General features: G+C 32.2%; 3 protein-coding genes and 1 long non-coding RNA gene across 5 annotated transcripts in view; 1 reads left to right on the top strand and 3 right to left on the bottom strand.

Moving 5' to 3' along the window:
- Window positions 1-4,700, bottom strand: part of LOC139501544 (uncharacterized) — a 10,333-nt gene extending 5,633 nt beyond the window's left edge. Inside the window, exon 1 of the mRNA XM_071290658.1 lies at window positions 4,579-4,700. The gene's annotated coding sequence lies outside the window, so the exon portion shown is untranslated. The remainder of the gene's footprint in view (window positions 1-4,578) is intronic.
- Window positions 4,701-21,713: 17,013 nt separating this feature from the next.
- Window positions 21,714-28,027, bottom strand: LOC139501695 (EF-hand domain-containing protein D2-like). Its single transcript, XM_071290843.1, has 4 exons — window positions 27,760-28,027; window positions 24,882-25,029; window positions 23,770-23,907; window positions 21,714-21,902 (listed from the first exon to the last, which is right to left on the bottom strand). Exons 1-4 carry the CDS (start codon window positions 27,918-27,920, stop codon window positions 21,771-21,773), a joined length of 579 nt encoding a protein of 192 aa, XP_071146944.1. The 5' UTR covers window positions 27,921-28,027; the 3' UTR covers window positions 21,714-21,770.
- Window positions 28,028-29,499: 1,472 nt separating this feature from the next.
- LOC139502276 (translocation protein SEC62-like) lies at window positions 29,500-46,880 on the top strand. Of its 2 annotated transcripts, none has more exons than XM_071291707.1 (9): window positions 29,500-29,860; window positions 38,968-39,085; window positions 39,354-39,456; window positions 40,701-40,806; window positions 42,737-42,826; window positions 43,425-43,526; window positions 44,286-44,346; window positions 45,328-45,447; window positions 46,136-46,880. In XM_071291707.1, exons 1-9 carry the CDS (start codon window positions 29,507-29,509, stop codon window positions 46,567-46,569), a joined length of 1,488 nt encoding a protein of 495 aa, XP_071147808.1. In that variant the 5' UTR covers window positions 29,500-29,506; the 3' UTR covers window positions 46,570-46,880. The 2 variants fall into 2 exon arrangements, with proteins under 2 accessions (XP_071147808.1, XP_071147809.1); XM_071291708.1 differs by lacking the exon at window positions 29,500-29,860 and adding an exon at window positions 31,936-32,060.
- A 13,009-nt stretch (window positions 46,881-59,889) lies between these two features.
- Window positions 59,890-63,746, bottom strand: LOC139500740 (uncharacterized). Its single transcript, XR_011658348.1, has 3 exons — window positions 63,144-63,746; window positions 62,210-62,281; window positions 59,890-61,479 (listed from the first exon to the last, which is right to left on the bottom strand). It is a non-coding gene; the product is annotated as an uncharacterized lncRNA (long non-coding RNA).
- Window positions 63,747-72,089: the final 8,343 nt, after the last annotated feature.

The following is a 72,089-nucleotide window of genomic DNA, read 5'->3' as shown; positions in this document are numbered from 1 at the left end:
CAAACAGACAAACAATAGTACACATGACACAACATAGAAAACTAAAGAATAAACAACACGAACCCCACCGAAAACTAGGGGTGATCTCAGGTGCTCCGGAAGGGTAAGCAGATTCTGCTCCACATGTGGCACCCGTCGTGTTGCTTATGTGATAACAAATCCGGTAAATAGTCTAATTCGGTAGGTCACATTCATGGAAGGGAAGGGGATTGTAGTTACGACGTAAGGAACATGCCAGATATCATTTGTGAAACGGTTATTCCATAACGGTCAACCAACTCGTAATGGGGTCCGTAAAATTTACGAAGGGATGATTTCAACTTCACCATTTGGAACTGTTGGTTTAATAGCTTCCATGTGAACAGCAACCCTCTATCAGGAAAACCAATGCAAGCACGGTAATATCGTATTAAATCGGAGATATATACCCCGTATGCAGGTGCTGCTGGAATGTTGCTACTTAGAAATGGAAAGTTCACAAGTGGAAAGCTGAAACCGTCTCTTTTGTCGTAAAGTTTTGTAAAGTATCTGATGAAATCACTGACCACCGTTATTTTGACAGTGATTCAGTTGCACACGAACACGTGAACATGTACACTCTACAAGAAACACGTATACCAAATAATATAGAATTAAAAACCAATTGTGCCAGGAACAGTTGAAGTTCTTTCTCATTCTTACGATTTATTTTGATATACAAATATCAAAAATCGGGTTAAAATGTAATTCTAGTGTCAAATATTAGGTAATTCTTAGTTGATTCCAAAAAATATATGGTCTTATGGTCTTTATGGTATAAAAATATGAATTTGAAGCAAAGGTAAATATCTAGAACGTCCAATTAACCTATGACCTTGACCTCAATTTCAAAGTCATAAACCGAGGACCTCAAATCAAATTACCCTTGGTCTTTAATATGTATGGCTAATGAGTTATTTCACTTTACGCATTATTCTAAATATAAAAGGGAACATTTTTCTTTTTTCTGGCCAAGGACCTAAAATCAAAAGACCCTAGGCCTCTATCATTCGGGGTTTACCAGTTAGACATGCATATCACTTAAATCTAATGCAAAAGAGGGAATAACTCACATCTCTGCTGGTAGACTATCAGTCCCCAAGGGTATCATCAGCTCACTAGTCAGTACTTCAGTACTGACATGATCTAACAAACTTTACTAAAATTGTCCGTTTATAAATTTTGAAATTATTAAGAAACTAAGGTTTCAACTCTCTCAGGCAAAGTTGGCTTTAGATGTATTTGACTTTTTATTTTTGGTATTTTTGACAAACATGACATAAAGCTCTTCAACGGTTTCGGAATTTATACATCTTTGGATTTCAAATGTTTGACTTTGAGCGTTCATGATGAAGGTAAATCCAGAAAAGCGCTTCGGAAGTAAGAAATTATTATTGTTGTTTTCAATTTTTTCTCATATGGGCTCTCCGAATAAGAGAAGATTTTTGCAGCGCAGAGATGGATTTCTATGTCTGAAGCTATAATTATTCAATTTGTACCATTTCATTAGCATTGAACGCAGCCAAAATAAATGACTGCCCAGTTATGTGGCAACTAACATTTAGGTCATTTTTTTTTTGTCGATACCCCTTACTTTTTTGTGAGTAAAAGCAGCATGTAGTGAATGTAAAAATTGAAAACATGACCTTTACCATTGACATTGACCTCATTTTCTTAATTGGAACCCAAGGACCTCAAATAAAAGGACTATAAGGTTATACGGCTTACGATTTATGAGTTGCAAATACAAATCACATATATGAAATGCATAAGTGGAAATAACTCTCATATGGAGTCTCCGGGTAGTTTTGAGCCAAATGGTCAGCCTAAACTTGAAGATATAACGAGCAATTTGGTAAAATAAATTATAAAATTGTCGTAACCTTTTACGGTTGCGAAGGACTAGTGGGCACAATATAAGGGGAGATAACTCTTCCAATGTAAAGTGTTCAGTTTAGCGGTGTCAGTTTAAAAAGCGTATAAAACTGTTCAATATCATACACCAAATATCTAAGCGACACCTTGTGAAATAGCAATACTGAGCGTGAACAAAATTTATTCGCAAGACAAAATTAATAATAATAAATAGAACAAATACGCCAATCATATTCCTAGAAATGTATAGGAGGTAAGATAAATCACTATATAAAAGTCTATCCTGTTACCGATATTATTGCACCTGCAAATGCTTAATTGGGAAGATTAAGACGTTAAAACCTTAAGATGAGTTCAAACAACGAAATATTTCATTCGTTTTGCACCTTTATGTTACGATAAAAAGATTAACGCAGTTTTTGTCTACAATTGTCTATCCTGTTACTGTAGCCATATCTTTATTTACTGCGTTAATCTTTTTATCGTAACCATAATCACTTCACCAAAGGGAGTACTAGTTATTTCACAACAGCAATCAAAAACGAAGAAATTTGTCTATCCTGTTATGTCTATCCTGTTACTATGGTTGATATGGCTACAGTAACAGGATAGACAATTGTAGACAAAAACTGCGTTAATCTTTTTATCGTAACATAAAGGTGCAAAACGAATGAAATATTTCGTTGTTTGAACTCATCTTAAGGTTTTAACGTCTTAATCTTCCCAATTAAGCATTTGCAGGTGCAATAATATCGGTAACAGGATAGACTAAAAGGTAACAGGATAGACTTTTATATAGTGATTTATCTTACCTCCTATACATTTCTAGGAATATGATTGGTTAAAAGCCTACACGTGGACACCGTGTATATTCAATATTAGGTTATTAGGGAGGCGGGGCTTAATTCAATACACGGTTAATAGTAGATTTACGACTTTGGCACTGTTTGATTAATTAAAAGTATTGCATGTTCTGTTTAATATTGTTATATCATGGTTGTTGATAATAAATAGTTATTGTTTGCATTATTGTGTTAGTGCAGATCAATTGAAGAAGGTTCTTAAAATTGAACACTTGAACACTTTAATATAGAAATACGAGGAAGTGTTATGAAAGCAAATGAGACAACTCTAGTCTTATTTCAACAAATAAAGATAGTCGGTAAGATAAAATTGTTACATAGTGTGTTAGTGACCTAATATGATATATACGGGGTCAGTAAATTCCATATGGGGTTCGAGCTTCGATCTCACCCCATATGGAATTTACTGACCCCGTATATATTATATTAGGTCACTAACAAACTATGTAACTAATAATATCAGAAGCGTACGTTCCTGTTGCCAATGAAATAAAGCGAAAAGTAAACTTATGAGGGATTTACTTGATGTTGGATTTATTTGAAATGGTGAAAAAATGCCGAACAATATAAATTGCTATCTTTGACTTGCATTATTGGTGGTAATTTTTACAACCTTTGAAAACCAAATTTTTAGAGGCATTTTTCAGTACAACCTGGAAAATTGGCAAAAATCTATTATTTTACAGAATGAATGTATATAGAAGTTTATTCTCTTGAAAACCATCTAATTTGCTAGTTGGCTACGTTTTGAAATTGGTAACAGGATAGACAAAATATTGTACCACCGATCAAAAAATGTTTTAAGATATTCTTGTATGACATCGTTAAGATTGCATCTTTTAATATGTTGTTCTTAAAGTACTGTTTGTTTTGATTTGCTTATGTAGAGTGTTGTTTGAATAAGTAACTTTTAATATTTTTTTCAATTTCAAAATTCGACATTTTTTTTAAATGACCCATATAATATATTATATATGCTGTTTGGTGTAGACAGTTTAAGATTATTTCAATAAATATACGATCAGGGATAATCAATATTTAGCGAGAAATTTAGTCACAGGTTCAGTACAGTATAGGAACCATTCAATGATATGATCACAGGCACTTGTCTCAGAATTTGTTTTCCTATATACCTTAATATAACACATTTATATAAAGGAATATAGGGGGGTCTGATACGAGTGCCTGTGGATAAGATTAACAAATACTAGTACAAAACGAAAGTAAAAAGTAATATTAATTATGTTAACATGGTTAAACCAGTTGAAAAAGAGTTTTTATATATATGTTACATTTTAGTGTTATGTCGTTGTTCTCCTCTTATATTTAATGCGTTTCCCTCGGTTTTAGTTTGTTATCCCGATTTTGTTTTTTGTCCATGGATTTATGAGTTTTGAACAGCGGTATACTACTGTTGCCTTTATTTTACCTAAAAAAAAATGCATACCTTGTATTGAAATGAGTGCTTGTTAAATGTGTAAATGTATCACTTCAAATATTAAAGTAAGACCAGATATAATAAAAATGTCTATGTTCAGTCAATGATATGCTTAGCATATATAGAAATCGAAAGTAAAATATGAGAATCAGTTTAAAAAGAGTTTTATCAAAAAGATTTACTTAATACATACCGTGACGACGTTGACTGTTAATGTGTAAACATCATATCACTTCAAATATAGAATTAAAACCAGGAATGATCAAAATGTCAATCACCGGTTCATTCAATGATCATGATATGATAGGACTAACTTAGAAAACGAAAGTAAAATGAAGTATTCAGTAAATCAGTGTTTACCTAAAAACTGAACTTAATACATACCTTGTAAAACGATCGATGTCTGTAAAATGGGTTAACGCATCACTTTCAACATTATACAAACCACCATGATTTTTTTCTTTTTAGTTGCAATAGATTAATACATTTCAGAGACCATGATTCGGTTATTGACACGTCATTTTACAAGTGACGAGTTTGAGGCATGAACTAAAAGGTTGAGTGGAGTGGAGTATTGGTGTGGAGTGGTGAACTAGAGTCATGGAGTGGAGTGAAGTAAAGGACTTTGGTTAAATACTTAACAAACCCACAAATCAAATCACATTTCATATCAAATGAAATTCTTAAGGAATTATAATAAAATAATTTATTACTTTTTTTTTCTTCATTTTATTTTTAAATTGCAGCACACAATGATTTTATATTTAATTCATTTGTCATGTTCTATTATTCATCAAGTTGTTTTTTTGGGGGTAGCATTTAATGACAGCTCAGTTGTCTATTTAGTCATGTTAGTATTTGTTTTTACTGTTCGGAATTGTAGTATATTTCTAATAAGCATGGGAAAAGACAAGCAAAGGCACAGTAGACTATGCTACTAAAATAAATTTTGGACAAGCTCATAAAATTTCTATTAAAATTCACATAGTGCTTATGTTAAGTTTCACATTGTGGCAGGTTCAGGCTCTGGTTAAAAAAAATATGTCTTATTCCTGACAAATATTTCAGAATCATCTTGCCAGAAAGATATATTAATGTTATAAATATTTTTGTTCACAATTGACTATGAAATAGTTTGTTTCTTCCAATTGAAGATAGATATCAAAAATGTATCTAACCAACGTCACCTGTCAATAGAACCCAAGAAACTGTCATTAATATAACCTCAGAATAAAATAATATATTTTTTATTTACTTGTAGTTTTTTACTTTTACTTTGTTTTGAATTACAATTAATTACACCAGAATGTTTTTAAGGTTTATAACCCCTTCTATAGCCATGTTAATTACGAAATGTTCAAACTGCAATAGAATCAAAACAGCAAAGATGATGAAAAATAGTAAGAGATTGTCCATTGGGAAACTTCGTGCTAAGCATTATTATTCATTGTTTCTTTGCATTTATTATAAGGGAATCTTGTGGCAAATAAAACCAAGATATTTGTAGAAAGTCCACAGACTTTAATAAACTTCACAATAATGTTGACTGTCATGTGTGGAAGCAGCAATTAGCGTTGGAATTTCCAAACTGGTAACCGTTACCATGGAAACATAAAAAAAAACAAATTTCAAAAATTTCAAAATGCTTCAAATGTTCTGAAAATTTGTAGAAAGATGAATTGCCCTGCATATATGTGCAATCACTGTTTATTTATTTTTTTTTGAAATGGCTGCCACTTAGTGGCAATAGTGGGAAGGGTGACATCCGCTATTGCTTGCAATGACAAATCTAGTTTTTACTTTTTTTTGTTAAAATTTGATTACTATTTAAGTTATAATGTTATGCTGAATACAATATTAATGTTGTTATGCCTGAAACCCAGTTTCTTAATAATTGGCCTCATAAAACAGATGTTCTTGGTTTGTGTCATACATATGAATCGATATCTGTTCAGAAATTAATAATTAATACAATTAAGATGTTAATCCATATGTGCATGTTTTGAATGAGACGTATCTTTTTGAAAAAAGAATTAACAGAAAGATATATTCATCGGGCATCATTATCATTTGATTTGCCAGAAGTTCACCGCAAACGATATCACGGCCACCAATCCAACTAAGTCTTACCACCCAGCTCCTTTGTTCTAACAGGGGTACGTGATCTGAGCCGGATCACCCCTACCAGATCACCCAAGTTTGAGTTTATTTGTGTTCATGCTTTCCTTTGTTCTGTAACATATTGGCGGGAATATCAAATCCACTATAAAACTTATAATCAAATATACAAAACACCAGTTTCACATTTAACTGCGCATGAGGGTGAATCAATAAAGGCAACAATAATATACAGCTGTGAAATGTTAAATAATTACAGAGAGTAAACCATAACCTTGAACAAATGACCTTGCGGCCAAAACAATATTGTACACAGGTTAAAGACAATTATTTTGTTGTAAGGTATACAGTATAAAGATACCAGAGGGACAGTCAAACTTATAACTGAGAACGGAATTCCTTTTTGTGTTTCTCTGTTACATATGACGTTATTCTTTACTTATATATCCCGTAATTGTGTACTAGTACTATGATAAATTATAACAATGGCCATTTTCCTGACTTGGTACAGGACATTTTTTAAAGAAAAAATGGTGGGTTGAACCTGGTTTTGTGGCATGCCAAACCTCCCGCTTTAACGGCAATATTAAATATATCATTAAAATGACAATTAATGGTATCCCTACAAATACAATGAGTTTCATCTCACAGACTATGTCTGATCGATCGTTATTAGAAGTGCTGTGTACTGTCTCCGTATTTCGTGGATTCACATTCCCGACATGATACCGCATTCATAATTGGAATTGTTCATTTTTTCTGAGCACATATATTATTTCGTCCTATTTGTCATCTTATTTTTTAGGATCTGGGTTTGTATTTGTCTCTTTGTTTTTCTCATTTTGACTGACGTTACATTAGTCCCTTATTTATGCAACAAAATTAATTTAAATAAAACTCAGGGGTAGAAAGTGGTGCGACCAAAGAGGGCGGTAGTGTTATCCAACTCTGATATATTTATCTATGTAGTTAATAGTGGTAAAACCTCACTCCCCTGATACGCGAAAGGGGGAAACCGAAGATCTATTGAAAAGGAGATAGATCAAGACACACAAAAAAAACCAGCGAATTAGAACAGCACAGAACGACAGTGGGCAAACAAATGAGGAAATATAAAAACAAATAAAATACCCAGACACGTAAAACGAAAGAGGGACGATGTTAAGGACTGAGCAGTTGCAATAAGAATGTGTATCAACTCAAATATACTGAGACGAATATCCCACATGGAAAGAATAATTGGAATAAAAACGGACAACCACAAATAGTATAGAAAACGGAGTTTTTTTTTTAGTTTTTAGAGAAAATTTACTTATACACATAAGACAGATGCATTGTCGGAATAATGAGCTGTCGGAGTAATGGGCTGTCGGAGAAATGGACCGTCGGAATAATGGTTGTCGGACTAATAGGATGTCACCCTAATGGTTCCCCATAAACTAACCTAATCACAAGCTAATACATGTAAAACAAGCAAATACTCACACCAAATCTTCCTATATCTATTTCAAAGTCAATAGACCATGATTTAGTGGACAGGGCCAAATAATTTCCATGGAAAGAAGATGTGTCAATGCTAATACAACTGCATACCAAATACCATTGATCTTAACTTGTGGTTCACCACAAACAAGACCTAATCACAAACTATTCTACATGGGCTAGAGGTATAGGGGGAGGGTTGAGATCTCACAAACATGTTTAACCCCGCCGCATTTTTGCGCCTGTCCCAAGTCAGGAGCCTCTGGCCTTTGTTAGTCTTGCATTATTTTAATTTTAGTTTCTTGTGTACAATTTGGAAATCAGTATGGCGTTCATTATCACTGAACTAGTATATATTTGTTTAGGGGCCAGCTGAAGGACGCCTCTGGGTGCGGGCATTTCTCGCTACATTGAAGACCTGTTGGTGACATTCTGCTGTTGTTTTTTCTATGGTCGGGTTGTTGTCTCTTTGGCACATTCCCCATTTCCATTCTCAATTTTAGTATTGTTTACACCGATGCCGCTTTCGCATGAAATAGCATACCTATGTCTCGCTGTTTTACTCCGTCAAGCGAGACAAAAACCAAGGAATGATGTTGTTTAAAATTGATATATGCCTTTTGATACTTCTTTTTTACATATTTATTTGTTTTTTTATAGAGATTAAGATTATGATGTAGTGATGACTGCTGCGACCTTAATTTTGACATTTTTATCTATTATGTCTGTTTGCCTTGTTCACACATCGTTGACAATATAATGGAATTTGATGTGACTGTCATACAAGTGACAGGTTTCGCAAGCTATAAAACCAGGTTAGAATGCCTTATTTTCTACATAAGAATATGATCGTACCAAGACAGGAATATGACTTATTAATACCATTAGTTTGATGTGTTTGGGATTTTGGTTTTGCAATTTTATTAGGGACTTCTGTTTTGAATCAGATCTTTTGTGATTGTACTTTTTTTTAGTATATCACCGACAATGCTGGCGCAAAACAAAATTATATTCAAATTGCAGCTTAAACACGCTATGTTGCCTTTAACAAGAGGCTCTCTAGAGCCTGAATCGCTCACCTGTATTTCAGAGAAGATTTTTAAATGTTAACAAACGTGATGAACAAATTGTGTAAATTGGTCTTAAAAGGGCATTAACTCCTTAAAGGGTCAATTGACAATTTTGGTCCTTGAACTTTTTTGTATCTCTTACTTTGCTGAACATAGTTGCTGTTTACAGTTTATATATATCTATAATAATATGCAAGATGCAACCAAAAGCTGCAAAATTTTCTTTAAATTACCAATTCAAGGGCAGCAACCCAAAAACTGTATTTTATCCGATGTACTATTTTTAGCCATGTCTGCTATCTTGATTGCTGGCTGGATCACATTTTTTCAATGTAATTAATTAAATTACCATTACAAGTAATTAAAAAAATGCTCAATTACACATTACATTCAATTACATGGAAAATTGTAATGCATTACACTTAACTACCATTACATTTTTAATTACTCCATCCCTGATTATTGTCATTTTGTTTATTTTCTTTGGTTACATCTTCTGACATCAGACTCGGACTTCTCTTGAACTGAATTTTAATGTGCATATTGTTTTTTGAGTTTACTTTTCTGCATTGGCTAGAAGTATAGGGGGAGGGTTGAGATCTCATAAACATCTTTAACCCTGTCGCATGTTTGTGCCTGTCCCCAAGTCAGGAGCCTCTGGCCTTTGTTAGTCTTGTATTATTTTTAATTTTAGTTTCTTGTGTACAATTTAACAATTAAACGAGTCTTGCCGTGGTAAAAGGCAAAGTTTAATTGTAATTTTAGGAGTTGTGTAAACACTGAAGGGATTAAATGAGATTGTGCTGCGCATGTGTGAACTTCAGTCTTCAAAGTAAAGTTTTATCAATATGACAAACAACGAAATACATATATACATATGACCCACAATAACTACATATTGGTCTCCCTTAACTAGGGAGGGAGGGTGTGACATTTAATCCCTTCAGTGTTTACACAACTCATAAAATTACAATTAAACTTCGCCTTTTACCATTTTACCAAGGCAAGACTCGTTTAATTGTTATTTCGTTGGAATGTAATTAATTAAATTACACATTACATTGCAAAAATGGTCAATTACACTAATAACACATTACACAGTTTTGAAATGTAATTAATTAAATTACAATTACTTTACTAAAGTAATTAATTAAATTACACATTACATTTCATCATAATATTTGTTAACCAATATTATACATGTATGTATAATGTATGTGTAAAAAATTCATGTTAACATAGTTTAAGCGTTGCATTTGATAATCATGAGTAACTTTAATGTTTTGTCATTTATTCTGCATCTCTCTGGTCTGTACACTTTGACAGCCATTTTCAAAAGTATTTCTATAGGAGCTAATGTGGCATTTATTGCTTGATTAGAACGTGGAGGTATTATACTTCCATAATAAGTAGATCTGTTGATAGAAGAGGAAATTAGTTCCTATTAACTTGCCAATACATTTAGGGGTATTTTGACATCTCAGAAATGAAGTTATTTAAATAAAACATAGCATGAATAAAGAAATTATAAATAAATAAAAAAAAATCACTTAATAATTATTAAAAAAGGTATGCTTATCACAACATTGAAAATAATTTTTAGTACAAACAATGTATATAATCTCTATATCTTAGCAATATTTTGCTAATTAGATAAAATACATGTAATAGTGGCATTGCCTCTGGACATTTTAATCTGATTAATTGCTGTTTGTTTTTACAGCTGTTAATTTCTATCTCTATAATCCTTTTGTGTATACTAATTTGACAAAATGATTGTGTGGAGTAAATTTAAATTCTAAATGAACTCTCATAAAGATTTTTCACACAATTTTTTTGGTTTTTGTTTAACATGGTGATTTATTACTTTTCAATCTATTTAGTTAAAGATCTTTCTAAAACAACATATGGTTTTTTTTCAAATCATAAGACTATTCAGAAAATAATTCTGTAGGTCAAATAAGTAATATAATAACTTTAGAATAAATTACAGAAAGTATGTGATATCAATATTTGAAAAATAAATATAATTTTACAATTTATATTATTAAACATAAATCCTTATCATTAACACCATAAAAGTACATGTAATTCAAATGTAATTCAAAAGTAATTGAGCATTACATGCTTTTTTCATTGTAATTAATTAAATTACCATTACAAGTAATTAAAAAAATGCTCAATTACACATTACATTCAATTACATGGAAAATTGTAATGCATTACACTTAATTACCATTACATTTTCAATTACCCCATCACTGGTATATACACAAAGTCTCCTATCTGGAGGGTAAGCCTTTATATTTACAGTTGGCTCCTTATAACCAGGTCGGCTTTGTTTAACAAGTTCATTCAAAAAAAAATTCTCCCTTCACATTATGTACATGATTAACAATCATTAAAAGAATTGATTGAGCTCGAGCTGCATTTGTCAAAGCTATTAACATCGTAAGTTTTAATATTAAATCTTTCAATTTTAAATATTTTACTGGTGATAGGCTACGCAAAAAAATGAAGTACTTTACTAACGTCCCATGTAGATTCATATCTAGGTTTGGGTGGACGAAAATTAAAAATTCCTTTCATGTATCTTATCACCATTGAATGACGTCCAACTGGAATACTGTCAATAGTAAGATCTAAAGACGAAAGAGCTCCTCGAGCTAGATTTAAACTACTATAACCTAAATTACCTTCCTTAAATAAAGTTGTAAAAATTTCAAGCAGTGTGCCTACAGAAATTTGAAAGCAATGAATTTGTTTTTTGTTACAATATTTGAACCATTTCCTGATATACACTTGGTACTGTTTCTTTGTACTTGATTTCCAAGACGACATGAGTATGTGGGTTGTTTCTTTAGACAATCCTCGTTCTCTGAAGCTACTCCTGACACTGGACATGCAATTAGTTTCATTTTCTTGTGTAAAGGATGAACAGATTGTGGATCGTGAGGAAGATTCAAAATCTTCTTGTTCTTTGGAAGAACGATTGGATTGTCTGTTAACAACTGCATTAGTCTCGGAAACCAAGTTTGTGTCTGCCAAAATGGAGCTATTACTACTCCTCTTGCACCGTCCTCTCTGATTTTGAAAATGCACCGGCTCAATAAACTGAAAGGAGGAAACAAATAGACAAACTGAAAATATGACCAATTTATAATAAATGCATCAATAAATGCAGATAATGGATCTGGCTTCCAAGAGCAGTAATTTTCTAATTGGAAATTTAATTTAGATGCAAACAAATCAATGTCTGGCCTTTGCCACAAAGTACATAATTGGTCAAAAACAGACCTTTCCAATTTCCATTCTAATTTGTCATCAAATTCTCTAGATTTTTTGTCTGCTAGATTTTTTTTGCCTGCTATATGAGTGCATGTCAACCAGATGTCAATCTTTACAAAACAACCAAATCTGTCTTGAAATTTTATTGCAATCTATGGACTTTGTGCCGCCCATATTTGATATGTAAGCCACTGCCGTAGTATTGTCTGTAAGAACCTTCACATGCTTATTTATGATCAGATGAAGAAAGGATTTTAATGTAAAATATATAGCTAATATTTCTAAATAATTTATGTGATTTTTTTATTCTTCATCTGTCCATCTACCTCCAATTTCATTATCACTTAATATGCCACCCCATCCTAATAATGAAGCATCTGTCTGAATCACAATTTGTGGACTGCCATGGCTTATATGTCTTAATTCGGTAGACACATTAGCAACCCACCATTCTAAATCTCATTTCGTCTGATTAGAAATAAGCATGCTTTGTTCAAAATCTCCTTTTGAGTTTTTTAAAGCCATATTTTTTACCTTTTCAAGGTTACGATAAAACAATTTACCGAATTCAACTGCAGAAAAAGAGGATACTATAAGTCCAATGACTTTTGCTACATCTCTAATCTTAGCTAAGTTTCTCTGCAGTAACCATTTACATTCTTTTACTAGGTTTTGGTTTTTGTCTTCAGTAAGAGTTATAATCATATTTTCTGAATCAATAATGTTACCCAGGAATATTGTTTGTTTTGATGGTTGAAAAACAGATTTGTCTTCATGTATGACAAATCCTAATTTTGACATTAATTCAATTGTGTCATTTACATTTTTATTGCATTCTTCTATGGTCTCTCCTAATAAAAGACTATCGTCTATGTAACCAACATTCACATGACCTAAAACTAGAGTAAACAGGTTTTAATAATTTAGTAAATATTCTAGGTGCGGAGGAAATCCCATTAGGTAAGCATGTGTATTGAAAAAGTTTTCCGTTCCAATAAAACCGTAAAAACTTTTGATGTTCCTCTGCAATTGGAACACTATAATAAGCATGTCTCAAATAGAAGCCATATATATGATTAGCTAGTTACAAGTTTAATGGCACTTTCAAAAGTGTCCATTTTAAAATGATGATACTCAATGTATTCATTTAACTTCTTAAGATTCAAAATCATTCTATATTCTCCATTCTTTTTTGGCCTTAAAAATATAGGCGATAAAAACTGGTCTTTCATTGACTGAACTTCTTTGATAACATCAATTGCCAGTAACTTTTGAATTTCATTTGAAACAATATCACTTTCTTTTGAGTTAAAGACAGATTTTACATTAAAAATGTCTTGCTTAGGTTCAACATTATCTATGAACTCTATATGACAATGGCTTACTATATCTAAATTAAATTTGTCAGAGGTAATTTTTTCACATTTCATTGGAAAACTTTTTCAATACACCAGCTTTAAAACAATGACTTACTTCATTTGATGTATCTAATACTTCTGTGGATTTCCTCCTCTCTGTGATTTTTTTTTGAATAGGGCCGGAACCTCGACCTCTTCCTCCACGGTAGCCACCTCTGCTAAATGTACCTGTGGTCTCCTCTACCACCTCTGAAGAAGCCTCCGCCTCTATCTCTGCCATTACCAAACTTCAACTTGTTTTCCACTTTGGAACAATCTTCAATGTCCTTTGCAACTTTGGAGACGTCATCTCCAAAAACATTGTTTGTGTAAGGAACAGAGTGTGAGCAGAGAGGCACATATTTTGCCATCATTTCGGGCTTTAAAAAATCCCTTTGTCATATTCAATTGGCGGTTTGCATGGGCCAACAAAGCCAATACATCATTACATTTGTCAATGTATTCTCCACTACCATAGTTACCATTGTTGTTTTCGTCAAGAGCCATTTTGTTGACAGTTTTTGTTAGAATTGTTGCTGCTTTTACAATAGTTTTTTCAAGAGATTGTGCTCCTGGTGAAATTACATTCCACATGAGCTGGTTTATTCTTACTATAGACAAACCTTCACAATTTTCAGGTCTGGCATTGTTTTCATCTTTAGTTAAATCAGAGTATTGTTCCTCATTCATACCATTCCTGAACAACTCACCGACATTATTTGCCAAGACCTCATCAATTTTGTCATCACAAATTTCTTGAACCTTACATCTCTTTGACATAGATGATGAAAACCTATTATCATCTTTGTTCTGCTTCTTATCAGGTGGTTCACTTTCATTGTCTACATTTTCCCCATCATCATGGGGGTTTTCTTCACCTTCATCATAATTATTAACCTCGTCATATTCTTCAATGTCTTGTACACGGTCTTTTAAAGACCTTATATCGTCAGACTGTCTTTTCTTACCTTCTTGGATTGATACCAACATTGACATGATTGCATAATGATTGTCTATTTTTGCAGAGGTAGAAGGGCCAGGTTTCTTACCCTTTACACTTGAATTTGAAGTGCTACTGTTAGCTCCGCCACTCGTGGAAGCTTTCGACTTTGTCGACTCATGTTTTCTTTTACCAGCCGCGCTGGAAACAGAATTAATCTTTTCAGACAGAAGTTCATCTTCGTCCGTATTACTAATGTCTTCATGCGAAGACTTTCTTTTTGAGGCGGACCCCTTTTCTATCATTTTCTCCGCCATGTGTTTTCTTTATAATAACCGGTTTACGGCAATGTGCCGAAAACAGGTAAAAGTCGTAAATTTTTCCCGAATTACATCCGGTGATTACTAACTTTTATTTAAATTTTATATCAAATTTTATTAATGATAAAATGAAAACCAACTACGTTGATTTAATTTAATCTGAAGTTAGGACAATTCAAACTACATCCGAACTGCCCAAGAGCTATCAGCACACTGAAGTTCACACATGCGCAACACAATCTCATTTGGTCCCGGAAGTGTTACAAGGAAATAAAATTTGGAGTTTAGTATGGCGTTCATTATCACTGAACTAGAATATATATTTGTTTAGGGACTAGCTGAAGGACGCCTCCGGATGCGGGAATTTCTTGCTGCATTGAAGACCTGTTTGTGACCTTCTGCTGTTGTCTTCTCTATGGTCGGGTTGTTGTCTCTTTGACACATTCCCCATTTCCATTCTCAATTTTTTTAGAACAAAGTGACGTTTCTCTTAATGTTGATTTTATGACACAACACTTTTCTTCACAGTTAGGATGTCATTTAAGGTTGAAAATTAGGTTTTAATGTTGTGTTCATATTTTTAAACCGTAGCCATTTTAACTGCAGTTTAAAACAATTAAGATCGATATCAGGAAAATATCAACCTTTTTTTGATTTGGTACGAAACAGTTAAAATGCTCGAGAAACCTCACGCTTCCCAAGTTTCTAAGTCTCATACAAAGATTTTAATCTTTTCTGATATTGACCTTAAATTGTATATCATAGATTCTGTTTTCATGGTGTTTTTTTTTTATGACAATAGAATATTTTTTTATAGGATAAATAGAAGAAGGCTAATCTAAACTAAATAGGTTGCAGAGATAATTTATGAGTAAACATAGCATACAAATCCAGTATATAAAATTATGAATACATAACATAACAATATTAACAATCAAATCATAAGACATAGCAAGCATACAAATGTGGAAAAGGTATCGTCACTATCAGATTAATGTTGAGAAGCAGTAAATCAATGGTACTTTATGGTGAAATTTGAATAGTTGGAGTTATTAATGCTCTTGAAAACTCTTCTTCAACAATCATACATGTCCATATGAACACATTACTGCTGAAAACAATGATACAGAAACATTGAGTAGCAGAAAAATTGATAAAACTTTGGGGTGAAATTTGTGTATAAATTTGTGTAAATGTAAAATGTACTTAATCCATCAGAAAATTTGACACAGACATATATCTGAAAATACTGTATAAACATAAAATTTATTTGTATTGACGAAATTCTTAAGTACCTGTGTAAAAAAATAACATTTTAAGGTAAATCAATCATATTCAAAAACTAGTTCAAGTTCTGTAAACCATTGCAGCTTCCGGTTATATATATTTAATAAATTCATAACTTCATGATCAAAATTAATATATTCTTATATTTTATTGCAATTTAATAGCATTTGTATAATTTTTCAACTAAAAATAAAAAATGTTTTAAACTTAAAGAAAGAAAACCTATAACAGAACACATAAACAAACTAAGCACCAATTTAACCAGATCTTCAATCAATTTTCAAGTCAACAGTTTAAATATCTTGACTCAGTTTTAATGAAATTCAACAGGGAAACAGTTTTGGCAACATAAGATAAAGAACTTTTGACATCAGGGGATCTTTAAAATAAAGTTGCAAATACTCCAGATCTGAATAAGCACCACTTAAAATTTATAACAAAATAATAACAAATTACACATCACATCTCTAAAAAAAAATGCAGATCATTAATAATATAGAGAAAAATTAATGCTCTAATAAATATTTTTTCCTCTTTCCATCTGAAAAAACCTTGTCACCCATTTCAAAAATAATATATCTAAATGACTAGAAAATTAGCTGTAGTGTGCTAACATCTGACAAAAAATTACAAAAGGCAAATAGCAGAAAATCTATATCATCATTTTTTTTTATCAATATATATAACAACATCAAGAAATTAAACAAAAAAGATTTTTTAACCCTTGCTAATGGCTGGTTGCTTTTTTTATTTTCAGAATTTCAAAGGCTGCTGATTTGTTTACTTTCTACAACAAAAATATTTTTTTCCTGAACAGTTTCATGACAAAATGAAAATTTAACAAGGGATACAACTCAGCAAAATGGGAGATAACAAAATTTGATGAAAAGATGAAATCTTATCAATTTCATTAAAAACACATTAACCAAGATAAATTATTTAACAAAACACTTGAGCATTATTAAGTATAACAATATCATGCATATAGCCTTCATCAAACATGTGATAGACATTCAGAATAAAATTCAGAGGCTTTGGAATTTTAATTAAGAAAAAGAAAATTATACATGTATACATGTATTAGGATGTTGTAATAAACCTTACTTCCTCCATATAAAAAACTATTTGTGAGGATTGAGTTTTTTTTAGAGCATATAAAATACCATGTGGTATGAATTCCAATGAGACTCCTCTCCATCCAAGTCACAATGAGTAAAAAGATCAAGGTATATTGGTTAATTGAAACATTTTGCTTGATCAGGAGTTGGTCAACACAAAGAATCAACTAAAAATCAATGAATGTCAGTCTCCATGTCTGTAGTAGTTTTATACATACAAAAAAAAAACACCAGGGAAATTTTAGAATAAGTAGTTTCACCATCGAACTTGTATCAACACAATAACAAAATGTTGACATAAAATATTATTGAAAGTAAATTATCTAATTAATAATCATTGTATCTTAATGTATTCATTTCAATTCTCAATTTTATTTTGTAATATATATTAACCAAGTTAAAACCCTGTGTTCTGTTTAAATATAATATCTACCTATGATATACAGTAAATATAGAGATAGCATTTACACTGGTTATAATTTCGTTGCATACTAAAATCACATATTTTTATATCTGCATGTATATATAAAATAATGAAAACCCATTTGATGGAAATGTATATAGGACTATAACCTGTGACTAGTTATAATTTTTTGTGTCCATTAAAATAGACATGTCATGAAAAATAAATTTAAATAATGTTGACATATTTTCACTTTTCAAAAGTAAATGCAAAAAGATAGTTTCGTTCAAGATTTCACAATTCACTGAATAGAAAGGATTTTATGATGCAAGTTGGGCATGGTGACCTATATGTATGAACAAATAAATTCTTGAAATCACAATACATGATGTGCAAACGGAAATTTGAAATATGGATTTAAAGATCCAAAAGATGAGAATTTAGCTTTGACAAAATTTAAATTGTGATAGTTTTAATTTTGAGTGGGAAAAGTGTATAGAACAGAAAATAAATGGGCCTTATGGCCAAAGATATATATAAATTATATGGTTTTCTTATTTCAATCATTATTTTTGTAACAAAATTTCAACATAAAAAATGCGTTAGTAATACAAATGTTAGGAATACTGGCTTACTGGACAAAAAAAGATTATCAAAAAAGATATTTGGCAAGATCATGAAGATGCATTAACTTAAGATATTATAAAAAGACTGTTTTCAGAAAACAGTAGACTACAATCAGTGGTTTAAGATAAAGTGCTTATTTATAGGGAAGTGCATATGCTACAAAAATCGTATAAAATACTACAAATCTACAAAATGACAAATACATGAAAAGGTACAGCACTTTTATTGCTGTTCCGAGTCTTGTTGTTAACCAAATGTCTACAAAGGTATTTAAGGTGGTACTCAACACTTTCACTAAAATTAATTTGGCTCGTTTAATTTTCATAAAATTTTGACAAAGTATTTTGTCTCTTTGGCACATTCCCCATTTCATTCTCAATTTTACTTTGACCCTTTAACAAAAATATAAAAGTTTTAAAAATTTTGAACCAACCATTTTATCAGAAAAATTACACTGGTTATATAGCAGTTTGACAAACACCAATTTTCATCATTGGAAGCTTAATATTCCCTTTACAACACAACATAATTAAAACGTTTAGCTGATTTTACAGAGTTATCTCCCTGTAGTGCTAGGTACCACCTTAAAAAGATAACTTATCAAGACAACATATAGACACCTCTTGTTTCTACTTGAAAGATCTCATTTAATGTTAATGATTTTAAGTAATTTTTGACTTGGCAAAAAAGCCTTTACATTTTTGATTTCACAAAGTAATTTTCATTTTAATTGTTTAAAACATTTAAAACACTGTAACAATCTTCTTAAATGTGAATGGCTACATTGTTTTATCCTATTAATGAGCATTGATTATAATTTTAAGCTGAAAAGACATGGGTTTTAGGAATGCATTTATTTACAAGGTTTATACACAATGGTAATATTAATTGGTTGACCCTGTTCCACACATTCAACCCTGTACTATTGTTATGAAATAACATATCAAACTTTTTTTTGTCATTCCCTATGATTATTTTGTATCTGTTAAATAAGGCATTTTTATCTTTTCAAATATCAAAATTGTTCAATAAAAAAAAAATTAATGGGAAAACTTTGAATGAAATTAGTTTTTGTGAATATCATTACTTCTTCAAGATTAAACTTCGATAATTACTATTCATGTGTTTAGTATTTATATTTTATCAATTTTTGTAAAAGCCTTAATATTTTAAAGCATTTATCTGTTTTATTTCTACAATTATGCAGCTGCATTTAGTACATATGAAACATCTTAAAACAATAATAGTACACATATTAACACTTACAAAAATCTGTTCATGCCAGCACACATTTTGAACACACATATATAAAAACATATAAAATCACATAAGTTTTTCAAGAAAATAACCATGTACAATGTATTTCTGAGTTGCTGATTAACAAGTACTTTCCCCCTACCCTTCTAAAGTGTTCTTTTAATATATTGTTTTGTCATTCTAAAAATACCAGTAAACAATTTTTTTTTTACAATGATTGGTTGAATATTAGTTGCATAAGGTGTTTATCATTAAAATTGATTTTGGAGGATTGGAAATATCCAACAACCATACTTTCTTAATTGCAAACATGAAGTGACATGACCCTCAATCAATGCCCCAAAAAACTATTCTTTTTTTAACCTCATGCTATTTTGTGTATGCATATGCTAATGCCACAGTCCGACAAGACCACGATCACACCACGCTCACTGCGATCTAAAATAAATTCAGATTGTGGTGAGGTCGCAGTACGAGCGGCATGAAAATGTAGACTTTCGTTGTTTTCACGATGCTACTACGTCCTCATTACGCTTCTACAACGACCCCGCTACGATTATACCACGTTCTAACCACGCTTGTTCTGTGACCTTGCTACGAATATCACGATCTTTCTACGCTCATCACGTCCTCACTACGACCATGCCACGATTTATCTGATTGCAACACGATCTTACCACGCTTCTACTGCGATTATAGCATGATCTTATAAGACCCCTTATAACAACCATACCACGATCATACCACATTTTTACTACGCTCCCAGCAATAACGTAAGCATCGTGTTCCATATATAGAATGTATCATTCCTTCTATTTCTTGTCATTGATACGTAGAGTTTCTAGGAAACAACACAGTCAGGCAAACAAAATCTACATAAAGATAAGGGTAGAGGTAGAGACAGAGGGAGATCTGACAATAACGAATTATGATCAAGTAGATGTATGTCGGACCGACCAATCCAACCTCATTCACAACTTATTGCTGGTCCATCAAGATCAAATGACGATGTTAAGTGAACGATATATATATAGTAGGGAAGACACCAATGTGACAATTACATACAGACAAACAAATGCTGGAGAGCTTGTATAAATTTTATATGACAATGATAATGAGCATAATGATCGTAGTATGAACGCAGTCAGGTCGTAAGAAGAGTGTGATGAGGACGGCAAGGGCATGCTAAAATCGTACTATGGTCTTGCACAGTGTGGTATAAGCGTGATATAAACGTGGTATAGTCGTGTGGAAGCGTGTTTTGGTCGCAGTAAGAACGTGATAGTCGTAGTGAGGTCGTATTAAAGTTGCTGTGACATCATAGCGCAGTATCCCCGACTAGTTACGCGCTTTCGTTATGCTGTCGCTATGATGGTACAGCGACCATAACGATCTTACCACGATTTTACTACGCTCTCACTACTCTTCTACTACGACCTGATTTCACCACGACCGCACCACGATTGTTTTGAACATGTTCAAAGTTGGCCAGGCTCATCACAATCATGGAGACCTCACCACGACTGTACTACGACCTGACTGCGATCTGCAAGATGGCACTACAATCGTCAAAATTTTCATTTTTTTCACAGATCGTAGTGCGATCGTGGCCTAGTGGGACTGTGGTATTAATGTGAACAAATATTATTAACATATCATCTCTCAATTATTTGCTGAACTAGTAAACATGGTGATCTCCCTTAAAACAAAATCATGCACACAATTATCTCCCCATTACATCTACATAAACAGTAAATAGAGTTATTTCCCTGAAACAATATCCTGAGCTGAATTATCTCCCCCTAACATGAACAGTAAACATGGTTATTTCCCTAAAACAACATCCTGAGCACAACTATATACCCTTACATGAACAGTAAACATGGTTATTTCCCTTAAACAACATCCTGAGCACAATTATCTCCCCTTACATGAACAGTTAACATGGTTTTTTCCCTTACACAACATCCTTAGCACAAGTATCTCCCCTTACATGAACAGTTAACATGGTTATTTCCCTTAAACAACATCCCGAGCACAATTATCTCCCCTTACATGAACAGTTAACATGGTTATTTCCCTTACACAACATCCTGAGCACAATTATCTCCCCTTACATGAACAGTAAACATGGTTATTTCCCTTAAACAACATCATGAGCACAATTATCTCCCCTTACATGAACAGTAAACATGGTTATTTCCCATAAACAACATCCTGAGCACAATTATCTCCCCTTCACATGTATGAACACATTTAACACATTTTATCAATTAAACACTGATGCCTTTTCTTTAAATGCCTTCTTCCTTTCCTTTGCTTCTTCAGCTTGCTTCTTCTTTTCCTCTTGTTCTTGTTTTATTTCGTTTTCAAATTTCTTGTCCCTTGTTTGAACATCAATCTGTACAAAAAGACAACACATAAAACTTTGCAAAGGAATAACAAATCTTTCTGGAACTCAATATTGTCTTTATTATCATGACATACATTTTGTAATAATAGAACAACTTTCTGTCTAGATTTTGCAACTGAATGGCAATTTTCACGCTTATCGTATTTTTCATGTTGAAATTGTCTTCTATTCCATGAAAGTTTTGGTGATATTGACCATGTTAAATGTACAGTTGATATATTCATGATAAGAAAATTGTCTTGCAGATCACTGGAATCAAGGAGTCATATGTGTCTTTAAGAAAAATACTTCCTTGCATTGAGTTGTGTCGCTGTCTGCTTAAACTTCATCCCAATTTGTTTTATAAACGATACTATGGATTCATTTGAGGGTTTTAACTCCAGTGGATGGAGAAAAAATATTTAATTTTATTATTATTTTATTTCATGGTTGTACTAACATCTGCATATAAATCCATTGAAAATATATACTTAGTTGAGAATTAAAATTTGGTTTATGTACTGTGGATTCATTATTATTCGTTGGGAACAGGTAAACCACGAAATTAAATGTTCAACGAATATCACATTTTCTATAGGCTAGTAAGCAGATTTCTGCAAAAACGAAATCAAATATCAACGAACATGCAAATTTTACCTAATCCACGAAAATTGGTTCCCACGAAAATAAATGAATCCACAGTATACCAAGTACCAACTAAATCCATGAAAACTTTTATCCCACAAATGATAATGAATCAACAGTAATATTCCACAAAAGATATATAGATTCCACAACATCAACAAGTGTATTACTCCAATAGAGACAGTTAAATTTTAATATCTAAAGCGCAAGGCTTGTCGAGCTTTTTAAATAGTTAAAATTTAACTGTTGAGAGTGGAGAAATATAGTGATACACGCGTTACAGTGGTGGAATCTCTTTCTCTAATGTTTTTTCATCCTTCCTTTTCAAAGATTTGAGGAAAGTTGTGTACTTTTGATGTGACGTCATCAGGTATGGTTGCCTTTTTTCATAACGTCACAATAAGAAAATTCAGAAGAAAACAAGAAAATTTAACGTCACAATTAAATTTCAACCAATCATTTGCAGAGAACAGATTTTTCTGTGAGTTGAAATATTTTTCTCACACAGGTCAGGAAATGTGAAAATAGCACAAAAATTAGAGAAAACCATATCAACATGTTAACTTAAGTATATAATCTGCCTAGCACCAATCTTAGACTGTAAGACAGGTAAGTGGTCCTATCAAGTCTACATGAATACTTGACTTATTAATTTCATGTGAATCTCACACAAATAATACACGATAAGCATCATCCTTGACTTTTGGAAAATTGTTTAAATATTACAAGAACTTTGCATTCATTTAAACAACAAAGTGGCAATATTGAAAGGTAAACTTGTCTGTTTTAATTCCTTTTTCAATTTTGATGATACATGTAAGTGATTAAGGTCTATAAAATGATTAAGAAAATTGAAAGTAAAGTGTCTACTATCATGACTATTAGATTCAGATATTTGTATAATACATTCTTATTTTTGGGCAGAGTCTACAATAGAAAATGGAAGATACTATGTTTTCAGATTTGTGAGTTCATCCATCCATATGTTTGTTTGTTCATCACACATAAGGCTTAAGCTTTTGCTTTTAAGTCAGTTTACAATCAAAACTTATTTTCATCAGCTTACATGTATTAATGTTTTTTTTTATTTATGATGAGTCTGGCAACGGTTTCCATTCACAGGTATTCTTGTTATGAATGTTTGAGTCGAATGAAATGATCAAATTTCAGATTTTAAGTATAAAAACCAAATGATTTGTAAAAGAAGTCAAAATCATAACAATAAACAAACCTTTGCCTCAAAAAAGTTTTTGGCTCCTTTTACTCCTTCAGCATCAACATCAATTTCTGTCATGTTGTCAAACAGAGCCATTAAACCACTATCTGCATCTAACTCTCCTAAATTAGCTTTACGGAATATCAGTAAAAACTACAAAATAAACAACAATGTAAGGGAATATTGATCAGTCAAACTACAAGATAATAGTATCATTATGGAATATCAGTCAAAACTACAAGATAATAATATCACTAATAGGGAATATCAGTCAAAAGGTCTAGAAGAAAAATATCATTATGGAGTATCAGTCAAAACTACAAGATAATAATATCCTTATGGAATATCAGTCAAAACTACAAGATAATAATATCACTAATAAGGAATATCAGTCAAAAGGTCTTGATAAAAAATATCATTATGGAGTATCAGTCAAAACTACAAGATAATAATATCATTAGGGAATATCAGTTAACACTTTCAAGATAAAAATATCAGCATCTAAAGGAAACACTGAAAAAAAAATTCCAGAAAAAAATTTCAGCCTTAAGGTGGCTTGGGTTGTCTTCCTCCATCTTGAATTTTGAAGAAGCAGATAACTGTGGTCTAGATATTTGATGAATAAATTATGTGCAAATTTTGAGAGTTGTATGTAATTTATGTAAAAGACTTTTGATATAAATATAGAAAATTGTCTGTTTTATCATAATTACAGTTTTAATTTCTCAAAAACACCTTGTTTGTGTTTGATTAGATTTTTTTTCAACTTTGCCAAATAAGGGGAGATAACTCAGATAAAGTAATTTTTATAATAGAAAGTGTTACGAAATTACCTATTTTGATATGTAGCAAGAAAGCAATTTTCTCACATTTTATCTTACAGTTCTCATAGAACGTTTTCTTTTTATCACACAAAATTTGATTTTTCATGCATAATCTATACAGAATCTGACAATTTTGCACAACCTGTAGCGTGAAAAAAAGTCCTGTGACCCATATTTTTTAATACAGTTTTGAAAAAAGCATGATAAAAACTTCATATTGACAAGTTATAAAAAAAATCTATTAACTTTAATTAAGACGCCCTAGCCACCTTAAACATGTTAAAGAATGTGATATTAGCAAACCTCTCTAAAGTTTATCTTTCCATCGTTGTCTTCATCAATCTCCTTTATCATGGCTTTGAGTGACAGATGGGTCTGAGGAGCTTCCAACTTTTCCATCATCAGTTTTAGTTCATGGAAATCAATGAACTTATCTTTTCCGGTATCATATCTGAAAAAACACAAATATTAAGTTAACTTATATTTTTTTAAAAGATGCCTCTGTTTGGCAAATTTGATTATCTCCCTTGAATATAATGCAATGGACCAGGATTACCATGATTACATGTAGCTATAGTCAGGGTAATTTAAATAATGTTACATTTTGTTAGTAAATAATGGAAACTGTCAAGATTGAATTCTGTTATCCTTGTTTTGGAATTCTTTATCATGTTTATAAGATTTAAAACATGTAAAATGGTTGTTATCTCAAAAATTAAATTCATCCCATCTGACAGTGTTCTCCTCTGAGCCCCTAGATACATGTACATCTAGACATTTTAAATATTTTCACCACAGTTCTATCTGAACATAATTTATTTAAAAATACATTTAAATCAATTAAATGTTTTGCTAAGGTTTGATGTAAATGTGCTATTTATGCAGTTTCAATTTCTTTCTTTTCCCATTGACCATGTTGACCTTGGCTTTTATAAAATCATCTATGTCTACTGGAAGTGCTAGAGTGGACTTCAGGAATTGTCTTATCAATACAGTACAACTAGGACATCCACCTAATTATGTCCACGGTCAGTCTTCTTGAATGGTCAACATCAAATGACCTGTCCCAGTTTTCACATGTGTAACAGCATCACAACGATTTACAGAAAAGGTGATATGGCAGGAGTTAGGGCATTAGTTTATGGTAGGATTTAGGGCACAAGTTCACAAAACTATGGCCAAGATATTTTATTATATCATTGAGATTGGAGGAAAATAGAGATTCTCTTATCATCAGGAATGGTTGGAGGTGTTTGAAAATGCATTGGCTTTTTGAACCATTGAACCTCTTGGATGTGAAATTGTGGTTTTCAATCTGAGGTACTGGATGGTTTGTTAATTGGAAGGCTTGGTGGACAAAAAGGGACAATCACTTACCATTTATACAAGGTTCCATTCATCCAGTGTCTATTTTTGTAAAATAATCATAAGTTTAATGTACCAATACAAATGTATGCATCAACTTCTCAAATTAAAAAATATTAACATGATTAAAAAAACACACTAGATCGTGATATACATGTACATGTACATTGTATATCTAAAAGCTGAATTTGAAAACAGGTTCATGTTCAACTGTTTATGTGGACCTTTAAATATTCATTATTCAGAAAATTTTCTGATAGTCAGAATATGTCACCTCTATAAACCTGGTGCCATCATTTGTTCCTAGGACCATCAGAGACTGGAACCAACTACCAATTTCAGAGCTGAATTCGTAAAAAGTGGTGGTCCTAAGGACTGAACTATTGACGTCATCCAACAATCATTTTTCATTGTGGCGTCAGATATTTTGTATAATGACGTCCACATTTTACGGTAACCTATGTGATGTCCAGTAATGGCAGACAAATAGCGATAAGGTGTATACACCTTATTGCTAATCCCGGCTGACCCTGCCGCTTTAACTTTTGACGAATTCAACAATCACTTTTCCATTGTGGCGTCAGATGTTTTGTTTTGTGACGTCAAAATTTTATGGGAACCTGTGTGATATCCAGTAATGGCGGACAAATAGCGATAAGGTGTATTCCAACCAGTATCAGGTCCGTTCGTGCTCAATACATTTTCGCACCCTACACGTTTGCACCTCGCACGTTCGCACCCAAGGTCCGTTCCCACTCTACACGTTCACACCCAATTTTAATTCAAATTCCAGTTGAATAATTGGAAAATCATGATTGTTGTTTTAAATTGCTTTTGTGTAAATAGTTAATACTGAATGTATTTATAGCTTGGTATGAGTAAAACATTGAAGATTTAAAATGAAAAACACAAAAGATTATTGTTTTTAACAAGTCAATGAAACAAAGTTATATGGGTACGAAGTCCCCAATTACGGAAAAAAATCAATAAAAAAAAAAAAAAAAAAAATCGGAAATTTTTCCGAATTTTTCATTCTACTAATGAACTCAAAATCGTTAACTTATTTTTCCAGATCTACTTCCGTTTCCGGTCTTGTTTGCATCGTTTGCATGAGACTGTGAATAAAATGTATATTTATCAACTTATCAACAAATAAAGGAAGGAATTCAACACCATATCATTTTTAATAATAGTTTGATATGAAAAAAACGTTACCTGGATAACAGCGTTTCTTTGTTTACATTGAATATGACGTCACAACTAAATCCCTAACAACAGAACCAATATCGGAAACGTTACGGTATTTCCGTTTTTTTTTATCAACATGTTTGAATTAAAAAAAAATAATACAGACTTCTTCCCCATTCACAGGTAATGCCTGCCTCATATTAGGCTAGCGATACACTATCCAAAACATGATTTAGATTTATTCAACAACAAAAAAATCCTGTCTCACTTTATTTTGAGACAATGACAACAATTATACTTATAAGAATACACTTGCCAAAACTTGATTACAAAGTTATTAAACACAAAAGCAATTAAAATTGGGCGCGATCATGTAGGGTGTGAACATGTAGGGTGCGAACATGAGTGGGTGCGAACATGTAGGGTGCGAAAGTGAAAGGGGGCGAACATGAGTGGGTGCGACCGTGAATGGGCGCGATCAGACCCGGATTCGTTCCACCCTATCTCTATTTTTTTCAGGCCAGGGTAGTCATGGTAGTCCCTGCAAAGATTAATCAGCTACTAAATATCAGTTATTTTCATTTAGACAAAATAAGCAACTGAACTTTTAGGTACAATGTATGCTTACTTATTGAATATTTTCTGAAAGTCTTGGATCTGTTTACGTGAAAATTCTTTGAATTCGGTGTATGGGTTGAAAACCTGACTCGATTTAATGACAGTTTCTTCATCTCCTTCGTTAATATTTACTCTCCTTTCAAGTTTCTTCGCCAATTCGTCTGTTGCCATGATGCTTTCTTTAAAATGTATTGTTACAGTGACAAACGATCATAAAACATCACTTTACTCGGTACTTGACACTTCCTTCTTCCTCCCAATAATTACTTCCGGTTACTGTCAACAATTGAGACATGCCATAAGATGGCTTGTAATCCCGTACTTGTGAAAAAAAAGAGCAAATTAAAATTTGACTTGAATGATTTAAGGAATCATTTGGTAAATTCTATATAGAAAATACACTTTTTTTTACCTCGATTTCCAAATGAACAAATACAATTTATTTCTTCATTTATTTACAAGTATCATCGTTTATATAAATATATATGATACGATTGATGATGCCCGGCGCTTATATGGATCTTATACATGTAATCAGAGACATATAATACAATTGTATTATATGTCTCTGATGTAATATTATTTGTATCTTATAGCTTCAGTGAATTAGGTATACATTTGCTGTTTCCTTTAATAAAGTAGTGCTATACTTTGAGAATTAAAGCTCATATTGTTTTCAGGTTAAACTCTTTTTATAAACATCATATTTTTTTGTTTTCATTGATCTCATTTTTGTTCATGATTAAACACGGATACGAAAGTCAACAATTTTAAGGTAAATGATCTCCAACTTATATTATTGTTTATCAGATATTTTAAATATGCCACCATAGACGTTAAACAAGGCTATCAATGAATTGATTCAATAATTTATTAAAGTAACCACGAAGACTCGAAAAGTCAAGTAATTCTTTGAACCACGAAGTTACCCAAGGCCTTAAACACGTCACAGTTATGATCTACATCGCATTCATTTTGTTTTTGATGATCATTTTGCAATTTATTTTGTCTTTGCACTATAATTGGGTTTCCAATGGGTTGGAAAGGGTTATCAATCTGTATTTTTTTTCTTAATTTGTAGGTCATTTATATTTATCTCTATATTTTCTGATTTTTTTGCACGATCTTCTATATTTTCAATACCGTTTCGCCCATAATCTCTATATTCTTTACATTTTCATAGCTGTTCAGTAATGCAGCATGATGAAATAATAAGAAATAAAATAACCCCTTCCAGTTCTTTTTTTTTTTTTAAATAATAGACTTAAAACCCTACAGCCGTCTTCTTGTGACGGCAACACTGAAAGAATTAGTAATAGAATACCGCCCCCTTTATCGTCATAAAAAGAAAGCAGAAAGCAATGACACGGTCCTTTAAAAAAGACAAATAAATTGATTTCCAGTTACTGTCATGAACGCCTGTATTTCATTTTTTTCGCAAGGCTTTAATAAAATATCGGCCTGAACATCATCAGTGCTTGAAATATTGGCCACTGCATGGACGTTAAGCAACCAACGGTTAATAAATAAATTAATCATCCTCAATATAACCAATTCCTACATGATTTTTTAAATGCATCACCTTATTTGACGGAAGCTATGTAAATATGTATTAAAATATATCATGGCATATCTACACGGAGGACGACACGTTATAAATGTATAGAACATATAGCTCCAGGCTCTGTGACTTTGTTCGAAACTAGGAAGTTAAAAATGGTAAGTACTTTTGTAATTCCAGTCCAAAATCTGACAAAATGACAAAAGGACAACAAGGTATTCCTTTACGATCAAATGTGGTCATTAAACCACAATTTATTATCACTGATTTCTCGTCTGATGAAGATGTTGATTCGGATGAGAATGTCGATGAAAATTATGATACAGATAATGAAAAAGGAAACGATAATTATGATGGAAATTTTTTTAAAAAGCAAAGTTTTGATCATGAAGGTATTGTTCCTATGGAAGTACTTCAGGAAAATAAACCAAATTCATTGATTGAAAATATGACCGAAAATGATGCAGAGGAAGAAGAAGAAAAGCCCATTGAGGAGACTGAGGATGAAAAAAATAGAAGAAATTTCTTGGATTGGAAACAGAAGTTAGAGGTATTTGACCTGCTGGGTTTTTTTTTTACCGAACGCAGTCGTTCTATTGTGCTTTAAACATGAAAACTCGGGTATTTCTGAAGTTTTGGTATAGTCGAAGGTTGTTGTTTTTAATATTTTTCTTTGTTTTCCCCCCATCATTTCTGTAGATAAGTTACTTTTTGATATAATTCAGGTTTAAAGCAAATACGTACGTTTATTGTGGTTAAGTTATATCAAATCTGAATTTCCAAATTTATTAATTTGCATTTCAAGTATTTGTTTATTCACTAGTATATTATCGTTCATTTCAACAAAATAAAATTACAAAAATACTGAACTCCGAGGAAAATTCAAAACGAAAAGTCCCTAATCAAATGGCAAAATAAACACAACAAACGAAAGTATACCAACTGTCATATTCCTGACTTGGTACAGGCATTTGTTTTAAATTTGCTTTGTTAAGACATTTCTTTTCTTTTCGTTATTAAATAAAGATTTTGATTGCTGAAGCAGAGCAGTGTAATACTTCTTAACCAGTGGCGGATCCAGCCATTTTAAAAAGGGGGGTTCCCATTACAGAATAAAAGGGGGGGGGGGTTCCAACTATATGCTCCCATTCAAGTGCATTGATCGGCCCAAAAAAAGGGGGGTTCCAACCCCCGGACCCCTCCTGGATCCGCCACTGTTAACTTTTATCGGGGCGATTCCAGTTGTGAAAGTTCCAGTTGTGAAAAAACAACAACTGTGGTTTGTATTATTGTGGACATTCTGCCGTCAAGGTCATGTGGTCGGATATATAGTTATACCAGAGACATATATACTGAATTGTATTATATGTCTCTGGTTATACTTATTTCATTGAGTGCTTCAATTATGCAACTTTATATAAACCTTCACCAAATAAATTATGTTTCACGGTAGCACAATCATCATAGAGATATACGCAGTGTATTATAATGTGAATGTTTAAAATAAAATTTTCTAAAAAAAAAAAAGGGAAATAGAGCATGCATTTATTTTTTTTAAACGAGACAATCAGCAATTCTTCTTTTTTTTTCGTTCTCTTAAAATAAAGATGTTATTTTACAAATTGTTATTCAGCCTTGAAAATAAGATGGAGCTTCCTCGTTGTAAAGTTGTTGCCATGTTGAGAGAATTTGCCATGCATGCATGTAGTCAAAGTAAACTGACTTGATAAATTTTTAATTTTGCATTACAAAAGAGATATTTTAGGTAACTTTTATTATTTGTGTATTCATTTATTTTCCGAGTCACGGTAGTATTATTAAGAACAAAAATCAAAGATCACCATTCAGTGGCGGATCCAGAACTTTTCCTAAGGGGGGGGGGGGGGGGGGGGGGGGGGGGGGGGGCACTGACTGACCTAATGAGGGGGGGGGGCGCTCTAGTCATGCTTCAATTATTCCCTATATAATCAACCAAATTTTTCCCAGGCCCCCCCCCCTGGATCCACCTATGCCATTAGCAGTCAGTCATGATTAAGTTGCAATAAATATCTCAACTTTATTTGTGAGAATTGAAATCTGAATTTCTCTAATTTTTGTGCTATTTTCACATTTCCTGACCGGTGTGAGAAAAATATTTCTCCTCACTAGTGAAAAATCTGTTCTCGGCAAATGATTAGTCGAAATTTGATTATGACGTCAAAATGTTTTGTTTTCTTCTCAATTTTCCTATTGTGACGTCATGAAAAAAGGCGACCTTGCCTGATGACGTCGCATATAAAGAGCACAATTTTCTGAAAATCTTTGAAAAAGAACGATAAAAAGCATTAGAGAAACAGATTCCGACACTATAACTCGTGTATTACGATATTTCTCCCCTCTCGACAGTTAAATTTTATTATTTAAAGGGCTCGGCAAGCCTCGCGCTTTAAATAATAAAATTTAACTGTCTCGAGTGGAGAAATATCGTAATACACTTGTTGCAGTGTAAGAATCTATATTTATCATCCCGGATGTCTTAAATATCTTCATTTACATAACACAGTTTTGAAAAATGAATAACTATTGTAATTTTAGAATAGGAAAATCGAATCATTTAAAATAATTTCGATTAAGTTCAATTTCCTTCTCGTCGATATCGCATTACGGTAAAACGGTCGTGTGTCCGGGCCTCGGTACAGTTTTTAGAAAGACTCCACGTAAAATTTGTAAACATGGCAGACAAAAGGAAAAATCGTCGAAGAAATGATAAGGCAATGATTTTTGGTCTCCAATATCATATTTGTACATATATTGTAGTAATGAACGAATTTCAATCATAAGGAAAAAGCTTTATCATGTTTTTGGGTTGATTCCATACTTGATCATTGCATATGACGTCCTTTCCGTTGGTGTAACATATGGTCGTTTTGTTTCTTATTTTTATTATTCCACTGAATGAAACATTACCCCCTGAGTTGTAAATAACACAGGGAAAAAATGGACCTCTAATAACATTTTTTCTTAAAAGTCAGTGACAGACTGGTACTGTAGACTTGTGTCATTTTGATCTGTGTCAGACTATGTCTTAGTCCGAGATAACTCTGACGTCCAACGGCTGTTTTGCCAGACAAGCTGGGGCCGTGGGACGTCAGAGCTCGTCCCATATCAAAAAGTGGAAATTTGCGCACCTAAAATAAATACATAAATCAGGCATCAATCTGTCCATTTTTTCATTTATCTCTTCATTTATGTAAGTTTCACCTAAATGTACCTGCCACCCTTTATTTTCTCATATTTAGACAGTTTTCACAAAGACCCGTCGATTTCTGCATTTTGACCTTCATTTTCCAAGATTATCACGTGACCACGAGAAAACAAGTGATGATTTATGCAAATGACCATATTCTAACACCCCGTTCATTTACGATGCAAGTAATCTAAATTTCCGAGAGCTTTCGATTGTTATCGTGGTTGGCACTAAATGCTTAATACCTATCTCCTGTAAAGGAGATGAAAAATCATGGTTAGTTACTAAATGACAAATATCGATCTCCTATACCATGTATAAAGGAGGTGATAAAAATATAATTATTTGCATATTTGAGTCTCGAGGTCGCGAAATCCCTCGTAACATGAAGTCCATTTGAAAATAAAAGAAAAATGTCTGAATGGATGACCCCTTTATATGAGAAAATAAAGGGTGGCAGGTAGAACTTACATAAATGAAGAGATAAATGAAAAATGAACAGATTGATCCCCGATTTATATAATTCGAAGGCCGCCATTCGGCACCAGAAGCGACGAAGCAACGCATCTATTTTGGGTAGGCAAATATCCACTTTTTGATACTGCTCTGACGTCCCATGGCCCCAGCTTGTCTGGCAAAACAGCCGTTGGACGTCAGAGTAATCTCGGACTAACTATGTCTATGATCAATCTAAAAATTAAACCCCAATTTCATCATTTGATCAAATCAGTGTTGGTTCATGCAACAAAACATGTTCTCTTCCATACATTTTTACCCTCTTTCACCTTTGCACCCCACACATTCATACCTTTGGTTAGTTCACACCCTTTTTGAAAGGTTTTGTTTTAAATAACTTTTTCATTGTGTTTAAGTTATTGAACAAAATAAAGATATTTAGTCTTTTTATTTTGAAATAAAGTGACATACTTAAAACATAAACAGGGTTCCTTTGTGTTTTGTGAATTATTTTGATTAAAGGCATATTGCCATGATGATCAGGGCTGATCCAGGATTTTTGAAAAGGGGCATAATTTCATAGAAGGGATTATGTACCGCCGTGGTACAAATGTACATGTGGTATCAGTTACATGTATCAAACACTGACATTGCCATTGCAGTAAAAATTTACTAAATATTTGATATAAACATATACATTTGGTTGTAAATCTGAAAAAACATCAAATCATTTGAAAAAATTAGGTTTGGAGTGTACATGTACATGGTGTATGGCGCAAATGAACACAGGGGGTGAACATTTGTGATGCTTAGGTTGCGAACATGTTAACGGTCCTGTAGCCCTTTTCACAAAAAATCTGAAGTGTAAAATTAATTTTTTACGACAAAAATATTTAGTTGAAAGTGTTAAGGAATATTTAAAATTTACATAAATTTTACACTTACGTTTTTTTGTGAAAAGGGCTACAGATACCCCACAATTGATCAGCCTTCAAGGTAATCAAAGAAGAGCTTTACCCAAATGGCAAACAAATGTGTGTTGTTGTTTTGGTACAAAGATGTATATATATGTACTCTGTACTCTGATTGTTTACATACAGGGTCGCCTCTTTGATGATTTTTTTGTGACTCCCATTCAGCCTCCTCTCCCATTTCTAAAAATTCTGGATCCACAACCAACATTTTAGTTTAGATAAGTGTGTTCTGCTCACAGTAATCATTTACAGTAGAAGTCAAAATTCACCTGTACTTTTGTGCACATCATAAACAAGATGTCTGTCAAATATTTAACATCTACATTTGTATTTTAAAACATCGTCTAGACAGCTGACCAATGAATATCCCTACATAAAAAAAATTGAGACTAAATAAATTATTTGAAGCTTTTATACATTTGATGACAAGATCTGTGTAAATATCTGACAAATACAATTTAGCCAGCTCTGAGGCATTAGAACAATAATGCTATCATTATGACATCATTGTTGTGCACTCTTTTGTCAAAACTCATAAATTTGACTATTTTCCAACAAAATTTATTAGTGTTTTGCTTCAAATCACAATGCAACATATAAGAACCACCATGATCATTATGATTCTTTGTTTATAGCATATAGATCTGTAACTAACTCAGGATTAAGGTTCTGATCAAGGTAGTTTTTGATGTACATTTTGTAGTTGAAGCCTAATCAACTTAAAACTTAGTATGTACACATGTTCATTATGATAGGATCTTTCAAATGTTAATGTCAAATTAGAGATTGAACCCCAATTTTCACAGTCCACTTATCATAGAAAAAGATAGTGCGAGAGGGGCATCTGTGTACATGTACTTTGGGCACTTTTTTTTATCCTATATATTTTAGCATCCAAGTTGGTGGAAGACACCCAATATACTCTTAACACCTGTTATAATCTAGATCTTTAAACTTGATAGTTTGATCCCTTAGGCATATTACTGTCATTGCAGGTGTGCAAAAGGTGTGGAGGAATGCTAGCCAATGTTAAACATGTTAAGATACAATGTATTCTTCTTTCACTCCACTCAACTTGACTCAAGAATAGTTATGTTATGTTCAATTTGACAGTTTAATTTATTCTGTTTCATAGAAGGCCTTAGAACATTGTTAGAAGTAGATTGTTTATCATGCGATTGAATTGGAATCTTGTATATTGAATTTTTGTATATTTGTTTGTAAAGTACCAAAAGATACACTTGTCAGTTGTGTAATTGGTGATCTTGGTCATTAACCTATGTACTGTACATCTGGATTTATTATATTTGTGGGATAATAATTTTTGTGGATTTTGTGGTTAAAGACGGACTAGGTCATGTAAAATGTACATGTAGGTGAACCACAAACTTCAACGTTCTATTTTTATTTGTTAAATTTTGAAAAATCAACTATCCACAAAAAATGTATACCCACGAAAAATATAAGAATCCACAGTACATACTACATTGAATTTTTTAACTACTTTTTGTTTCCTTAGTACAAAACAATGTTCAATGTAGTATGTACTGTGGATTCTTATATTTTTCGTGGGTATACATTTTTTGTAGATAGTTGATTTTTCAAAATTTAACAAATTTAACAACAGCATGACACGGTACCAGCGTGAAAATTGGAAAATTGAAAAAAAAATGTAGTTTTCTGGGACGCCTTCCTACGTCTGGCAATGGCTACTTTTTTTCTGGGACGCCTTCTTAATCAAAAAAGCCTTGACAGACGTCTTAATTATTTGGACTAGCTATACTAACAATTTAAAAAATTGATTTTGTGTTATTAACTTGTTGTATATAATGACAGCAAAAAAACATAATATAAATTATAAGTATATACATGATATATGTGTGGCCATAGCCCATACCATTATTTCAGGTACTATAACTCAAGTTGTTTTTGAAATATATACAATGTATATCAACTTCTAATTGGTGACTGAAACAATGGTATGGGCTATGGCATATATCATGTATATACTTATAATTTATATTATGTTTTTTTGCTGTCATTATATACAACATTTTGTGACTGTTATAAATAAGATACATTCTTATTAAAGGGAAACTTCGCAAAAAAATCAAAAATTGATATTATGTCCATTCTGTATAAAAATGATCAAATTTATAGATATTAAAGTTTTATTCCGCTAAATAAGAGATCACCATCAATTTTAAATTTTGTGTATCAGTTCTTTGCTCTCCGCCATCTTGTCACCTTCTCCGATGAAAAATCCCGATATGTCTATAAACCGCAAAGGAACAAAACTACAGTAAACGATGTAGTCGTAATTGCGTGTCGATATCTTGTCAATCGTACGGTTGTTTTATCTGACTGACTAACTTGATACGGAAAATGGTCTTATATTTTTAAATAACCATATAGTCTGTTATTTTTAAACTGATAATATTGTAATTAGTTAAAAAGTCAAAGTTAAAATCATAAATAAGTGTTCCGTGGAAATTGTTTTCGAAAATCTAATTCGTTCATAATTCTTTCAAGTAATAAACTTTATTTAAATAAATTCGGATCTTCCCTCATCTGATCACCAGCATGGCTAAAGGTATTACTCCCAAAGGTATTGGAAGGGGTGTAAGGTGACACGTCCAGGTATTCAATCGATTTCCTGTCCGGCGGGCTTGCAAGTTCATGCATCGTTTCACTTCTGTAGGTATTGATCAGTGTACACGACCGTTACTTATAACTTTCCATTTTGAACTATCAGGTGCATGTATAATATACATTTTTGTCTTGCGTGTCCGAAAGTGATATAATATACTAGTCATTACTGAACTCATACGCTTGTTTATAAATAACATTTCTGGTGTAAAGAATATTATTTATAAAAAAAAAATAATACAAAAAAAAAAATTGAAGAAATACAAATCTATTTACATATTTTTCCAAGGGTTAATTTGGGAAAATGTAATATATACTCGTTGTCAATAGTTTAGGACAGATTGGAACATACCAGAATTATTGATTTAAAAAAAATGTGTGCACTTGTCGACGATTCGTGTATACATACGCCTGGGTAGAAAGTTACGGAACTATAGTCAGTAGCGCAATTTAAAATATGTATACATGTATACATTGAACATAAGAAAGAAACATACATTTTGTGTAAATTGTGGTAAAAGTTTTGTAAATAGACTAGTCCACGTATGCCAACAGTATGTAATCAACGAATTCGATAGACTATTGTATACCAAAAGAAGAAGAAGAAAAAAAAGAAACAATTTGATTTAAATACAGGTCAATTTATAACTTGCTTTGGTTCATCGAAGTTAAGAACATAGTAAACTCACAGATTTATATATCAATTAGATTGTTCTCGAATAAAGGACGAAATTCGTCTTCATCACAATTGTTCCAACATTCATGTAAAATATATGCAACTGGACGTACACTAATATTCCCCAAGGGATGTGAATATTTTCTAGGAAAACTATTGAGGATCAATTTCGGGATTTATTTTCTTTCTTGATATTCAATGACAGCAATTTAAAGAATAAACTGCTTGTCGGATATTTGTCCGCTTTAGGGGTATTCTTGCAAGTTGAACAGACTTATAATAACATTCACAAATAGGGAGAGATAACATTAAATTCGTTGTCTTTTAATTTTAAACATCGTTGGTCAAATAGTTATTTAAGTATATATATACGTTGGGAGACGACGATTATTATAGTAGTCTCAGATTTTAATAAGGACGTTCCCGATTATGAATAAATTTGGTTGACGTTTTTCACACTTGAAAAGAATATCTATTCGTAATTTTTCGATTCCATTCCAATACAAAAGTATTTTTTCTTTATTCGTACATATTATATTCCGCTTCGGTAAAGTTATCTTCAGATAGTTTCATATATTAATTAATACATGGCTTTCAAAAGTCTAAATGTAAGTGTTCTCGTACATTTTTTCGCCTAATAAAGACAAATAAAAATGATTTAGTAAAGCTATTTCTAATTTCTAAGTCCCCCTTTTTTATGAGACATAAATCAAGGACAAGACTTGTATATCATTTCATTCTGACATATGCATTAAGTTTCCCGTCTTTAACCGAAAATTGTGTATTTCTTAGTAAATTAACTTATTTGAATTCAAATAAATAATAGCACCAAATATAATTAAATAATTCCACGGAGACCAATTTTTATTTGTCACCAACTTGAATATGTATTTTTAATGTGTGTATTAAATGCTCCCACTGATCCGAATAGACAGTCACACCTGGCAAGGTGTGCCCTAGAGGCGTGGTTAAATACCGAAGTGCAAATAACAATTTACCTTTCAACAAGCCATCTACGAGTATTGCCACAGAACCGTGAATACACACATCGTATAACCCTAGTCATAGCAGAGATAGTAAAAGGTCAATAATAGTACACCAACATATTGTCTTTACAGATTATTGTACTTTAATTTGTTCACCTTATCAGTCCGAAAATGCATTTATTAAAAATAAATTTATAACTTTTTGTGTTGTCTACAAAAATAATTCGAATATATACGTTTAACATAGATAATTTATCTCACGAATGAGTACAATTGAACGTCTGTGCGTTTTATCTTCTTATTATCGGATGGTTATTAGATAAAGCATAAGTCATCGGCGCGCTTACGATTACGTTAAAATATGATTAAAAACCAAGACTTTTAATGATTGTATTTTAAATCCCGGCATGCAAAAATCAGGAGAAAACGTCACGACCTACAGGAAGTAGTTGATATTTTTTCATTAATTATTGAATTTCTCCTTTATTACTGCACATATAGCGATAAAACTTTGTGAATATATATATTATGTCATAATGAACATATTTAAACCATAAGTAAAAAATCGTGAATTTTCCCTTTAACATTAAACCATTGTCAAATAATCACTAATTGTGCTGTCTCCAACCTCTCTAGATTAATTTGGAAACTGAAATCTGTTGTTTCAACTATTTTATTTTTATTTTGTAGAATGGAGAAGAAAAGTGTACAAAAGAGGAATATGCGGTGGCCAAACATCTACGATTTAATATACCCATTAAAGAGGCCAAGTTTGTAGCAATGGGAGAAGAAGTCAAATGTTTCATAGGTTTGTTGAATTAAGGTTTTGACTACACCAGTTTAAGAAGGAAAGGTTTTAGGAATCTGACATTAAAGATATTGAAAGTTTTTTTTATAAAACTTACAAAGACACACTTTTCACAATCATAAAAACATTGCAAAAATTGCTGAATTAGCATAAAATATGAGAAAGTCAGTCAACAGCAAGGTTTGTCTTATTGTTCATCATGTTCATGTTGTTAAGAAAATGAAAGAGAATTTAGAATTTTGTTAAATGATTTTTTTAAAACTTTCAGCTAAAGATGCTGTAGATGCTTTAATGGATTCAAAATGGGCGAAGAAGTCTGACGGTGAAATACAGATCTCGGACAGGAAGTCATGTGTTAATCTGATGAATACGTAAGTCTGATACAGACATTATATGTTTCATTGGTAACGGTTATGTGTCTCTGAAAAGTTTTTATAAAGAATCCAGGTTCTGCAGCATTTTAGAGTTGTTTGTTTCTAATAAAAGTTGTTGTTTATTTTACTCGAAATATTTCATTTGGAACAGTTTTCAATGGTTATAAGTAAAAGAGAACAACCATATACATGTCTTGAAATGTAAATTTTATTAGTACTCAGCTTGAAAAATACCCAATGAAGACTCACATTCTACTTGTTTCTAAGCCTCAAATGAATATTTTTATGCCCCATTTATGGGCATTATGTTTTCTGGTCTGTTCGTCCGTTCGTTCCTCCCTCCTTCCATCAGTCTGTCTGTCCCGCTTCAGGTAAAGGTTTTGGTCAAGGTAGTTTTTGATGAAGTTGAGGTCCAATCAACTTAAAACTTAATACACATGTTCCCTATGACATGATCTTTCTCATTTTAATGCCAAATTAAGAGATTTTTCACTGTCCACTGAACATAGAAAATGATAGTGTGGATTGGTTATCTGTGTACTATGTTTATTATAAGGCAATGCATAATTATTTTTTAATTTATTAGAAATGAAATGAACATAACTTAAAATAAAAATAAAACTTTTGAAAAAATTGTTAAAAACATGAAATAGGAACAAATCCAATTTAAAAAAAAAAAGGTCAACATATATACATGAAATGAACTAAACCAAATTTTGCATATTCAGAAATTTTTATCCCCCACTTACAATAGTAGAAGGACATGATCATTTCTGGTGTGTGCATCCATTTGTCTGTCTGTCTGTTCGTTTGTCTGTCTGTCCCGCTTTAGGTTAAAGTTTTTGGTCAAGGTAGTTTCTGATGAAGTTGAAGTCACATCAACTTGAAGCTTAGTACACATGTTCCCTATGATATCTTTCTAATTTGAATGCCAAATATGAGTTTTGGCCCCAATTTCACGGTCCACTGAACATAGAAAATGATAGTTTGAGAAGGCCATCTGTGTACTATGGACACATTCTTGTTTTTAAAGTTGAAATGTAGAATGAATTTGTGAAATTTATCATAATCTACAATCTTGGAAGTTTTTCATGTTTTAAATATGAAAATTTAACTGCCTACTATAAATTGCACACAGCAAGGATTAGGAGGGTGGGGATTCCATGTACTGTGGACACATTCTTGTTTATGAATATATTAGCTTCGATCATTTGTGCAATATTTTTACTTTTTTATTCCAGTTTCCTTCAGAAAGGACTATTCCACAGAGCAATAAAAGTGGAGAGAAAGAAAGATAAAAGTGACAAAGCAAAGAAAAAGAAAAAAGATGATGATGCTATTGAGGAGGTTTGTTGATATTACATCTTTTTAAAAAAACAGTAGCCTTTCTTTAATACATATTCTATGTTTTTTTAGACATCACTAGCTTTAATTTTTTTTTTAGCTTTGAGTGTTTCTGATGAAGTGAGGTAGATCCAGAAAAGTGCTTTAGACCCAATAAATGTATAGATGTAATATTCTATTCACTCCATCCTTAGAACATGTTGAATGTCATAAATTTTTTTGATTTTTGTCGAGCCTGCAACTTTTGTTGCAGAAAGCTCGACATAGGGATAGTGATCCGGCGGCGGCGGCTACGGCGGCGGCGTTAGCTAACTTCTTAAAAGCTTTATATTTTAGAAGGTGGAAGACCTGGATGCTTCATACTTTGTATATAGATGCCTCATGTTACGAAGTTTCCATCAGTCACATGTCCAATGTCCTTGACCTCATTTTCATGGTTCAGTGACCACTTGAAAAAAAAGTTCAAATTTTTTGTAATGTTGAATTCTCTCTTATTATAAGTAATAGGATAACTATATTTGATATGTGCATACCTTGCAAGGTCCTCATGTCTGTCAGACAGTTTTCACTTGACCTCGACCTCATTTCATGGATCAGTGAACAAGGTTAAGTTTTGGTGGTCAAGTCCATATCTCAAATACTATAAGCAATAGGGCTAGTATATTTGGTGTATGGAAGGACTGTAAGGTGTACATGTCCAACTGGCAGGTGTCATCTGACCTTGACCTCATTTTCATGGTTCAGTGGTTATAGTTAAATTTTTGTGTTTTGGTCTGTTTTTCTCATACTATATGCAATAGGTCTACTATATTTGTTGTATGGAATGATTGTAAGGTGTACATGTCTAGCGGGCAGATGTCATGTGACCTTGACCTCATTTTCATGGTTCAGTGGTCAAAGTTAAGTTTTTGAGTTTTGGTCTTTTTATCTAATACTATATGCCATAGGTCAATTATATTTGGTGTATGGAAATATTTAATGATCTTTATGTCAGTCGCGCAGGTTTTATTTGACCGTGACCTCATTTTCACGGTTCATTGCACAGTGTTAAGTTTTTGTGTTTTGGTCTATTTTTCTTAAACTATAAGTAATAGGTCAACTATATATGTTGTATAGAAGCATTGTTAGCTGTACATGTCTGCCTGGCATGGTTCATCTGACCTTGACCTCATTTTCAAGGTTCATTGGTCTTTGTTTTGTTATCTTGGTTAATGTTAAGTTTATGGTAGAGTTGTTATAAAGCTTAGCTTTTTACTTAGGACTATCAACATAATATCAATGATTAGTATAGAAGGCGAGACATTTCAGCGTGTGCACTCTTGTGATTTTTTTTTTATTATTTTACTTTTTTAAAAATGTGTGGAAAAGCATAAAATTAAAGACTAAAACAAGTGCTACATGTATAAATGAGTCTTTGAAATGAAGTACAACAGATTAGAAAATTCTCTACAGTTACATCCTAAATGAGAAGTAAATCTTCAATATTCAGTAAAACCTGAAAGAAAAAAGAATACATAAGTTATGTCAACCTTTTAAGAATGCAGCTAGAGGCCAAACTTTATATATCTAATGCATCCAAACCACTGTTCTGGTTTTACCTTCATCAGGAACGCTTAAAGCTGAAAATTTGAAAGCCATGTACATGTATGTATACATAAGAACCAAAACAGTTGTAGGGCTATATGAAGATTTAATATGTATCAAATAGTTACAGTAGTATAATATTGTAAGGCTAAGGATTGACCCCAATTTCACGGTCCACTGAACAATTTAAATGATAGTGCAAGTGCTGCATCTGTGTACTATGGACACATTCTTGTTATTTCCAACTTGATCATTAGAAAAGACATTATAAACTATTGTTAAATAAAGTAAACATAACAATGTTAGATCAAATTTGCTGATTCTGTAGTTTATGAATATTTTATTTAAGGATAAAAAGTCAAAGAAGGAGAAGAAAAAAGCCATCACAGATGGACAGGATAGTGAGTCAAAAACAGAGGATAAAAAGAAAGACAAGAAGGTTCGTTTTAAGTTCATTATGTTTAATTAACTAGAATTAGTAAAATATCTAGAATAGATTTGATAGTGCAGTCACCAAAAACTTTAAGGCTACCTAAAAAACTGTTAGCTAGAGATCCCTAGGAATTTTTATACGTTACCTTGAGGAATAATGTTTAAGTCTCTGCGTTTGTTTTTATTGTCTTTATAATTTTTGTTCTTTAGTAAGTTTGTCCGTCTATACAGCTTCAGGTTAAAGTTTTTGGTCCAGGTAGTTTTTAATGTAGTAGTCCTAATAAAATAATAGTGTGAGAAGGGCGTCTGTGTACTATATGGACACATTCTTGTTTTTAAAGTTGAAATGAAGTATGAATTTGTGGAATTTATCATAATCTGTAATCTTGAAGTTTTTCACGTTTTAAATTTGAAAATTTAACTGCCCTGAGAGAAAAGATATATTGTGTCCAAGTATAAATTACACACCGCAAGGTTTAGGTGGAGAAAGGGTAAAAAGACAAAAATCACATTCTTAAATGAAATTTACAAATAAAGATTTAGAAAGAATTGCTTTATAAAATCTATTATTTCAGAAAAGTAATTTGCAGCTCTTTAATTTTCAGGATGAAGATAAAAAAGATGAAAAAAAAGAAGAAAAGAAGAAAAAAGAAAGAAGACTGAAGTTAAACATGCATGATGACCAAATTTTCCTTGACGGAGATAATGTAAGTTTGGTTTGTCAGTTGTCAATCGGTTGATATTTGTAACCAATTATATGTCATAGAATTATGAAGTTGTCTTTACTTTAATAAAACTTCTGAAAAGATAGCAATATATCTTGAAAAATCATTTATTTAATATATTTTTTGTAACTAGCAATCCTCTATCAAGGAATTCATTTTAGGAAGAACATGCCCTGAATTGTAGTATTTCTAACAGATTTGGTCCCAGAAATCACTTGTGACATATCAACAGGTTTAAGATTTAAAAACTTGATTCAATTGGTCAAAATTTTTAAAAGTAAAATGAAATTTCTGAAATTCCTAAGAAAAAAACTAAACAAAGTCACATGACATATTTGCAATCAAAATCATGGTCAATCTGATGAAAAACATATGTGTCTACCCTTTGCTTACAAGGATCTAAAAAAACGCTCTGAAAGATTTGTGTATAAAAGAATTTTCTGTATCCTCGGGATTTATCAAAATGATACAAATCTTCAAATATTTGGAGGTTGAAATTTTCATTGGCTGATGTTATGATTACCAGAACAGGAAGGAGAACAGATCCTTGTTAGCAAAGAATTGGACAGGGGATCTATATTTAAATTTTTTTTTATCACATGATCAATTTAGGAGCAGATTTCTTGAAGAGGCAGAAAGTAAAATGATCAAAAACAAAGTTTTGCTTGAAAAAACTGGATTTTGATGAAAGTAGAAAATTTGTAAACATGTGAAATAAATTAATATTTTTTTGTCTTCTAGATATATGTGTGGATATATGACCCTATACCAGCAAAGACATTTTTAATTGGACTTCTTATGGGTAAGTTTGAAATTTGAATACTCTTAATTTTTATGGTACATATTTTTTGTACATGTGTATAAGATGGGACTTTCAATGGCTTTCATTGTATTACAATAATTGAGCATGAAATATATGTATCAGGGAGGGGAAAGATACCATAGGGACATTGAAACTCATAAGCTGAGAATAAATTGACAATGCCATGGCTAAAAAGAAAAAGTAAAAATGATACACAACATAGAAATCTAAAAACTAAACATTAAGCAATTTATTAATATAAAAATAAGAAGATGTGGTATGATTGCTAATGAGGAAACTCTCCACCAGAGACCAAATAACATTGAAGTTAATAACTATAGAACACAGACCTTCAACAATGAGCAAAACCCATAATATATGTATTTATTATGGTGATTGTTTAAAAAGAAGTGAACAAAAAAACCGGTTTATCGATTGATTTCAGAAAATACTATTACAAAGACAATAACAATCAAAACCATGGAGTAAACAAAGACTCAAAAATCAAAGGACATTTACATCAACAGTTATAAATAATAAATAAGAAACAACACGAACTCCACTAAAACAGGGAGTGAAATCAGGTGCTCAGGAAGGGTAAGCATTTCCTGTACCGTATACGGCACCCATCATGTTATTTCTTTGTTCAGTTCGGTAAAAAATGCAATTAAATTCAAAAAGCTAGTTTTGATTAATGTTATGCTAATTTCATCACATTTTTCACAATGCAATGCAAAACTTCTCAATCTACCAAATTGCAGAGAAGGAATTGACTTGCTGCATTGAAATAAAAACAGATATTGATATCTTTCAGATTTACGCCTGCAAAATGAAAACAATGATGTCAAGTTGTCAACCATATTTTGTATTAAAAACTAGGAGACAAAATTCATGTATCAGAATTGTATTCTATATGATGTATATATTGATTTATATGAATACGATATTGTTTTAACTAACTCTATTGTTTATGTTGTACAGTTGTTGGAGCTGTTGGATTCTGTTTGTTTCCCCTGTGGCCAGATGAAATACGAATTGGTGTTTACTATCTTAGTTTAGTAGGGGCTAGTTTTGTTGGATTTGTTCTATTTTTAGTTGTTTGTAAGTATAACTTATTTTTTTACTTAATTTTTATTGACTATGATCATAAAAAGTCATGAATAATCCATATTTATTTATTATCCTAAAATTCTTTTCTTCTGGGGAAATCGGAGGGGTAACCTTTTAGTTAAAACATATTTATTTATAGTGGATTGGGAAACAAGTTTTGCAACTGATATTAATCCCTTTCCACTTTGCGAGTGCGAGTGCTGCCTTGTAGCGGCATTAGCCTGCTCTTTTTCGAAATCTACAAGGGTGTCTTTAACGTGCAAGAGATATGGCTCTCTCTTAACACAGGTCAGCCATTTATCGTCCCCTTCCGACGGACTATCATCGTTTCCTCAAGACCATACTCGCAAATGGTGTCAAGGGAGAGCCAAAATTCAGTTCCTGAAATTTTCATCCCAGACGGGAATCGAACCAGGAACCTTTGTGTTAGTAGTCCGATGCACTAACCACTACACCACAGCTCTCTTTTCAGTCATAGGTGTAGATAACAACCAACTATTTATAAGAAAATCTCACAAAAATAGATCTTTTTCACTGTCTTACATGTCTTTTTATAAACTAGAAATTTATTTTATCATTTAAAAACAAAAATGAAACTATATACTCTATAGGAGATGTGTTCACTTTGAATAATACACCAATTAGTTCAAGCTTAACCTCTTCTGTTTATCTATTCCAGTGAAACAGATATTGTTTTGTTTGCTATGGTTACTGACATTTGGAAAAATACATTTCTGGCTGTTCCCAAATTTAACAGAAGATGTTGGTGTTCTAGAATCATTTAAGCCATTTTATGAAGTTAAACGACCAGGTGAAACAAAAAAAGCCAAAGACGTTAAAAAAGAAATGAGAAAACGGAGGGAAAAAGCTCTTGAAAATGAAGAAACGGAGAGCGAAACACAAGAAATGGACGCAGAAAAAACAGAAGAACAAGGATTCGAAATGGTATCTCACGAAGATATAACTGAAAATGGGGATAAAGTAAAAGATGAGAATGAGGAGGAAGATAAAGATCATGAAGGAGATGACGAAGACGTCGGCGAGGAGGAAGACGTAAAAGACAATGAAACAGGAGACAACTCCGACAATGGGGATGATAAAAAAAATAAATGAACAATTGTGTCCTTGTTTTAATCTAGTCTGTTAACGTTTCGGGAAAATGGATTTTATTTCAATAGAATAGCAAAAATGAGGATAAATGTGACCCTTGTAATATGTTTAAAGGTCAATATTGGTTCAATAGATATTTATGTCATATGTAGCTTGCATAATTTCAAGAATTTGCCTCACTAAATGGTTCAAGGGTTAATTGTAGTGGCCCTGTTTATTTGCTTGAACCATTTAAGGAAATAAATTATGGGTACATTTTTTTACTGGTACATTTGTAGTCATAAAAGGAAAGAAAAATAAATTATTGAATTTCATTTCATTGTATCATAAAAAATTGCCACAGAGTTAGATTTTTATATGGATGTCATCAAATAAAATTTCAAACAACAGCACAAATAGCTGTTTTATAAATCAGACTTACTTTAAATTACATAGTTGTGATATAAAACTATACATGAGGGAACCTGGAGTAGAAAAATAGGGTACCAGTTGAATGTAGAAGAGAACCAGGGTCTCTTGAAAAATGTATAAATAATATGCCGTTTCAGAATCTGAAGAACTATGGGAAATTTCATTGTTTGTACCCAAAATGAAAATAATGGCACATCATTGGTGGAATTTTCATTGTTTATGACATTTTTAACCAATCATGACGTTTTGGTGTACACATCTGAAAATGTTACCCAGGATTCATTTGATTCTGAAACGGTAAATTGCCAAAGTTGCACCTTTATTTTAATTTATATTCAGGGCTGTCCCAATAAAATGAATGTTGAAGGGTAGGAGGGAAAGTTTTATTTGTTGATGTGGTTTTGCATCATTTATGGTTAAATATCATTTGATGTACATGATGTACACACAATTTCTTAAATATAGTATGTTTGTTATATATTTTTGAAGTCCCTTCATAACCTCCCACTTTCATTTTAATGGAATATTCCTTAGTGAATTGGTCAGAGTCAGAAAGTTTAATTTTAAATCAAATATTAAAAAAATAATCATTTCTGTGTTTAGAACATAGGCTAAATTTGTACACTGGATATTTATCAAAAAAGAAAACTTTGACAAAAGAAACACCTTTTAAAGCTGACAGAGTTAATCTTAAAAATAATATAAAAAGACTCATTTAAGTAAATTATTTTAATTTTAGACCATTGTAAAATGAAGAATTGTGATTTTTTTTCTTAATTTTCATACATTTGACCCTCTAACGTGGGTCTCATTGGGGTCTAAGCGTGACGCGGGATTGCCGACTTTTTGTAAGCGTGACACATGAAAGTCAAATTATTGTGTCGGGAAAACGGGAAATGAGGTCTAGCGGGACCCGGGAAATGACAAAAAAATGAGAATTGCTTACGTACATAGTGTAAGCGGGATACGGGAATCTGACAAAATAGTAAGCGGGATCCGGGATCGGAACCCCCAATGAGACCCCCTCTAACTTTAATTAATCAGGTCCTGTTTTTTTTCAGTGATTGCGTATCTTTTATGAAGTGAACCAAAGTTCTCAAAGTTTTTGTTATTGTAAAAAAAACCTCAGTACATGAAAATTAAAAAAGATGTTACTTCCTGTACTTCTAAGGTGGAAACAATAATTTCCTGGCAATAATACTGTATGTACCATTTCAAGCCATCATCATGTCATGCTTTTTTTCTGAACATTGTAAGCATTTATTAGAATACAACTGCCTCATGCATGTAATATTTTATTATTGTTAAATTGAGTAAGGCATTAGAAGTACTGATTATTGTGTGAATCTTGTTTCATTTTAACATGTGATACAGAGAATATGTTGCATCACATTTTACTGTTCATTCTTCAACATCAACCAATAATTTAATTTTGGATTTAAAATATCTTCTGATTGGCTTGAAGTTTGTTGTCTATCAGCTCACACACATAAATTTGTCATGATTAACTCCTTCAAAAATAGCTGCACCACATTTTATTATTCATTCTTCAACATCAACAAAGTGATACCATAGAAGACAGTGCACCTTTGTTCATTATTTGTTATATGCCATCCAATGATATTTATTATTAATTGTATATCTATTCAGTATTGTCATTAACATTTGAATACATGTAATAAAAGAAGGAAGACAAAACATGTGTTTAAACCAGCTGCATTTGTCAGGAACCTGATTTTCAGTAGTTGTCGTTTGTTGATGTGGTTCTTAAGTTTTTCTTGTTTCTCATTTTTAGCTCACCTGGCCCAAAGGGCCAAGTCAGCTTTTCCCATCACTTGGCATCCATTGTCCATCGTCGTTGACGTCGTCGTAGTTAACTTTTACAAACATCTTCTCCTCTGAAACTACTGGGCCAAATTTAACAAAACTTGGCCACAATCATCACTATGGTATCTAGTTTAAAAAATGTGTCCGGTGACCCGTCCAACCAACCAAGAAGGCCACCTTGGCTAAAAATAGAACATAGGGATAAAATGTAGATTTTGGCTTATAACTCTTAAACCAAAGCCTTTAGAGCAAATCTGACGGGGTAAATTTGTTTAACAGGTCAAGATCTATCTATTTTCAGATGAATCAGACAACAGGTTGTTGGGTTGCTGCCCCTGAATAATTAGTAATTTAAAGTAAATTTTGCCATTTTTGGTTATTATCTTGAATATTAGTATAGATAGAAATAAACTGTAAACAGCAATAATTATTCAGCAAAATAAGATTTACAAGAAAATCAACATGACCAAAATGGTCAGTTGACCCCTTAAGGAGTTATTGCCCTTTAAAGTCAATCTTAAACAAAATTCTTCTTCTCTGAAGCTACAAAGACAAATTTAACCAAACTTGTCCACAATCATCATTAGGGTATCAAGTTTTAAAAATGTCTCTGATGCCCCCGCCCGTGAACCAAGATGGCCGACATGGCTAAAAATAGTACATAGGGTAAAATGCAGTTTTTGGCTCATATCTCTGAAACCAAAGCATTTAGAAAAAATCTGCCGGGAATAAAATTGTTCACTAGGTCAAGATCTATCTGCCACGCAATTTTCAGACCAATCGGGCAACTTGTTGTTTGGTTGCTGCCCCTGAATTGGTAATTTTAAGTAATTTTATAGTGGTCAATTGACCCCTTATGGAGTTATTGGCCCTTATAGTCAATTTAAACAATTTTCATAAATTTTGTAAATTTTTGTAAATTTTTACAAAATATTTTCCACTCACTTCTGGGCCAATTTCATTATAGATAGAGATAATTGTAAGCAGCAAGATTGTTCAATAACGTAAGATCTACAAACACATCACCAACACCAAAACACAATTTTGTCATGTTCTTTGTTTAATATGCACATAGACAAAGGTGAGCGACACAGGCTCTTTAGAGCCTCCAGTTGTCTCACCTTTACTGTTTCCTTCATCAGAATTAAAAAAAACCAATTATATTAGTTTGTGATTAGGTATAGTTTATGGTGAACCACTGGTAGTAGGTCAATAATATTTGGTATGTAGTTGTATTAGCATTGGCACATCTTATATCCACAGAGAAGATTGGGCCTTGACCCCTCGGTCATGGTCTATTTATTTAGAAACTTTTTTCTGAGTTTACATGTATTAGTTTGTGATTAGGTCAGTTCAAAGAGAACCATGTGGTAGGCCAATGTTAATTGTATGCAGTTGCATAAGAATTAGCACATCTCATTTCCATAAAGAATATTGACTCTAATAGATTGACTTAGGTTACATGTATGAGTTTGTGATTAGATTAGTTTAAGATGAACCACTAATGTTAACTCAATGATATTTTGTGGTATTTGCATGTCTCGTATTTATGAAGATTATTATTAGAGCCCAGTCCCTTATCAAGGTTTATTGAATTTTAAACTTTTACATAGTTTACAACAATTATAGTGGAAAATATTTTCTAAAAATTACCAAAAATTTCGCCCCTCTTTTAAAAGCTCTTTAAATGATAAACTGTTGATCAAGTTTTCAATTTAAGGTTACAAGTATCACTAAACATGATGATGCCCTTTTACATTAAGACATGTTTTACAGTTCAGTGATGTCATGTTGACACATTTGGGGGAATCGAAAGCCTGTGACGCACACCTGATTTATGTTTAAAATTGACGCATGAAATAATGCAACTGTTATATTTTGCTTTAGTTTCATAGATATAAGTCAAAAACTGCATTTTACCTCTTCATACTATTTTTGCAGCCATCTTGGTTGGAAGGCGAGGTCATATGTCACATTTTTTCAACAAGATACCCTAATGGTGATTGTGGATAAGTTTGGTCGAATTTGTCGTATCTGTTTCAGAGAAGACGGTTACAAAATTAAAAAAAAACATAATAATTATTTTTTAAACAAGATGCCCCAATAATTAGCAAATTTGGTTAACTTTTGCTCAGATGATTTTAGTAAAATTAAAGGAAGGACACCAAGTGATGAGAAAAGCTCACCTCGCCCAGCTAAAAAGATGATGTGAATTTTTTTAATATGCAAGTTCACAAGAAAGTCCTAATGGAAATGTGTCACCCTATCCCAGACTCAATATTTTGACTCCAAACACACATTTGTAGCGCAAGAACCAGTATATACCAATTTTAGAGTCTAGTTCCACTTTGCTGTGCTTCAAACACTGAGTACTGAGTACTGAGGCTGTTTTTAAAAAGTTTAAAAGAGGCTTGGATATAAAATGATGTATGCCATTATAGAATGGCTTAGTGACCTTGCTTGTGATCTACACCCTACACACAATTCCAGCATTCTAAGACTGATAAAACGTATATGATGATAATGAACTTAATGAACTTACTACAAACATGACAGCAAAGATACAGAAGAAACATTAGACCAAGAAATTTATATAAGACTGGAAAGCAAATTTTCTGAGAAATAAAAGAAACACTATATAATATAGTGTAAGTGTGCTAATCACTGCATCTATAACTGTGAGATAATGCTGTTAAAATTGATGAAAAGCTGCAACCCTATCAAGTCACTGAGAACCCCATAGAAAAAGATGACAAAATTCCAGTGGAATTCCACTGGAAAGCCACTGGCAAAATCAGTGGATTAACCACTGGATTCCAGTGGAATTCCAGTGGAATCCAGCGGTAAAAAATGTCTGGCATTCCACTGATCTACTGGAATTCCACTGATTTACCAGTGGTAACTCCAGTGGAATGCAACAAGTTCCAGTGGAATTCCAGTGGTATTTTCTCTGGCATTCCACTGATCTACTGGAATCTTCACTGGTAAATCAGTGGAATTTCAGTAGATTCCACTGGAATTATCACTGGTAAATCAGTGGAATTCCAGTAGATTCCACTGGAATTATCACTGGTCAATCAGTGGAATTCCAGTAGATCAGTGGAATGCCAGACAATTTCTCTCCAGTGGAATTCCAATAAAAAATTGTTGTATTGAATAATTTGCGGTCACAGTACTTGTTTTGGAAATTAGGGTTTCAGTAAATCATGCATCATGCTAACTCACAGTTTAACAAAAACAACCATAAATCTTTGTGGTATGATCATTCTTTAATCTTCACTATAAAAAATTCATTTCTACTGAAAGTACAAATATAATGAAGCAATTATAATATCCACACTATAAAAATTATACTGCATGAAAATTCCAATTTAAATAAAAAACTAAAAAGTTATGAGACATAGGATCAGCGTTTTCTTCCGAAAATTTGTTCAGATGGGGATATAATCACAAGCCCGCCTTGTTCTTAAATTGTATTAAAGAATACACCAATTTTGAAGGGGCATTAATTGAGAGGGATCTCCGTCATCCCTTGCTCTGAAGAAAACCCCTGAGGATGCCCCTATTGTTTTCTACACCTCTGAAACCGCTTGGCCAATTGGAACCAAACTTGGTCACAAAAGTCTTTGAGCGGTCCCATTTCAAAATTGTATCCGTCATGTCCACACATGATCCAAGATGGATGCCATTTTGGGAAAATGTATTCAAAGATCTCCTCTTCTGAATCTACTGTACCAGTTGGAACCAAACTTAGTGACAATGGTCCTTAGGTGGTTTTCTTTAAAAATTGTATCCGACATGTCCACACCTGATCCATTATGGCCACCAGCAGGGAACATAGTTTAACATTGGACCCTAGGGGAAAAGATTGCTCATTTTGTTCCAATTTGGTTGCTGCTGTTGGGTATCCAACAGGTTACCAGGTGTGCGGCTCCAGGCTCCAGGGAGCCTCTGGTTTTAGGCCTTATATATATTGTTTGTTCAATTATTACACGTTAATTTTGTATTTTTTTATTTTGTAATTAGAAATGTACATATGTCATTTGGGATCTATGCATTGTATCAGTATTTATGTTTATAATTCATATAGATTTACTTAAATTATATAAATTTAAAAAGGGCATGTTGTTTGTTATATATTATATTGTTTGTTCAATTATAACTTAATTATATGTACATTTAAAATAAAATATTTTTTTTTCCTTTTGATAGTCCCCCTGCGAAATGATTATGAATAATTCATGAATGTTCATGGATGATTCATGAACACAATTCATGAATTGTTCATGAACAGTTAATGAACTAGACATGAACTACAAATGGACATGCATGTTCATGAACCAGTGAATAATGAACTATTCATGAACAGAAAGTGTTCATGAACTCTTTGGTTCATTAAAGTTCATGAACAAAAATAGTTCTTGAACTTTTATTATTCATGAATTGTTCATGATTTTATAGTTCATGAACACGCTTGTCCATTTGTAGTTCATGTCCTGTTCATGTATAGTTCATGAATTTTTTATGAATGATTCATGAATTTGTTCATGAAATATACCAGTCCATGAATCATTCATGAACACATGAACTACTGTGTTCATGAACTGTTCATCAGTAATTTAATTCATGAACATTGTTTGTCCACTTGTAGTTCATGAACTGTTCATCTAAAGTTCATGAAATTATTTAAAAAGGATTTGCTTGAATATTCATTTTTGTGTTATTATCATAAGTAAACTTCTCTTCCTGTCTGTAATTGCAATTGCTGGACTTTCAACTAGAAATGCTACATAACATCTTGGTGAAGTTGTTCTGCTTGAAATTCTTCCCAGTTGAACAGATCTTTTAATCAATAAATGCATCTAAGTTTCCCCCTGCAAAATCAAAAATCACTCCACAAAGAATCGAAAGTCCTTGATATTTGTTTTAAATAAACACTCAAGATTAAACAGTTTCTAACAGGTATAATACAATGTAATAATTTAATTTAATAATTGTTGTTTTTATTAAAATATCAATAGAGTAAGATTAATAACATGAATACTACTTGCCTTTTCATGACATTTCAAATAATGTACCCCCCCCCCTTTTCCCCTTTTAATTTGCCCACACACAATCATAAGAATGGCTGAAGCATGAATTATGTTTACCTTGAAATAAAATATATTGTACAAATCCAACAGTTATTCCTGAATGGAAAACATTAAACCAACACTGTAAAATGTAAAGGTTACTTTCACTTTCTGGTGTTTTATATTTATTATAATTAATCAATAACTATTATAATGCTTCAACAAATAGTTATTCAGCAAAAAAAAATAATCAAAAATATATATAATTTACTTATCTGATAACAAATCTGCTTTATTTTGACAGCTATATTACTTCATCTTCATTTGTATTGTAAGCGTCAAAACCACCATTTTGCTGACGTAATTATGACGTTTTTCTATTCCCAGTCACTTGTAATCATTTGTCTGCATTGCAATTTTTTGTCAAAGTCATTGAAGCGTTTTACAATAGGTAAACGTAATTCATTAAATATGATAATTATTGACACCGGTCTGCAATGTTTGGGAAAGAATGAATTGTCATTAATCTGGGCTTTGTTTCCAAGTTCCTCTATGTGCCGTATGATGGTTAAGAAAGGCACATGTTTGAACTTGGAGAGACAATCAGAAATTACATCTTTAGAAGAAAGAAATTAAGTTTACCATTGTCATGATTGTAAAAACGAAACATGAGAAACATCTCCAGCTCAAAGTAAGTTACAAAACTTCAAAGTTAGTCCCAAATTTTGTATGACTCTCAAAATGTAACACTCTTCTGGTGTAGTATGAAAAAAAAAAAGAAAAAGGTGCTGAGCTAATTTCTGTTGTTCAATGAAAAGGAAATATTTTTTATGGACATACTTTTGCTTATAATTACTTAAGCTTACACTACATTTGTAAACACATTTGTATCACATGTATTGAAGTAATATGAGGCTCTACCTGCATGCTGTGAAAGGGAACTAATCAAATCTGTATGATTTTTTTTAATTTTGCCTCTGCCATACACCTTATCGCTAATCCCGGCTGACCCGTCCGCTTGAACTTTTGACGTCAACAACAATCACTTTTCCATTGTTGCGTCAGATGTTTTGTTTTATGACGTCAAAATTTTACGGGAACCTGTGTGATTTCCAGCAATGGCGGACAAATAGCGATAAGGTGTATAGCGGAGGGGGCAATACGTTTTACCCTTGTCCCTCTGTATAGATGTACATGTACGTCCCAAAGTTGGTTTCAATTCTTTAAACTTTTGGGGAGTCGCAGCACAGCAAAAGTGAGTATATCAGTGGTTGTCGTTTGTTTATGTGTTATTTGTTTTTCGTTCATTTTTTCACATAAATAAGGCCGTTAGTTTTCTCGTTTGAATTGTTTTACATTGTCTTATCGGGGCCTTTTACAGCTGACTATGCGGTATGGGCTCAATGCTCATTGTTGAAGGCCGTACGGTGACCTATAGTTGTTGATGTTTGTGTCATTTTGGTCTTTTGTGGATAGTTGTCTCATTGGCAATCATACCACATCTTCTTTTTATATATTTATATTTTTAATGCTTTTTGATAAACAAACATGTACATGTATTTACACTTTTGCTATTCAACTGAATTTTGTCTCAAAATGATCTCAAGATATGTAAATGAATAACCTGGAGGTCATGCTAAAAGCACTTTAATTGTGATGTCATAATACAATGTATAGATGTTTATGAGAACTTGTATGACAGTCAAATTTATGAATTTATTTATGAACTTAATGAATTCATTTATTCATTAAAAGTTCATAAAATGTTCATGAACATGTGTTATGAACAATTTATGAACATTATGAACTGACTCACAGTTCATTAAAGTTCAGAAAATATTCATGAACTGCATTTTATGAACTATTCATGAACTAAATTCATGAACAAACTTAATGAACTCATTATGAACAGTCATGCATTGTTCATGAACATTCATGAACAGTTCATGGTGGTTCATCATCAGTTCATGAATTTCATCTCGCAGGGGTCCAGTGGTATTCCACTGATTTTTTTTCCCACTGGTATTCCACTGATTTTTTTTTCCACTGGTATAATTTATTCAAAATTCCAGTGGAATGCATCTTTCCACTGGAATTTCAATGGTAACTCCACTGGAATACCACTGGAATAAGTCATTCCAGTGTTGTCCAGTGGTATACCACTGGATTCCAATGGTATACCACTGGTTTCCACTGGAATACCAGTGATATTTTCTATGGGGAAGTGCTACAATGTTTATATATAAGCAGCACATAATCAGTAACAAAAAAGGCTGTTAACTTATTAATTTTTGACAGCAGTACTTTTAGAAGTTAAATTGTTTACTCCAGATTTTTGAAGAAAATAAGAACTACACAAGAGAAAAAAGAAAACTGCACTTCCATTAGACCAGTACATCAAGCCCTTATAAAGAAATTTTTTCTCCCTAACTACTTTACATACAACTCTCAATAAATCCCTCATCTACTCAATTTTCCTTTTTCTCCCTATAGAACATATATCCATACATACCACTCATTATTTACCCTCATCCTCCATCCATATCAACCTTAACCACCTATATTAGCCTACTCTGTGTGTTAAATATCCCCATGAAAGTGTTAGTTGATGAAAAGATTTTAATCATGAAGTACCAGGCATGGAAGAATGAAAAATTTCAATACTGAAAAGAAGATCTAAACTTTTCAACATATACATTATTTTTTTTAATATTGAGCCAATTTGGAGTTGTAGTTTTTATTTCAATATTAAATGGTTATCATTATTTTGAAAATTAAGGTAACAGCCAAAGTTACAATAAGCCAAAATGTGTGATGTAAATTTTAATTAAAGAAATTATCCTTGGATAACCATTTTGAAGCCAAAATATATATATTTAATCAAAAGGTGTAAAAAATATTTTAAAATAAATGAAAGAAAATAGTCTAAATTAAAAATTGCCAAAAGTTTAAAAAATGCCAAATGGTACAAAAGTACCTGTCTGCTTATGTACTAGCCAGCTGGCCTGAGGGTTATCTGGACTTTAAGGTGCTAGTTCACCGAAACAAATGGCCGCAGTGACCACCAGTCTCTTCCTTTTGGAGTACCAATTTTAGAGTCTCTGATTTGACTAAAGCATGACTTATACAGCCAATATAAAAAAAAACCTGACCCAGTTAACAAATTAAAAAGCCCATCCCCAATTAAAATTTAGATAAAAAGTTAAAAAAATCCCCAATTATCTTTTAAAAACATCCCCAAAAGAACACTTTCGCAATTAAATTTGGATAAAAAGTTAAAAACATCCCCAATTAAAATATGGATAAAAATTTAAAACATCCTCGATTAAAATTTGGATAAAAATTAAAAAACATCCCCAAAAGATAAAAACTTCCGCAATTAAATTTGGATAAAAGTTAAAAACATCCCCAATTAAATATGGATAAAAATTTAAAACATTCCCAATTAAAATTTGGATAAAAATTAAAAACATCCCCAATTAAAATATGGATAAAAATTAAAAACATTCCCCGATTAAAATTTGGATAAAAATTAAAAACATCCCCAATTATAATATGGATAAAAATTTAAAACATCCCTGATTAAAATTTGGATAAAATTAAAAACATCCCCAATTTAAATATGGATAAAAATTTTAAAAATTCCCGATTAAAATTTGGATAAAAAGTTAAAAACATCCCCAATTAAAATATGGATAAAAATTTAAAACATCCCCGATTAAAATTTGGATAAAAAGTTAAAAACATCCCTAATTAAAATATGGATAAAAATTTAAAACATTCCCAATTAAAATTTGGATAAAAATTAAAAACATCCCCAATTAAAATATGGATAAAAATTTAAAACATCCCCGATTAAAATTTGGATAAAATTAAAAACATCCCCAATTAAAATATGGATAAAAATTAAAAAAATTCCCGATTAAAATTTGGATAAAAAGTTAAAAACATCCCCAATTAAAATATGGATAAAAATTTAAAACATGCCCAATTAAAATTTGGATAAAAAGTTAAAAACATCCCCAATTAAAATATGGATAAAAATTTAAAACATCCCCGATTAAAATTTGGATAAAAAATTAAAAACATCCCCAATTAAAATATGGATAAAAATTTAAAACATTCCCAATTAAAATTTGGATAAAAATTAAAAACATCCCCAATTAAAATATGGATAAAAATTTAAAACATCCCCGATTAAAATTTGGATAAAAATTAAAAACATCCCCAATTAAAATATGGATAAAAATTTAAATCATCCCCGATTAAAATTTGGATAAAATTAAAAACATCCCCAATTAAAATATGGATAAAAATTAAAATAATTCCCGATTAAAATTTGGATAAAAAGTTCAAAACATCCCCAATTAAAATATGGATAAAAATTTAAAACATCCCCGATTAAAATTTGGATAAAATTAAAAACATCCCCAATTAAAATATGGATAAAAATTAAAAAAATTCCCGATTAAAATTTGGATAAAAAGTTAAAAACATCCCCAATTAAAATATGGATAAAAATTTAAAACATCCCCGATTAAAATTTGGATAAAAAGTTAAAAACATCCCCAATTAAAATATGGATAAAAATTTAAAACATCCCCGATTAAAATTTGGATAAAAATTAAAAACATCCCCAATTAAAATCAAACTGAGTGATCGGGCTCACTCAGTTCATGCATGGTACAAAGGAAAGGATTAGACCACGACTCGGTCGCTGTCTGACCCTTGGTCTGACCAAGTCAACAGACTTGGTCATGTTGACTTGGTCACGGTCCAACTGAGTGATCTATCTCACTCAGTTCATATCAGTATTAGCAGATACTTGATATGTATGGTGGGGACGTTACTATACCTAAATGGAAGGTATAGTATCTGTGAACCCGCAACACAGATGGCGACTTAACTTCCCATACATGTAATCAAGTATCCAATGCTATTACTGATATGTTATGTTTATAAAATAACTACTAAAAAACCTACCACAATAATTAAAATAAAAACATTGCATCCAAGTTTCCTGTGGTAAGAAGTGAAATTTTTTTTTTTATTAAAGTACTTATGTTCTCAGTAGTCCAGTTTTAGTTGGTTTCCTGGAAGGTTTTCAAAAGGATCCAAGAATATGTCACCGTTTGGGTTAATACAATGCGACAGTAACTCAACAATAGAGTAAAACCAAAAGAAAGCTATGAAAATGTCAAAGTACAGTCTTTCCCAATAAACGATTATGGTATCTAATGCAATATGGTTCTTCTTTTTGCCTTGCAAGTCTTTGCATGAAAAATGACACATTTATGTCATACAAATGCTAGTCAGATTACCTCCATATAGCTTTGAAATAACTATCAAATGTTGATTATTGTCTAATGATAATGTACCTTCATTTTAAAGGTATACTGTGCACAAAACATAACAGGTCACGGTATTCTTGATCCGAGGTTACACAAGAGTCAGATGACAGACAGTGTTATTACTATGTACTAGTAGTACAAATTAGTAGGTACTTATTTCATGATGTAGGTGTTAAAAGGTCACTGCAAGCAAGTTTTAAAAGGGGCCAATATAACAAAACATGATACAATTTCAAATGCAGAAACCATTATGGCCTGATCTATGTAAAAAAAAACAAGTGAAAAAAACAATTCGAAATGATTACCATTGAATTTAAAGTGAACCTCAAAACCGACAGGAATCACCATACCCCAAAACATAATTCAGCAGATGGAGAGTTGTCTCATTGACACTCATACCACATCTTCTTATATCTATAGAATCACTATACACTAAAATATTATTCTGAAGGAATCAATATACCCAGATATATTATTACAAGCCAACCAGTCTCTTTAGTTTGTATTGCTACTAAATGTTGTGTACCAAGCAGATACATAGCAAATACCAGCTTTTAGTCTTGTGTGGTCTGACCCAGCCAGGGATGAAAACTCAAAATAACTGAAACAAGCTTATTTTTAAAAAGCTGTTCTAAATATCATTTTAAAGAAACAAAAAAAAGTTCAAATTAATGTTATTTATTAAAATGAGAAATGATTAATGTAGCAATCACCTTGTATAATACTGTTACCTAAGATATAAGAATATGGTAATATTGAAAAAAAAACATACACCCTGCTTTAGAAAACCCTCATACATATTGTATGGAAGAATCTTAGGTGTTTAATTGTTACAGAAATTTCAACTTTACAATCTATTCCACTTGAAAAAAGTAAAACAAATAATAATATATAACATTTTTTTGTGACTACTAAACATACAAGTAAAACAATATTAGCATTCTATAAAATATACCATTCTTTTAAATGCATTATGAAATACTATTTGACATTTCTTTTAAACTATTGCAAAAGAATTCACTGGCTAAAATCACGAGGAGCAACATTCAATTTCATGGGCAGGGTGTTAGATATTGTTTTAAAGCTGAGAAAAAATTTACAAAGTCACAAGATTTACCATTAAATTCATAAACAAGTTAAAAAAATCTTTTCTACAAAAAAAGAGTTGTCTCCTATTTGCATAAGCCTTATAATGAAATACTATTACCAAAAGTACCTACAAATATGGGAGAAAACTCATTAAACTTAAAAATGAAGTCATGATTGTAAGGAAGGGGCGTTTAATATCAGATAAAATTGAGAATGGAAACACTTTGGAGATGATGATGACGTAAATATAATTTGAAATCACCATGTCAGACCAAACCACTTAATGCATTATCTAGACTTATGTTTACAAGCTGATTTTATTCAGAGAGCTCTAAATAATACTGTCATCTTACTTTATTTACATCTGATATAGCATATCTAACATAAAATATATAACACTTATAAGTAAACCAATACATTCTTATTTATTGCAGGCCTTCCATGCAGTGAACAAACTAGCTCATATGAAGAGATAAGCATTGTAAGCAGTGTATTCCCACCCCTTAACCCTAAATCTCAGCCTGCTAGTTTCCACTTCTCACAACTTATGCTTAGTTTGTTAAATTCAAAAACAAGTTAAAATCTTTTTATAAAAAAATTAAGAGTTGTCTCCTATTTGCATCAGCCTTATCACGAAATACTGTTACCAAAAGTACCTTCAAATATGGGAGATAACTCATTAAACTCTAGGAGTAGTTATCTGGAATTATCTGTAGTGATTTGGATGAAGAGTTGTCTCATTGTCAACATTTCACATCTATTTTATTTACATTTATTTACTCATAATAGGACAGTAGGAAGTTAGAACAGGAGTAAAACAATATGCCCCCCCCCCAACTAAAAGGGCATAAAAATTAATTTTTACCAATGGCAGCTGGTTGTTCTCACAAGTCACATCAAAGTCTTACATAAAACACCTAGTACATGTATTAATTAAGACTATTTAGGGGGAACTGTAGGCCTATGAAATTCGAAAGTAATCAACATATCTGGTTTAAAAGAATAAATCTTTACAACTGGCTCTCCCCCTCTTTCTATCTCTCAGAGTAAACATAATTGTATTACTACATATTTTTTTGTCAATAAGTGTTTCCAAGTTCCTCAGATCAACAGAATCCATTTTTCTGCTTCAGTTGATTTTTAAATTAACAAGCACGCTTTGTCTACAAATAGAAAATAAAATTTCATTCAAAACATGTAAACTAAAATTCACAAAAAATTATATATAATGTTGATGTCAGAAGATATGTACATTGTATCCATATATGGAGTAACCAGGAGACAGAGCTCGAGACTGAAGAAATTCTTCATATAAAGCAGTTCAGAATTGTATCAAATCTTACGGCATCTTAAGTATGAAATGCCACCATTGTACTTACATTTTGCTTCAGATTTGTTTAAAATAAACATGTCAATTTTTTCAGGCACCATGGATTAAAAATTTTCATTCAACCAAAGATTTGATGGATAAGGACAATATGCCTTCAAACTAGTTTAACCCTGCCACACTCTGTATGTGCCTGTTATTCAGTGGTTAATGTTTGTTGCTGTGTAACATATTTGTTTTGTTCATTATTTTGGACATGAATTAGGCAGTTTGTTTTCTCGACTGAATTTTTTTACAATTTTCATTTTTGGCCAATTTATAGCTAATGTAACATGTATGTGGTATGGGTTTTACTCATTTTTGAAGGCAGAATTGTGACCTATAGCTGTTAATTTATATGTCATTTGGTTTTTTGGAGAGTTTTCTAAAAATGCAATCATACGACATCTTCATATTTCTATATCTGTAATTAGGTATTGTATTATTATAGAAGCAATAAACTAGAACCGTTCATTATCTTTAATGTTACCTTGAAACAAGGATTTTGTTACCGTCAACATACATACCTTAAAGTTGATATTTTTTTACATCCAGGTCCTACTTTCCTTAGATTTTACTTCAATAAATATCCAGGATAACTGGAAAAAAAATGAATCCTTAACTGTGATGGTAGTAAAAACACTTATTGAAGGCCGTATGTTGACCAATAGTTGTTAACTTGTATATCTTTTAGTCTCTGGTGGAGTCAGTTGTCTCATTGACAATTAATTACCACATCTTATTTCAATATTTATACATGTATATGAAATTTAGTCAATTTTATCAACATCTAATCATAGCAGTTAATACAGATAAATAAGATATACTATTGCTAAAGTGACATATAGGTCCAATGGGCCAGGTGTAAATATAAAATTGCTATGAATATACATGTAATTGTTTAGATGTATGTGATGATACACAAATATTATTGCAATATATAATATATAAACATATAGATATTATCTAATGAATACATCTTTCAATAATGGAAGCAATTTTTTTTTTAAATAGAAATACAAGAAGAGCAGTTTGAACACCGGAAAGAGAGAGAGGAAGATATATAGAAAGAGAAAGAGAGTGAGAGAGAATAGTGTGGTGAGTTTTCAATACATTGAATTTTATTTTAGTATAGTAAATACAGCATTTTCATTTATAACATGTATAATATTAAATGTAAAGTATTTACATAATGTATGTAATATGTATTTTGGTCATAACTGTTAATTGTGACCTGTGGTACAGGAACTGTACCCTTGCTTTTCTTTCAGGAGCACCAATGTTTTTAAAATTCTCTATTTTATTGGGTTAGTTACTCAATCTGGTTTTCTGGTTAGTGTCAGATTTCTCCCTTAGAAATTTCTCCCTTTTCTACACTAAAATGCGAACTTGTACATCAAAATCATAGCTGCTGAAATGAAATGACTAGACATCTACTACATGTACCTTATGCATATTTACCTTGTTTTTCGAATGTTTAAGCTTCATGCAGACCCAGTTGTGATGTTCCTCATCTAGGAGATTAATCAGTATATAATCATTCTTCCTTTTTACAGGGATAGGTTGTTGGCATATCTCTCAATCCCAAACCTGAAGAACCAGAGAATATTTACTCAAGCTTTATTTCATTTAGATCAATTGCAGACCAAGGCTGAAGAGTCAAATCTACCAAAAATTTCATATCAGAGTTTTCTTCTCCTAGACATCCTTTGAAGGCTGATGACCATCATCCAGCGGGCTATTTAACCCATAACTGGGGCAAGGTTGATGAGTGTAGGGATGTCCGCATGTCGATCAGCCTACACACTTTATCTCTAGGGACCTTGCTACTCCGAGATCCTCTACAGTAAAGCCTAGGACACTAGATCCTAGTTACCATGTGCTGTCACGGGGAGGCACTGTAGAAGTCTTGTTAGTGTAGAGGCTATGTACTGGAAGGAAAGACTTACACACTCAGCTTTCTTTTCACCTATGAATATAAGCTATCCAGCGGCAGTGTGAGAGTCTATGACTCCCAACCACACTAGACGCATACACAAACCCGTGGTAACACCACCAGCACACAAAAAAAAAGGGGTCATTATTTCAAATTTAGAAAAAAGAAGGTTTATTTATTTAAATTAAGAAAAAGAAATTGTTATTTATTCAAATTTAAAAAAAGAAATGGTTATTTATTCAAATCTAATAAAAAGTAAGGTTTATTTATTTATATATTTTAAAAAAGGAAGGATTATTTATTTAAATTTTTAAAAAGGAAGGTTTATTTATTTAAATTTAGAAAAAAGGAATGGTTATTTATCTAAAAACTAGAAAAGGAATTATTTAAAATCCAGAAAAGAAAGTGTTATTTATTTTAATTCAGAAAAGAAAGTTATTTCTTTAAAATCTAGAAAAGAAAGTGTTATGTATTTAAATTCAAAAACGAAAGTGTTCATTATTTTGAAATTCATAATGCATTTCATCCAAAAGTACATGGTTATTTGTACTTCAAACTTTAAAGCAACTAAACAGTATCAGAACAGTGTGAAATTACAACACCAACACATTACTTACTTCCCCTCCTTACCCAGCAACTCTCTATTACACTAGGCCATGGAGTAGCCCTCCCCAACCTCCAAGCCCTCAAATAGACTGGACTCTCATGGGTTAATCCTCCCCTACCCCAAGCCCTTAAAAACAAGTCCCTGGATTTCCATGGGGTAATCCTCCCTGACCCAAAAACCATTAAAAACAAGTCACTGACTCCCATGGGGTAACCCTCCCCGACCCAAAGCCCTTAAAACAAGTCCCTGGATTTCCATGGGGTAACCCTCCCTGACCAAAAAAACCTTAAAATAAGTCCCTGGATTCCCATGGGGTAACACTCCCAGACCCCCCAATCCCTTAAAAACAAATCCCTGGACTTCCATGGGGTAACCCTTCCCGACCCCTATCCCTTAAAAACAAGTCCCTGCATGGACTCCCATGGGGTAACCCTCCCTGACCCTGATCCCTTAAAAACAAGTCCTTGGACTCCCATGGGTTAACCCTCCCCAATCCCCATCCCTTAAAAACAAGATCCTGGACTCCCATGGGGTAATCCTCCCCGACCCCTAATCCCATAAAAACAAGTGCCTGGACTCCCATGTGGTAACCCTCCCTGACCCCCAAGCCCTTAAAAACAAGTTCCTGGACCCCCATGGGATAACCCTCCCCGACCCCCATGCCCTTAAAAATAAGTCCCTGGACTTGTTTTGGGTTAATTATCCCCTACCCTGTTGCCCTTAAATACAAGTGTCTGGAGTCTCACTCTCCCTTTCATCCGACCCCTAAGCTTCTCCTCCAAGACCTCAGAGCTCTTAAATTCCAGTTCCTGGATGTTGCCCAAGGCTATTCCACCCAAGCTGCTCCAAAGCTCAGTCTTAGGTCAACTATATATAAAGCTGTTGCTATGTGGGTCGAGGGGATAATTAAAGAAAACGAAGAAGAAAACATCAGCAAGCCAGTATAACCTTTACCTTTTATTCTATCCATATTGTGATTGGGTATGGTGATTGAGTATAGTGATGGGGTATAGTGATTGGGTTTGGTGATTGGGTATAGTGATGGGGTATAGTGATGGGGTATAGTGATTGGTTTTGGTGATTAGGTATAGTGATGGGGTATAGTGATTGGGTTTCATGTCTAGTTTATAGGTAATGTTCTACTGACTTGCTAGTGTTCAATTTTTAAACAATTTAAAAAAAAAAGTAAGTAATGTATTCATGTTGCAATCAGACACTATAATATTGTTAAATTCAAGTTGTTGGAAGTCCAAATCTCAGTGAAACATTAAAATTTTCAAACTAATTTAGTTATTGTGAGCTAAACTTTGATATCTAAATTTAGGAAATGGAATGGTTATTTATTCAAATTTGGAAAAAATTAACAGTTATTTCAATTCAGAAAAAGATAATTACTTTAAAAAAGCATTTTTACTCAACAATTACATGGATATATTTTAATGCTTCTTTAATAAATTTAAGTGATTTGTTTGAAATTTAATAAAGAAAAAAAAATATTGCTAAATTTTGTTTGAAATCTAAAATCTTTTGTTTTTATCGTTAAAATTAAATAAATTTTGATGTTTTTATTTAAAATATTTAAAAGGAAAATTCCCGTAAAAATAATGTATCGACCATTACTTCCATCACGACATAATTCAATTCGGCCTTCCCATGAAAATAATGTATCCATTACTTCCATCACGACATAATTCAATTCCGCCTTCCCATGAAAATAATGTATCCATTACTTCCATCACGACATAATTCAATTCGGCCTTCCCATGAAAATAATGTATCCATTACTTCCATCACGACATAATTCAATTCGGCCTTCCCATGAAAATAATGTATCCATTACTTCCATCACGACATAATTCAATTCCGCCTTCCCATGAAAATAATGTATCCATTACTTCCATCACGACATAATTTAATTCTGCCTTCCCATGAAAATAATGTATCCATTACTTCATCACGATTTCATCAAAATCCGGAAGATGTTCTGTGTTTCTCAACCACTATCCAGTCTATCAGAAACATTCTGAAATTAAACTGAAGAAAGGATTAAAATACCTGAAAAAAAAACTATTAATTATTATGCATAGATATTACAGTGTATTTTTTTTTTTTTTTTTGTAAAAGTAGAATGTTTGTCACCATTAAATTATCAGAGACCATCTTTCCAACACATTACTTCAAATTAAAATTAAATATATTGCAGGTTACTTTTGATATTAATTATAATAAACATGAAATAATATTTTTTTTATCACAAATCTGCAATGTTTTGTGTTTGAATCAGTCCCAATAAAATATCTCAATGAAATGTTACTTTTAACTTTCAGGGAAAAAACTACAGACCAAAATATTAAAAAAGTATACTTTTGCATAAAATACCAAGTAATGTGAGGAAACCAATCGTATGCAGGAAAAGCTCAGTTGTAGTGACATTTATTCTCGGTATTACAAGTGACAGATAAGTACTGAAACTTGTACTTACAAGAGATCTAAACACCTCTACAACTATAACCTTCACTGGACAATTGTGAGTTCTAAAATAAAATGAGTATGGACGTCTGATGCAGTCAGATAAAGCAGAGGTATCTACTGCGCCAACTGTAGGAATTATTTTTTTACCAGTGTATGTCATTTTGTTTTACTATATACTGCAACTCCAAGAACTGTTTTTGTTGGTGAATGTCTTTGTGTGTGAATTTTTAGTGTGTGAATTTTTTTGTATGTGAATTTTTAGTGTGTGAATTTTTAAGTCAGTTGTGTTGTATGTTTACCCAATTTTGGCTCCTCCGTCGTAATTATTGTAATGTTAACCAATTATGTCAATAAAAAGAAACAAGTAAGGCAAATACCACCGGTTTTCAATTTGTTCAGGTTGTCATAATGGAGTGGACCATTTGACTTAACCAGGTTTTATAGACTCCCTCTTTTTTTAATTTACCATGAAGTCTATGCAAATAGATATGGCACTATGGAATGATTTTTAAGGTCATATTCAAAGAGGAGACCCTCAAGGTTGATCAAGGATGTCAAGGTCAGAGTCATGCCCTTCAGAAGGATGTTCATAATACAGCATCTATACTAAAATAAAAACAAAAGTTTGAATGTTGTAAAATTTTTATAAACAACTGGTCTGAAGAAAAAAGTTATGAAAATTAAAAAAAAAAAAAAAGAATTATGAAAGCCAAAGACAAAACAAAAATTGAATAAATTCATTAATATTGACTTTAAAATCTATTGGAACAGTTATACATTTAATCTGACTCTAAATTTAATTGACATTAACCAATTTTTCTTTAAATAGTAAATTTTTCGTAGCTCAGAAATCACCAAACTGTTCTGAAAATTACTAGAATTATAAACATTCCTAAATAACGTCCCTCCACAGAACAGTACACAATACCCTTAAGATATCTGTCTCTCTGCTCTCTATTATTATCTCGTTCATTCATTCATTCATTCACACATCTTCCAGACAACCTATTTAGGAAGTATCATGTTAGTTATCCCACCCAGGTTAGTTCTTGATACTTTGTGAATAAAATGGTTTAATATTGATGTACCAGACATGGAGGGATGATTAAACAAGAAGTTTCATTTACCAGGTTTCCAGGAAAGGTGTTATTTTATTTTACATTTTACAAAAAAGTTTAGAAAAAATCCAAATTAAAACAAGTCATGTTTATCAAAAAGAAAAAGATATTGTAAGATGGCAACCATAAGCTTCTGACCTTTCTAAATCTTATTTCTAAGACCTTGGGAATTTGAAACTTTTCTGATCTCAGTGATTTACTGATTCGTTTCAGTTGTACATTCGTCTCTACATCTTCTACATAGTTGTTTTTTTTCCCACAAAACAGATCTTGTCTTGCTGATAATTTTTTAAATTCTTTTCAAATTTTTCTCTCTCTATAATATAGTTTTTATTCTATCTCTTTATAATATAGTTTTTAAATTTTTCTCTTTCTATAATATAGTTTTTAAATTTTTCTCTCTCTATAATCTAGTTTTTTCTTTCTATTTATAATCCATAGTTTTTTCTATCTATAAATAGTATATGTCCAAAATATGGTAAAAAAAAAAGTCATTAAAAGAAAAAAAAAATGTTGACGGACAAGGTTGATGATCGGTACCAAATTTCTTCTGTGTTTTGTTTTCAAAATCTGATCCATATCAAATTTGAAGGTGTGAGTTACTGATAAAGTCAGGTGAGTTGAGTTCAATGATGATGTCATGTGATATTTACAAGTTTTACCTTGGGTATAGTAAAATCCTGAATTCCCACCAAAATACTGTACAAAATTAATACCCTATTTCTATGATTACTGTACATATGAAGGTCTCTGATATCCTAATGATGATTATAACATACTACAACAACATTGTACATTTACCTTTGGTAACATACAATGTCCGACTTAAATAAAAATTGAATTAAACAATCATGCTTTTATTTACATATATATATATATATATATACAAAGAAAGTACGGGTAGAGTACTTGGGGTTTGGGATAAGACTGAACAGGAAGTGGGAAACTCGGGGACTAAGACTAAGGGCAGGTTTACTCATATCTTTTTATAGTTTTCATTTTTGCCAGAGAATTCCTAACCTGTTATGACCTATTAAAAGACCAAACTGTCAATGAAGTGTTCAAGATACAATCATCAATAAAACATCAACCAACCGATCAATCAATACCATCAATCATTCATTTATTACTTGTCAGGTATTCTGGGGGCAACTGGCTAAAAGGGACAAAACTAACAAAAATACAAATTGAACCTACTCCTCTCAACGACACACAATACTAAGCTGAAACATCCGACACCTCAAACTGTACCCTCTAAAGGTCCTCCAAAAACCATTCAGACAATGACTCTTCATGAAATGCCTCCTGAACCAAACTCTCCTCATAGTTGCTCTGCCTTCCTCGTCCCAAATCACAACTCTATCATGCTCATCAGTAAAGACCTCGTCATCCTCCAGAGACAGCTCCTCCACATCACTTACACCTTCTTCTAAATCCACAAGACTACAGCAAGGTAAAACCCTGGAGATTACATACTGCATCTGCAGATTTCGACCCTCACTTTCCAAGTTTGCGCCAAACATCTGCAGAGTCTCATCATCACTCTCCAACCTTTGTTTTACCTCACTATAATCCTCGGATAGGGCCTCCACCTCCTCTGATACCTCAATAATCCTCCTTTCCAGATCCTCCCACCACTCATCAGCCTGCTGCTGCTCCTCATCCCAGGTTGAGAAAAGGTCAGCATCATCTGTATCGAAAACCAACTCATGTTCCTCTACCTCCTCAAACACCGCTGTATCATTTTCAACAGTGTCATCCAAAGTAGAAATGACTTCTACCTCAAATGGCATTGCTGAAAACAATGCAACACGGGGTGCTTCCACAAAACACTGCTCCGGGTCAGCAGCCCTTGGTAGCTCAGGAGACTCTACCACAAGGGAAAGAACACGCTCTAAACACCACAAACCTTGAACCTGGGGTGACGTCTCTGACTCAAAACATGATCTTACCGAAGGACCATACGGACACAGACCTACTAAGTTGACGAACTCTCTCACCATACATAGTATACCAATCATTTTCTTGCTTTTTTTGTCGTTTTGTCTGAAAATACAGAAAAGTAAAATGATCTTAGTTATGTTTGTTAATTAATAGACAACCATAAGTAACAATAAAATGCTTCGCTGAGCGCAGCCCGATACGCCCGCAGTAAGTCAAACCCTGAACATTTGGTGCAAGTTTGGATTCAACATTCAAGCTTAATACTCACCATCTGAATTTTGATTGTGATCAAATTTTTGACACAATATAGGTTTCTGACAAAAAATAAATGTGGGGAATTTATCAGATCTTAAAAAATTTGAAATGGGTAGAAATATTTGTATTTATTTTCAACTGAAGGTTTATTGCAATTGTAGAGAGATCCATACACTAACACACAAATTATATTCTGGAAACTATAAAATTGCTGGTTTTTCAGCCCTTTTTGGCCCCTAATTCCTGAACTGTTGGGACCATCATCCCCAAAATCAATCCCAACCTTAAATTGTGGTTTCAAACCTTATATATGTTAAAATTTCATAGAGATCCATTCCCTTAAACTAAGGTTATTGTCCTGAAACCAACTGTCTTTATACACACAGACGACAGAGACAACATGATACATGTACCAATATACAAATAATAAACTGTTATCGCAGAGATATATCGTCTTTTTTGTAATTTTGATTATGCAAATGTTGAAATCAAATAGACCAGTTTCGAGTTCAACCCTCACCAGAAAAAAAAACGTCAATTATACACGCGTTTGTGACGTCATTTACCAGATAGAGGGGCTCGCCTGTATCCCTGCCCTATAAACGTTCGTCAAGCGTCTTAATGATCGTCTTTGTGCAGGATTAACTAGAAATAAAGTTTGTTCAGTAGGTACTTAATCACAATTCCCTAATGACAAGGGTGCATATTGTCAATTATGAAAATTTGATTTGCCGAATATTTCGTGCAATATAGCTTTATAGTTTTTCAACCACTGGCTAAACATTAAAACGGAAGTCACGACGCACCTAAACGCACAAGTGACGTTCACTAAAACCAAAGTTTTTGATGGAAATGCATCAAACTCGAAAATTGTCTATTTAAGCAATACTTTAACATCTTACACAAGTTATGAAAATATTCAAAGTCAATGAACCATGACTGAGTTACATGGCTAAACAAATAAATATGTTTAAACTAACTAAACAATCTTCATGTAAATGAGATGTGCCAATGCTTATACAACTACATACCAAAGACCATCATGACCATTGACTTAATATCATAAGTCAATCCCAAATCTAAATAAAAATATTAACTACGGTAGTAGTAAACTATAGAAAAGTTTCATCAAATTCAACAAGAGGGGGTAGTGCTATATATATATATATAATCTCCATGGAAACAATACTTGCAAATGCCAATAAATTTGCATACCAAATATCATTGACTTTACATCAGCAGTTCATCTTAAATTGATCTAATCACAAACTAATACATGAAAACTTAGATAAGTTTCAAAGTCATTACACTGTGACTGAGGGGTGAGGCCAAATATTCTCCATGGAAATGAACTGAATACCAATTAACATTGGCCTACTACTAATGCTTCCTCTTGAATTGACCTAATCACAAACTAAACTAGAGGCTCTAAAGAGCCTGTGTCGCTCACCTTGGTCTATGTGAATACTTAACAAAGGACACAGATGGATTCATAACAAAATTGTGTTTTTGTGATGGTGATATGCTTGTAGATCTTACTTTACTGAACATTATTGCTGCTTGCAATTATCTCTATAATGAACTTGGACCAGTAGTTACAGTAGATTATGTTAGTGAAAATTTACAAATTTTAAATTGTTAAAAATTGACTATAAAGGGCAATAACTCCTTAAGGGGTCAATTGACCTTTTTGGTCATGACTTATTTAGGTTTTACTTTGCTGTACATTATTACTGTTTTAGTTTATCTCTATCTATAATAATATTCAAGATAATAACCAAAAACAGCAAAATTTCCTTAATATTACCAATTCAGGGGCAGCAACCCAACAATGGGTTGTCCGATTCATCTGCAAATTTCAGGGCAGATAGATCTTGACCAGATAAACCATTTCACCTCATGTCAGATTTGCCCTAAATGCTTTGGTTTTTGAGTTATAAGCCAAAAACTGATTTTACCCCTATGATCTATTCTTAGCCATGGTGGCCATCTTGGTTGGTTGGCCGGGTCACAGGACACAATTTTTAAACTAGATACCCCAATGATGATTGTGGCCAAGTTTGGGTTTGGAATAA

Source organism: Mytilus edulis, chromosome 13 (assembly GCF_963676685.1).
Source record: "Mytilus edulis chromosome 13, xbMytEdul2.2, whole genome shotgun sequence".
Taxonomy (NCBI): domain Eukaryota; kingdom Metazoa; phylum Mollusca; class Bivalvia; order Mytilida; family Mytilidae; genus Mytilus; species Mytilus edulis.
Note: the sequence above shows the minus strand (reverse complement) of the source record. Positions and strands in the feature narration are given on the sequence as shown.

Bases quoted from the DNA above. Each gene is read 5' to 3' on its own strand.
- LOC139501695 (XM_071290843.1), bottom strand. From the start codon at position 27,920: ATGGCAACAGACGAATTGGCGAAGAAACTTGAAAGGAGAGTAAATATT. The intron at 25,030-27,759 runs GTAAGCATACAT...GTGTTTTTTCAG, and splicing joins TTTCAGAAAATATTCAATAA to ATATGATACCGGAAAAGATA. The intron at 21,903-23,769 runs GTTTGTTTATTG...CTTTTTGTACAG, and splicing joins AAAACTTTTTTGAGGCAAAG to ATTGATGTTCAAACAAGGGA.
- LOC139502276 (XM_071291707.1), top strand. From the start codon at position 29,507: ATGACAAAAGGACAACAAGGTATTCCTTTACGATCAAATGTGGTCATT. The intron at 29,861-38,967 runs GTATTTGACCTG...TTTATTTTGTAG, and splicing joins ATTGGAAACAGAAGTTAGAG to AATGGAGAAGAAAAGTGTAC. The intron at 44,347-45,327 runs GTAAGTTTGAAA...TATGTTGTACAG, and splicing joins TTTAATTGGACTTCTTATGG to TTGTTGGAGCTGTTGGATTC.